General features: G+C 41.7%; 1 protein-coding gene across 4 annotated transcripts; it reads right to left on the bottom strand.

Moving 5' to 3' along the window:
* Window positions 1-32,113: 32,113 nt before the first annotated feature.
* Window positions 32,114-71,215, bottom strand: LOC132832438 (butyrophilin subfamily 3 member A3-like). 4 transcript variants are annotated; one of them, XM_060850425.1, is made up of 10 exons: window positions 71,093-71,215; window positions 65,701-65,837; window positions 57,187-57,317; window positions 52,875-53,222; window positions 51,748-52,032; window positions 48,105-48,224; window positions 47,948-47,980; window positions 42,374-42,400; window positions 36,815-36,841; window positions 32,114-34,388 (listed from the first exon to the last, which is right to left on the bottom strand). In XM_060850425.1, the coding sequence occupies exons 3-10, from the start codon at window positions 57,242-57,244 to the stop codon at window positions 33,880-33,882; spliced, it is 1,407 nt and encodes a 468-aa protein (XP_060706408.1). In that variant the 5' UTR covers window positions 57,245-57,317; window positions 65,701-65,837; window positions 71,093-71,215; the 3' UTR covers window positions 32,114-33,879. The 4 variants fall into 4 exon arrangements, with proteins under 4 accessions (XP_060706408.1, XP_060706407.1, XP_060706409.1 ...); XM_060850424.1 differs by lacking the exon at window positions 65,701-65,837; XM_060850426.1 differs by lacking the exons at window positions 65,701-65,837; window positions 71,093-71,215 and adding an exon at window positions 60,433-60,513.
* Between the last annotated feature and the right edge of the window lie 874 nt (window positions 71,216-72,089).

Here is a 72,089-nt window from a genome sequence, read left to right as displayed (position 1 = left end):
AGAGGAGGTTCAGAAGGTGGATTCCAGAGTTGAGAGTGTTGGCTTATGAGAGATTGAGTAGACTGAGACTATAGCCATTGGAATTTAGAAGCTGAAGGGGATTTTTATAGAAATATTTAAGGAGGCCAAAATTGTACATAGCACTCCAGGTGCGGCCTATCAGCACCCTACACAGTTGAATGCATAACCTTCTTATTATTGAACACCATCTCTCGAACAATGAAGGACAATATTCCTTTTGACTTCTTAATTACCTTCTGCAACTGCAAATCAAGTTTTGTGATTCATGCACAAGGTCATCCAGGTCCCACCATTTAAATAATAGTACATTTTGCTGTTATTCCTACCAAAATGGATTTCCTCACATTTACCAATATTGTACTCTATCTGCCACACCCTTGTCTACTCAGTTAGCCTATCTACATCTCCCTACAGACTTTGTGTCCTCTGCACAGTTTATCATTCATTTTAGTGTCTTCTATGAACTTTGATACACTGCACTTGGTCCCAAACTGAAAATTATCTATGCAAATTGTAAACAATTGCGGTTCCAACACAGATTTCTGAGGCACATTACTAGCCACTGATCACCACCCAGAGAAAACACCTTTTTATCCCCACTCTTTGCTTTGTTAGTTAACCATTCTTCTATCCAAGCTAATACATTACCCATAATCCTGTCACCTTTATCTTATGTAGCAGACTTTTGTTGACACCTTGTTGAATCCCTTCCGCAGTGCAGTGGTAGTTACGCTGAGGGAGTCCCCTGTAACTGTGAACTAGCAGAGAGAAGGTGGTGCCACCTATCCTCAAAAGAATGTCAACCATTAGTTTTCTTTCAGCAGTTCATCTGGGTTTACACCTGTAGTGCATGAGCACTGCACAGAGCTGCAACTGGGCACAAGCCAGATGAGTTTGGTGAGATGGCCTCCTGGTTCTCATCCCTAGAGAAGTAAATCCCAGAATGACGTAAGTGTTGTGGCACAGAAGGAAGCCATTTGGTTCATTCTGACTGCACCAAGTCTCCAAATGAACATCATGCCAGTGTGAGTCTCCTTCCTTTTCCCCATGTGCTTCCTTCTATTCATCATCCAGTGCCTTCTTAAATAGTTCTGCCTCCACTTGATATATGAAAGGAGAACTGAAGGAAAAAGTTCATGCTCACATCTATTTTTTTCTCCAATCCAATTCTCTTTCAGGTTTGAAGAAAGGTCCTGCCTGAACTCTGATCAGTTGAGTGTTTCAGCATTTTCCGTTTGTGGTGCTTGCCTCCAATCCAACGTCACCAGCAGCGGACGTAAGACTGCATTGTCGAATCGGACTGATCTTTGTACAGCTCGGCATCACCATCTTCTGGCTAAAATGGGCACTGCAATGAACTGCAAGGGAAAGGGTAACAAAACTCTGCACTCAATTTATCACTTTTATCATCAGGCACAAAACAGGTATTAGCAAATCAGCAACGAATCTTACACACAGTACAACAAAAAGTAAAATTCTGTCCTTGAAATCGAAGTTTTACAAACTCCTTACTACCTGTAAGAGTCTATTCGCATTACTGATCATGCAAGAGGCTGTACGCAGTGGATATTCTAATTTTCACTGCACAATAACATCAGCCTCGTTTTAAAAACAAATGAAAATGTTTGCGCTGAGAAAGGTGGAGTACACTTGTTGCTACTGCACACAATTTTCCTTAAGAATGCTATAAAAACATCAAACACAATGAACATTGCTGTATCTGATCACAGTTAATGATTAGGATCACCTCTGATCTACCTCCAATGTGATCATATCATTTTGAAACATCAAAAATGGTGTCAGATTTGGGTGGTATTGACAGGAAAGGAGAGACTGCAGCGTTGAGGGAACAGAGATGGGCAATGGACAGTAACACATGGAAATGAAAGGAAGTGAGTGGCACAGGAGTAGAGAAAGAAAGGGCTCACTCAGTGTGGACTGTGGTTAAGACAGCAGTTTTTTTTATTCAGGATCTTTGTTGACTTCCAGAGGTTCCTTTTGTCACAGACTGAAGACATTAGCAATGGTGCTTATTCATCGATCCCTTGGAAAATGTGGCTGCTAAGTTGTGGGTTGTGCTGAACATACTGCAGACCCAGCATAACTACTAGATTGCACGAGGGCTGTTCAACTGGCCTGAGGAAGACTGTGGAGGACACTTGTATTGGTGATGATTAAAACAAATCAAGCATCAAATATGAGTTGTTGAAAAGCGAGTACCCTTTGTACCTTGTGTGTGAAGTGTGCCATCACATCACAGTCATTTGCAACGGAATGTCATGGATGTCCATGCTGCCAAGCTTTTGCCTGGAAGCGATCAAGTTTGAAGAGCTTCCTGTCTAGATATCAAATGTTGACACAGGGTGACAGACCATCTTGGGTGAGATGTATGATGATGATTAGGTAGATGGTGAACAAGGTGGGGGTAATCATACAACTCTTTTTAGATCCTGATCCGGATGAAAAATGCATCAATTTCAGAATAGTTGTGGTCATTTTGTCATGCAGGAATCTGGACCGAAACTTACCACAGGACAACCAAAGAACTGGAGGACAGATTCCAGGACTTCATAATTTGAAGAAACAAACAGCTGGTCAGATGGTTGAGGGCAAGGGTTAATTCCAGACCTGGCTCTTGAAATTCTTCCTGCATCTGCCGAACGTTGAAAACTATGTCTGTAATATCCTGGGTTGGTCAGATGTCACAATTGGTATCAGGGAAGAATATCGTAGCGAATGAACAAAGATAGTCGTGACAGATATGAGGATAATTGCCCTGTGGCTTCTGCAATCAGATTTCCTGCCTGTAGATAGTCACATTCCTGAAATCTATGGGAATGTCCCGTTCATCCTATTATGATCTTGGACGAGGCTACAAATTTACTCGATATTAGTTAAGGGACTACTACACAAACTGGATATTTTTAATGATCAAGCTTGATAGGCCATAATCTGTGGAAGAACCACGAATAAGAAAATAAGTGACAGATTTCTAGGGTTAAATTGAAATACACTACAAGATTTGCAACTTAAAAAAAAAGCATAATAACCAATGATGGAAGAAATGAGATAATGATTCTAAACATTGTAGAATCTATATATGCAGTCTATATTTATTCTCAGTACTAGAATATAAGTTAACTCTCACACATTGCAACTTGAATGGCCCAAATGGTCCAGATGGATCACATTCAAGAGCTGATGGCTGTGTATCATCAAATCTTATTAAAACTTTGTGTCTTTCACAAGTTCGAACCGAGAAATCCTGTGGCAAATAAGTCACCACTGACTGTTGAGAGCCTATCCAGAAACTACAAGGCACAAATTAGGGGTTCAATGAAATACTCGCCACTTGTCTGAATGAGTGCAGCACCAATAAGCATCAAGAAGCCTAACAACATCCAGAACAAAGCAGTTTCTTGATTAGCACACCTACAAATATTCACTTCCCCCAGCACCACATCATCAGCATTAGCTGTTAGCATTCCCTCTAGTTTTCTTTTCAGTTGTGCAGGACGTCAATGTGAAGTAGCAACTTCCAGAACTGAAAGTCAATACCTCGACTGCCGTGCCAACAGCAATCACAGAATCTTGCAGTAGGTAGCATACATACACAGCTTAGAAGGAATGTTTGTGGCTGTGTACCTTCTGCAAGGTGCAGAGCAGAAATTTATCAAGGGTCTTTAGACCTCACCTTTTAAACTCAAGCTTTACCATCTAGAAAGTGAAGAGCAGCAGACACATGGGATCACCACCACTGACAAATTCCCTTCCAAATAGCTTATTGCTCTGATTTGGAAATATATTGTGGTTCCTTCAATGCCACTGGGTCAAAATTCTGGAACTTCTTCCCTAATTGAAGCTGTATTTACTCGCAAGACGTTTGGAACGTTTGCTTGGGTCAAAACTGGATCAAACATAAGAAGGAATGGAGGAGACACCTGTAGGATAGGATTTCTGAAACAAAGTAATTTGCTAATTCCAGCTTCCAAGTAGTCTACATTTGCTCAGCAAAATGATGTTGCAATCCAATGTCATTTCCTTCTGGATTCTATCCAATCTTATTGCATGCAGCCTCGCCAAAGGAATCTCCAAAATTATAGAAACTTGGCTGCTATAAAATATAATGTAAATCCCAGTATCTCAGGAAGGACTGAGAGGACAATGATTCTGACCTCACACCTCCTGCAGGAGCCATTTGTTGTCACTTTCCTGAATAAAGCAGGGCCACCTGCTGGAGACATTTGTTGTCACTTTCCTGAATAAAGCAGGGCCACCTGCTCTTGCAGCTCATGGAAAGAACTGAAGTTTCTCCTATACCCTCATAGAACATAACTGCGCAGTACAGGCCCTCTGGCCCTTGATGTTGTGCCGACTTGTGAAACCAAGCTGATGCCCATCTAACCTAAACTATTCCATTATCATCCATAGGTTTATCCAATGCCATTAAAGTTGGTGAGTCTACTATTGTTGCAGGCAGGGTATTCCATGCCTTTACTACTCTCTGAGTAAAGAAACTACCTCTGACATCTGTCTACATTGATCACCCCTCAATTTAACGCTATGTCCACTCATGCTAGCAATTACCATCAGAGGAAAAAGGTTCTTGCTGTCCACCCGATCGAATCCTTTGATCATCTTGTATGTCTCTATTAAATGTGGTTATCATAACAATTAAAGAAACATGGCTCACGGATGGACTGGACTGGCAAGTTAATGTTCCAGGATACAAATGCTACAGAAAGGGAGGCAAGAGAGGAGGGAAAGTGATGTTTTTGATAAGTGATAGCATGACAGTTGTACTAAGGGAGGATATTCCCAGAAATACATCCAGGTAAGTTATTTGAGTGGAACTGAGAAATAAGAAAGGGATGTTCACCATATTTGGATTGTATTATAGACCCCTAATAATCCAGGGGAAATTGAGAAACCAGTTTGTAAGGAGATCTCAGTTATCTATAAGAATAATAGGGTGGTAATGCTAAGGGATTTTAAATTTCCAGACATAGACTGGGACTGCCATAGTGTTAAGGGTTTAGATGGAGAGGAATTTGTTAAGCGTGTACAAGAAAAATTTCTGATTCAGTATGTGGATGTACCTACTAGAGAAGCAAATCTTGACTTACTCTTGGGAAATAAGGCAGGGCAGGTGACTGAGGTGTCAGTTAGGGAGCACTTTGGGGGCAACAATCATAATTCTATTAATTTTAAAATAGTGATGGAAAAGGTTTGATCTGATCTAAAAGTTGAAGTTCTAAATTGGAGGAAGGCTAATTTTGACAGTATTAGGCAAGAACCGTCAAAAACTGATTAGGGGCAGATGTTCATGGAAAATAGGAAGCCTTCAGAAATGAGATAACGAGAGTCCTGAGACAGTACATTCCTTTTAGGGAGAAAGGAAAGGCTGGTAAGTATAGGGGATGCTGGATGACTGGAGAAATTGAGGATTTGGCTAAAAAGGAAGCACATATCAGATATAGACAGGATAGACCAAGTGAATCCTTAGAAGAGTATAAAGGCAGTAAGAATATATTTAAGAGGGAAACCAGGAAAGCAAAAAGCAAAATAGTTTTGGCAAATAGGGTTAAGGAGAATCCAAAGGAATTTTTACAAATACATTAAGGACAAAAGGGTAACTGGGGAGAGAATAGGGCCCCTCAAAAATCATCAAGGCAGCCTTTGTATGGTGTGGCAGGAGATCGGGAAGATACTAAACAAGTATTTTGCATCAGTATTTACTGTGGAGAAGGAAATGGAAGATGTATATTGTAGGGAAATAGATGGTGACACCTTGAAAAATGTCCACATTACAGAGGAGGAACTGATGGGTGTCTTGAAGCACATAAAAGTGGATAAATCCCCAGGACCTGATCAGGTGTACCCATGAACTCTGTGGGAAACTAGAGAGGTGATTGTTAGGCCCCTTGGTGAGATATTTGTATCATCGATAGTCACAGGTGAGGTGCCGGAAGACTGGAGGTTGGCTTACAACGTACCATTATTTCAGAAAGGTGGGAAGGACAGGCCAGGGAACTATAGACTGTTGAGCCTAACATCAGTGGTGGACAGGTTGTTGGAGGGAATCCTGAGGGACAGGATGTATATATATTTGGAAAGGCAAGTACTGACTAAGGAGTCAACATGGCTTTGTGCATGGGAAATCATGTCTCACAAACTTGATTGAGTTTTTTGAAAAAGTAACAAAGAGGATTGATGAGGGCAGAGCAGTAAATGTGATCTCTGGACTTCAGTAAGGAATTTGACAAGGTTCCCCATGTGAGACTTGTTAGCAAGGTTAGATCTCATTGAATACAGGGAGAACTAGCCATTTGGATATAGAACTGGCTCAAAGGTAGAAGACAGAAGATGGTGATGGAGGGTTGTCTTCTGACCCATCTAAAGTACTCAAATGATATATTTCCAAATATGTCCACCGTAACAACTACCCTGTTACTTTCACTCCTATCCAAAGCAAACACAGCAATTCTCACTAACTCATTTCAAGTATTTTCTAGTCAACCTGTATTTTTCACCTGCAACAGGTGGGAGTTGTACCCCATCCTCAGAAGTAGGGACACAACCACAGTGCTACAAGAACCCTAATTTGTTCAATATTTAGAACAGCCATTTTCCATTTTCCCAGATGTTCCCCGTGCACAACGTTCTTCTGAAAATTTGTGCCAACTCATCCTTGTTGAGATTGTAACAAATTGGAGGTATGTAGAGACTGAAAGACAGTTGAGTGAACCAATGTAACTGAACCTTATTGGGCATCTGCTGAAACCAGAAGAACACACTAGGATCGTCATAGCAAAAAAAAATCAAGGTTCTAATTAATAAAAAGCAGCAAGGAAATAAGCTAATCAACTGAACTCCATTGCTTTATTCATGTCCTACAGTGCACACAGGTTTCAGAAGATCTGGAGAAAATCAGAGGGAAGCACATCTTCTTGCTTAAATGTGAATGACGGACAGACATTCTCTCCTATTTGACATTCTTTATCTTTTGGCATTACAGCATTTCTTTAACCTTGCATGTTGCTGCATCAAGTAACCTTGTATCAAACTTAAATTGAGCAAAACATCTATTGACTATCAAACTCAATTCAGACAGATCTCCAATGTCCTCGAAGAGTGCCTCAAATGCCAGCTCAAATGGAGGTAAATATCAAAAGCTCTTGTGTCCCCAGTAGTAACCCTACTTTTCTAGGCCTGTTGCACAGCCTTTGGAAGTTACTGTTTTTTTTTAAACAGATGTATGTAGCTGAATAATGACTTTTTCTTGAGATCTTTTATTCCACAGCACAGAGACAGATTCATGGCAATTTTAAAAGGGTCTGAGCAATAAGGTCTACAGCAGGATTAGTGGTAGAATTATCTTCAACATGGCACGATATTTGGGGTTTAGGCACCTGATCCATCCACTCCCAATTACAAGGCCAGCAACACTTTCATCTCAATCTTCACATTCTCTTCTAAGCTTAGGCAGAGGAAGACAGTTGGCAAGGGACTACCACAGTAGTAGTGGCATGTTGGGTCTGGTCCATTCCTCCTGGGCATAGTGCTCCTGGCTTGAGCAGTGGCTTCAGCATTAGCGACTTGGTGGGTCTGACCCTTTCCTCCTGGCCATGGTGGTGACATAGCAGCTTTAGCAGTGGAATAGTGGGTCTGGTCAACTCCTCCTGGGTGATGCTGTGGTTACAGCAACGGCTGCCTGTTGGGTTAGGCCAGGAATATATGTGACAGGTTGAGGGGGCTGCGGTGGCATGGTAGACCTGGTCCATTCCTCCTTACTATGGTGGCTTCAGCAATGACACCCCAAAGCCCCTTCAGAAACTCAGGAGCCTTGAAGGGACCAAAAGATGAACTTTTTAATTATTTCTTTTTATAATGTCTGTAATTAAAATGATACTGCAGCATGACAGCTTAAACACTTGTCACTGTATTTTCTTAAATACAAGTGAAAATAAATTAGTATCAGTATTAGAATTGTGCAAAGCCTCCAATGAGGCTTGTTGTGACATCAGGAACAGTTCACTGCATCTCTTCAACATTTGCCAGAGAGAAGATTATTGTTAGACAGCTTTAAGTCGCCAAATAAGGGAAATTACAACTGGTTGAATGCCTCATTAATGCAACAACTCACATAATTAGCATTTAATCTTACTAACTATCTGACCTTCAACCATTTCTTTGCCTGCCCAACTGTTTTTTTCTCTCTCGGCTTCATCTCCACCTATTGTTTACAATTTCCCCCTCTTACTCCACCCCTTCTCTAGAATTTGTACCAATCTTTTTCTCGGTACAATCAGCTCTGTTAAACGGTTACTGGACCTGAAATTTGGTTTTTTGCACACAGACCCAAGTAATTTATGGAGCACAATCTGGGCAAGCTCACTCATTCCTGCTAAATAGGTGATCCTAATGCACTGCATCCCAGTGTGCTGCACACCTCCCTACGGTACACCAATCATACATTGCCGACCATCTCATTTACATCAGCATTCTGAACTAAGAAACCAAAAGAAAATAGGTGTTTCACCACAAGGCACAATTGTGTCAGCAGAGACCAGTGTCTGTATGCACCTTGCTTCTAATGTTGTAGCAGGCTCTCAAAACAGACAATGGTACATCCTTTATGAACATGAAATTAGGCATCATGTTGGAACAGTTACATTTAGGGTTGCACAAATATTCAAAATGCAGGCAAATAATCATTTTTATAACAAGAAACTTAATTTACATTCCAATGTCACTTATGCCACCAAAGTGCCCACAATTATTTTCCTCTCTCAATAGGTTTCAGTACTGTCCCTGGTTCTGTAGTTGGGACGGATGGAATGGAACCCAGGAAGCTGTGAAGTATGAGTGTTGGAAGTTATGTTGGTGACCAGGAAGATGGGGCATTTGCCTGGATGACCCAGTTCTGCTTTTGGTCTCCTTGCTAGGGGCAAGTGGGCTCTTCTTGGAACTTCCAAGACTCAGAGGGAGACAGGCACAATGAAGATGGAGGCCCAGACATCTCTAATGTCATGAGAGGATACTTCTGAGGGACGTGTGTGTGTGGGGTACGTCTTCCAGCTGGATGCCCCCTTGAACTGCCCTACCTCTTTATGAGAAAGAGGCAACTTTAGTGAGGTCAAGGCCCCACCAAATCCCCTTGTCACCATACTTTTGTTCATGTGGTCCAATGAACTGCAGGTTTGTGCACCTCTCCAGGAGAGGAAAGGGTGCTGGAACCTAGCACTCCATGCCATCCAATCTATCCATGGAGGCAGCAAGACAAATCGCCCAAGTTATTGCACTCCGACATGTCCAGCAGAGCCGAGTGAGTACGTGCCGAGTCCCACAATGGAGCTGAGTGAGTATGGGCCCAGTCCCACAGCAGAACTGAACGAGCAGCTGATTCTCAGAGTGGCAGTGCAGCGAGTCCTGAATGCAGGCAGGCATGGGGAGTCAGTATGGCCTCATGCTCTGGGGCTGGAGGCCACAGACTGGAACTGAAGTACTTACGGTCAGAGTGTCATTCTGAACTTTTTCACTGTTTCATGCCAATCTATATTGTTTTTTACTCTGTAACAACACTAATTTGTTTACTCTGTAAGATTTGTACCTAGGGTATTTGTAGCTAAAATGGTGCCCTTCGAGGCAGCCACATAAAAACTTATCACTGTACTCCCTTACTGGAGTATGTGACAATAAAAGGATATTCTATTCCATTTGTATACCTCTACTTTGTACCTATTTACTGTCTCCAACTTTCCATGTAAGCCACAGTTCTCCTTGCACTCCTGGAACAAACAGAAACAAACAATTTTTTTGTTCATCCATTCACTCTTTGAATGTTGCAATTGCCTATCACGGTCATTCTTTCCAATCTACCATAGCCAACACCTGCCTCATACCGCTAGAGTTTCTCTTAAGATTCAGGACTCTAGTCTCAGGATCAACCACCTTAATCCATCTTATGAAGAATTCCATTATATTAAGAATGCTCATCCCCAAGGAATCCCTCTCAAATACATTACCAATTATTCCTTTCTCATTGTACAATACCCAGCCTCAGATGGCCTGCTGTCTGCTTCATTCCTTAATGCATTGATCCAGAAAACCAGCTCATACAGAATGTAGGGAAATAGATGGTGACAGCTTGAAAAAAGTCCACATTTCAGAGCAGGAAGTGTTGAATACCTTGAAATGCATAAAAATGGATAAATCCCCAGGACCTGATCAGTTGTATCCTAGACTCTGTGAGAAGCTTGGGAAGTGATTGCTGGGGCTCTTGCTGAGATATTTGTATCATTGATAGTCACAGGCGAGGTGCCAGAAGACTGGAGGTTGGCTAACATGATGCCACTATTTAAGCAAGGTGGTAAGGTCAAGCCAGGGAACTATAGACCCGTGAGCCTGATGTCAATGCTGGGCAAGTTGTTGGAGGGTATCCTGAGGGACAGGATGTACATGTATTTGGAAAGGCAAAGACCGACTAAGGATAGTCAACATGGCTTTATTCGTGGGAATTCATGTCTCACAAACTTGATTGAGTTTTTTGAAGTAGTAACAAAAACGATTGATGAGGACAGAGTAGACATGATCTATATGGACTTCATTAAGGTTCATGGAATACAAGGAGAACTAGTCAATTGGATACAGAACTGGCTCAAAGGTAAGAAGGCCGAGGGCAGTGCTGGAGGGTTATTCTTCAGATTGGAGTGAAGAAGGCATTTGGTATACTTTCCTTTATGGGTCAGAGTATTGAGTACAGGTGTTTGGAGGTCATGTTATAGCTGTACAGAACATTGGTTAGGAAACTTTTGGAATATTACATGCAATTCTGGTCTTCTTCCTATCAGAAGGATGTTGTGAAACGTGAAAGAGTTCAGAAAAGATTTACAAGGGTGTTGGCGGGGTTGGAGGATTTGAGCTATAGGGAAAGATTGAATAGGTTAGGGCCATTTTGCCTGAAGTGTCAGAGGCTGAGGGGCAACGTAAGAGAGGTTTATAAAATCATGAGGGGTATGGATAGGGTAAATCGACAAAGTCTTTTCCTTGGGGTGGGGGTATCCAGAACTAGACTGCATAGGTTTAGGGTGAGAGGGGAAAGATATAAAGAGACCGAAGGGGCAACTTTTTCAAACAGAGGACGGTACGTGTATGGAATGAGCTGCCAGAGAAAGTAGTGAAGGCTTGTACAATTACAACACTTAAAAGGCATCTGGATGGGTATATGAATAGGAAGGATCTGGAGGGATATGTGCTGGGTGTTGGCAGATGGGACTAGATTGGTTTAGGATATCTGGTTGGCCTGGACAAGTTGAACTGAAGGGTCTGCTTCCGTGCTGTACATCTCTATGACTCTATGTTCACAGCAACAAGCCACTGAGTCCCATATATCTGTCTGCCGTTGATGTTCGATCTATGCATTTGAATAACATCCCTAATTTTCAATATTGTAATGGTCTTCTCTTTTCTGGGCTGAGCAGATGTCTGGTCCCCAGCGTGGGTAGTTGTTCCTTTTCCAGCTATGAAGCTTTTCCATGTGCTCACCAGCTTGTCCTCCCAAACTCTCTCATGCCTCCAATGACATGTTAGTATCTGAGCTGGCAGATATTGCAGGAAGTAGCCTTGTTGATGTTTCCTCCTAGGTCTTAATATTCTCTTTTCCAGAGATTAAGGTGGTCAATTCTGGTGGAATTGGCCATTCTTCTGCTTGGGGCCAGTGGTACCTGCAAGTCACAAGGGAGAGAAGGCATTGCATGCAGTGGTTAGAAGTGATGTATAATGAATGACATTGACACCAGGATTAATGTAACTGTTGTAGTGGAATGAATGGTGGTGCATAGTCTGATGGTGGAACATGGTTGCTTCAGTAACCCTGCAGGAGAGTCCCAGTCTTCTAAGGCCAGGATTCGCTCCTCATAGGGGTGATGAACCTGCCTCCACACTCTGAACAGCCTATCCTATTCTGACTTTCCCCTTCCAGGAATCGAAGTCTTCAAGATATTAACAGGAAAAGACAGGATAGATAAAGATAAACTATTTCCACTAGTTGGGGAGCATTGTCTAAAAATTAGGGCCAGATCTGAGCCGGAGTCAGATATTACGAGGGGGCATAGCTTTAAATTAAGGAGTGGTAGGTATAGGACTGATGTTAGGTGTAGATTCTTTACTCAGCGAGTCGTGAGTTCATGGAATGCCCTGCCAGTAACAGTGGTGGACTCTCCCTCTTTATGGGCATTTAAACGGGCATTGGATAGGCATATGGAGGAAAGTGGGCTAGTGTAGGTCAGGTAGGCTTGGATCGGCGCAACATCGAGGGCCGAAGGGCCTGTACTGCGCTGTATTTTTTCTATGTTTCTATCTTCAGGAAAGGTTAGAAAGCATTTCTACACATAAACAGTGGTAAATATTTGGAACTCTTCCACAAACACAAATTCATTATTGATAACTGATCTAAGATAAATAAATAAAAGGTATTAAGGGATTTGGGAGAAGAACAGGTAAATGGAGTTAGGTCACAGATCACTGAAAGAAAGAATAGGTTTAAGGGGGGTTAATGGCCTACTCCTGTTCATATGTTTCTATGAACCTGGTCTAAGAGATGTGACCATCTTCTGGACAAAAGTGCACAGGTAAATTTCCCTTTCCCTGCTGTGACAAGTCTGCAATTCAGATACCAGCTCCCAACTTGAATTTGAAGTTCCTCAATCTGCTCAGACTTCCTACTGATGCATTCACATCGGTGTCCAAATGTTGCAGAAGCAATGCATCACCCATCCTGCCATCACTATCATTTGTGTTTAACTTATAAATTCAATGCTCAAGATTCCCTGCTCTTTACACTTCACTGTAATTATTTCATTTTCATTAAACTGAAAAGAAAAAATGACAAGAACCAGCTATACAACGTATTCAAGAAGAACGGATACTCAAAAAATACAGTCCGCAGATTCCTCAAGAACAAACCATGACAAGCAGACCAAACACAGCCAGAAACCCTAACCATCTTAACATACATTAAAGAAGTTTCAGAAATGACAGCCAGACTACTAAGATCCCTCGGAATCTTAGTAGCATACAAACCCACCAACACTCTCAAACAAAAACTAACAAACTTAAAAGACCCAGCAGTTCAGGCAGCATCCGAGGAGCAGTAAAATCGACGTTTCGGGCAAAAGCCCTTCATCAGGAATACAGGCAGAGAGCCTGAAGGGTAGAGAGATATGTAGAACAGTCGATCTTCCATATATACACCAGCACCACTCCCCATATCTTCCTCCGCTACATTGATGACTGCATTGGCGCCACCTCGTGCTCCCGCAAGGAAGTTGAACAATTCATCAACTACACCAACACATTCCACCCTGACCTTAAATTTACCTGGACCATCTCTGACACCTCCCTCCCCTTCCTGGAACTCTCCATCTCCATTAATGACGACCGACTTGACACCGACATTTTTAACAAACCCATCGACTCCCACAGCTACCTGGATTACACCTCTTCCCACCCTACCTCTTGCAAAAATGCCATTCCTTATTCCCAATTCCTCTGCTCCGCCGTATCTGCTCCCAGGAGGACCAGTTCCACCACAGAACACACCAGATGGCCTCCTTCTTTAGAGATTGCAATTTCCCTTCCAACGTGGTTGAAGATACCGTCCAATGCATCTCGTCCACATCCGCACCTCCGCCCTCAGACCCAACCCCTCCAACCGTAACAAGGACAGAACGTCCCTGGTGCTCACCTTCCACCTACCAACCTTTGCATAAACCAAATCATCTGCCGACATTTCTGCCACCTCCAAACAGACGCCACCACCAGGGATATATTTCCCTTCCCACCCCTTTCTGCCTTCCGCAAAGACCGTTCCATCCGTGACTACCTGGTCAGGTCCACGCCCCCCTACAACCTACCCTCCCATCCTGGCACCTTCCCCTGCCACCGAAGGAATTACAAAACCTGTGCCTACACCTCCTCCCTCACCTCTATCTAAGGCCCTAAAGGAGCCTTCCACATCCATCAAAGTTTTACCTGCACATCCACCAATATCATTTATTGTATCCGTTGCTCCCGATGCGGTCTTCTCTCCTCCAGGGAGACTGGACACCTCCTAGTAGAGCGCATCAGGGAACATCTCCGGGACACCTACACCAATGAACCACACCGCCCTGTGGCCCAACATTTCAACTCCCCCTCACATTCTGCCAAGGACATGGAGGTCCTCGGCCTCCTTCACCTCCGCTCCCTCATCACCAGACGCCTGGAGGAAGAACGCCTCATCCTCCGCCTCGGAACACTTCAACCCCAGGGCATCAATGTGGACTTCAACAGTTTCCACATTTCCTCTTCCTCCACCTCACCCTAGAAACAAACTTCCAGCTCAGCACTGTCCCCATGGCCTGTCCTACCTACCTCTCTTCCATTCCACCTATCCACTCCACCCTCCCATCACCTTCATCCCCTCCCCCACTCACCTATTGTACTTTATGCTACTTTCTCCCCACCCACACCCTCCTCTCACTTATCTCTCCACCCTTCTGGCTCTCTGCCTGTATTCCTGATGAAGGGCATTTGCCCGAAACGTAGATTTTACTGCTCCTTAGATGCTGCCTGAACTGCTGTGCTCTTCCAGCACCACTAATCCAGAATCTGGTTTCCAGCATCTGCAGTCATTGTTTTTACCTTAAAAGACCCAGTACAACCAATGGTCAAAACCAACATCATCTACAAAATTCCATGCAAGGACTGCCACAAATACTATGTAGGACAAACAGGAAGAAAGCTAGCCACCAGGATACATGAACACCAGCTAGCCATAAAAAGACACGACCCCCTCTCCCTCGTAGCCCTACACACGAATGAAAAAAAAAACACCAATTTGACTGGGACAACACATCTATCCTGGGACAGGCTAAGTAAAGACATGCCAGAGAATTCCTAGAGGCCTGGCACTCCACCCACAATGCCATAAACAAACACATAGATCTAGATACCATCTACCACCCCTCAGAAAATGAACAGGAAATGACAACACCACAAACCCCAGGAACCCCATCCAGGACAAACATATAGATAGAAAGCAGGAGATCACTTCACTTGGAGGTCGCCACTGATGATGTTACCAGGTAATGAAACGTCTGGATAACAAACCTCAAGCTCAGCAAGCAAACCTACACCCTAAAAAATGACAAGCACATCTAATACTTAAGCAGCTATTTTTAAAAGAGACCAAAAAAAATTGGAGACTTAACACAATCTGAAGAGCTTACTTTTACTTTTATATTCTTCAATCCAATTCACCAATCAGCTGCTTTCTGCATTCATGTCACACTGTGGTTTCTGACATCACTCTGCTGCTGGTCTCACAGCAGGTCAGCCTCACAATCAACACTTATCCTCTCTTACTCACCTCTCACCCTAAAGTTTGCTTCTCAGAGTAAACCTTAGGGACTCTGCCCATCTTCAGATCGAATTTTCACATTAAAGCAAATTTCCAACAATTTAATCGATAACACACTTGGCCTTTGTCTCAATCTGCTGCTGTTTTATTCACAGTAACAGTGTTCCTTACTAACAGTGCAGTGAGAGACATGTCTTTCTTATAGAAATCAATACTTTTCTCCAAAGTTAGATCTTCTTTCCACTGTAATTAATCTGACAATCTGGTTGATCAAAATTTCCTACAATAGTTCTGTCTCTTATGTACTGCGTGCTAGATTCCATATTGATCTATATCAATTCATTTGCAGAGGTAATTAATTTTCTTCAGTTTCTTCTGGAAGTTTAACTCTTCTGTTAATGACCCAAGGTCTTTTGTGATCCTCGGCTCCTTGGCAATCCAGGTATCTCATTTGTTCATTTAAGAATTCTGTTAATAACAGAAAGTGATTATTAAGAACCTTCACATGATCAAAAGTAGCGATATTTTCTTTTATTTTTGGTGATTTGTAACATCACCAGCTACAGGAAGTACGAAATTTACCACTGTATTAACTTCCACTTCTGATTTTGTATTTAACTTTGAAGCAATTCCATATCTTGGTAATTGTTTTCTCCAAGAAATTCAATATTGTGTTATTAGAATTGATTCTGATCTTGAATCTACTAGGATTATTTTCCCATTTCTTCTTAATACATTGTTCAATCTTATGAATTTAAACCAGTATCATTTCAATATTGTTTTGAAGATAGTATTCAAAAAGTTTGTCCTTTTCCATTTCATTTCAATTTACAGTAAAGTTTGCTTTTCTTCCCCCCAGAGCTCTTAGTTTATGGTTTTGCTAATTATGTATCACTGTTGAATTCTATCAATTTTTTTTTAAATAAAAGCAGTCAGTTGTTTGCTGTGGTCCTCTGTTGTGGTTTAATATTTCCAGCTTTTTTTCCCTCTCTTGTAATGCACTTGTAGTTTTAGAATTGCTTAGTTATAAAAAATTCTGCACCACATCAAAATTCTTTTAATCATTTCAAATTTAGTAAACTCTGGTATTAGGAATCAATATGGAGGATTCCAGCCACTTTTACTTCTTTCTTGGAAGTCTGCAGCTTTTTTGAACAAAATGAAGGCTTTTCGTTCTTGTTTCTTCTTTGGATAATTTGTACAATTTTCCCTGATTTAAAAAAAGACATATCTGCACTCTTCCTATCAAAATGTATTTAATTTCAAAACTTTCTTGCTTCTGAAATGCTTTACTGGTCACAGCCTTGCTCTTCAAGAGACTTATGAAGCTTAAGTGTCTACCATACTCTTAACATCATATGAAGTAAAATATGAACCCATTTTAAATTTTGCAAATGATACTCATCGTACCTGTTTGTAATATCAGAAATGTTCATATCAGTTTAATTTTTCCAACCTCCAAGTTTGTATTTTGCACGATTTAGGTAAATTTTCCCATCTTTCACATTATGAAAATAACAGCCTGGAGCCTTCAATGTTTATTTACTGTCGTACTGATTACAAACTCATCTCTACTCTTTTCTGTTTGATTGCTTGTAACCCATAGTTTTCCACACACTTATTTCCCTCAGGTCTGGCTGTCTTGCAAGGTTTGTAACTCAGGTTGAGGTTTAGAGTGTAGGTTTGCTCGCTGAGCTGTAGGTTTGATATCCAGAGGTTTCATTTCCTGGCTATGTAACATTATCAGTGGCGACCTCCAAGTAAAGTGACGCTGTTGTCTCCTGCTTTCTATTTATATCTTTCTCCTGGATGGGGTTCCTGGGGTTTGTGGTGATATCATTTCATGTTCGTTTTCTGAGGGGTTCATAGATGGTATCTGGATCTATGTGTTTGTTTATGGCATTGTGGGTGGAGTGCCAGACCTCTAGGAATTCTCTGGAATGTCTTTGCTTAACCTGTCCCAGGATAGATGTGTTGTCCCAGTCGAATTGGTGGGTTTTTTTCATCCATGTGTAGGGTTACGAGGAAGAGAGGGTCGTGTCTTTTTGTGGCTAGCTGATGCTCGTGTATCCCGGTGGCTAACTTTCTTCCTGTTTGTCCGACATAGTGTTTGTGGCAGTCCTTGCATGGAATTTTGTAGATGATGTTGGTTTTGTCCATGGGTTGTACTGGGTCTTTTAGGTTTGTTAGTTTTGTTTGAGAGTGTTGGTGGGTTTGTATGCTACTAGGATTCCGAGGGGTCTTAGTAGTCTGACTGTCACTTCTGAAACTTCTTTGATGTATGGTAAGGTGGTTAGGGTTTCTGGCTGTGTTTAGTCTGCTTGTCGTGGTTTGTTTTCGAGGAATCTGCGGATTGTATTTTTTGAGTTCCGTTCTTCTTGAATACGTTGTAGAGGTAGTTCTCTAAAACTACCGAAGTTCGTCTGTGCTGCAGTGTGAGGTGGCTCGTTGGAATAGTGTCCTGATACAGCTTCGTTTGTGTGTTGGGATGGTTGCTGGTGTAGTTAACTATTTGGTCAGTGTTTGTCGGTTTTCTGTATACGCAGGTTTGTAGTTCTCTGTTGCCCGTTCTTTCGACTGTGACATCCAGGAATGCGAGTTTGTGGTCAGTTTCTTCCTCCTTGGTGAACTTAATGCTTGTGAGGATGTTGTTGATGTTAATTGTCTCTTCTATCTTGTTTCGTTTTGTGAAGACAAAGGTGTCATCTATGTAGCAGACCCAGATTTTTGGTTTGATGGTTGGTTGGGCTGTTTGTTCTAGTCTCTGCATTACCGCTTCTGCTATGAATCCTGATAGCGGCGATCCCATGGGTGTGCCGTTGGCTCGTTTGTAGATTATGTTGTTGAAGGTAAAGTAGGGGGTGAGGCACAGGTCCACTAGCTTCATGATGTTTTCATTGGTAATGTGATTGATGGTGGTTGGGGTGTGTGTGATGGTCTCTTCAAAAAGTGTGGTAAGTGTTTCCTTTGCCAGGTCGATGTTGATGCAGGTGAACAGTGCCGTTACGTCGAATGAGATCATTGTTTCGTCTTCCTCGATTTTGGTGTCTTTGATGATTTTTAGGAATTCCTACGTGGAGTGGATGGAGTGCTATGACTCTTCAACTAGGTATTTCAGTCTTGCGTGTAGTTCTTTGGCCAGTCTGTAAGTTGGTGTTCCGGCTGGTGACACTATGGGTCTGAGGGGGGCTCCTGGTATATGGATTTTTGGTAGTCCATAGAATCATGGGGTGTTGGTCCCTTCTGGTTTCATTTTTTGGAATTCCGTCTTGTTTAGTTGTCCGGAATTGTGTAATTTTCTTAGGAGATATGTACTTTTGTTCCCTAGTTGTGGGATTGGGTCTAGCGCCACCTGTTGGTTGGTGTTGGTGTCTGCGAGTAGTGCATTGGCTTTCTCTATGTAGTCCCTTCTGTTCAGGATGACTGTGAGCCAACTTTGTCTGCAGGTAATATAATAATGGTTTTGTCTCTGAGGTTTTCTAGGGCTTTCTTTTCTTGTGTTCAGTTTGTTTCCTTCCGTCTTTCGGCTCAGAGTAGGTGCAACTGTCTGTCTGATCGTTTGTTGTGTTTCTTCTGTGAGTTTGTTGTCCTTCAATGTGGTTTCTAATGCCACTAGGAAATCCTTCTTGTTAGCGTCTTGGTAAATGAAATTTAGTCTTTTTACTAGTACCGCTTTTTCTGTGTCTGATACGGTTCGGTCTGATAAGTTCTTTATCTCTGCCCATGTTATTGGTTTTGTCTTTGTTTGGGGGTTTGTCAAGTTTTTTCTTCAGATCCCGATTTTTCATAATCTATATTTGTCATTGTTTGGTGTTTATGGCTTGTTCTACTGTGTCTGTCCAATCTTGATTTGTTGCTTGTTTGAATAACGGATTTTGGCACGCAATTTCCCGGTTGTATTTTCGGAGTCTGTGGTGGGCATCATTGATTAGTTCTCGGAGCATTCTGCGGCCGTTTCGTTCTGGTAAACTTCTGGCCTGAGGTGTTTTTATCGGCGGTTTGTATTGAAGACATTTTGGCAGGACCTGTTTTCTCAAACATTCATGCAGGAAGTACAGTTGTTCGCGGGTGGAACTCTCTCGGATGGCATTCCTTTCCCATCTTCAGATATCCAGACATTTCATTACCTGGCTAGATAACATCATCAGTGGCAACCTCCAAGTGAAGTGAAGCTGTTGTCTCCTGCTTTCTATTTATATCTTTCTCCTGGATGGGGTTCCTGGGGTTTGTGGTGATATCATTTCCTGTTCGTTTTCTGAGGGGTTCATAGATGGTATCTGGATCTATGTGTTTGTTTATGGCATTGTGGGTGGAGTGCCAGACCTCTAGGAATTCTCTGGAATGTCTTTGCTTAGCCTGTCCCAGGATAGATGTGTTGTCCCAGTCGAATTGTTTGTTTTTTTTCATCCGTGTGTAGGGCTACGAGAGAGAGAGAGGGTCGTGTCTTTTTGTGGCTAGCTGGTGTTCATGTATCCTGGTGGCTAACTTTCTTCCTGTTTGTCCTACATAGAGTTTGTGGCAGTTCTTGCATGGAATTTTGTAGATGACGTTGGTTCTGGCTGTCTTTTCACCCAAGTATAGCTACCAAGCTTTTACTGCTTCCACAAACCAGCAGATTCACTAGCTAAGCCTTTTTAAAACTGGGAATGGTCTTAAAGCAGGTTGTACTGGGATCTTTTCACAGTTGGTGTTATGACACAGAGGTTCACCTTTCTATTAATTAAACCAAACACCCAGAAAAGCTCATCTCACCTTGTAATCCGTACATGCATTCCTGATGAAGGCCTTATGCCGAAAATATCGATTCTCCTGCTCCTAGGGTCCTGCCTGACCGGCTGTGCTTTTCCATCGTCACACTCTTCAACTTGCATCATAATCTGCTAAAATATGAGTGGCAGAGAACTCCCAAATTCCTCTGAAGAAAACATTTTGTAACTGTAAAAGTGAATCTTAAACAACAATTCACAATTCTAAGCCTCCTTTTCTTATTTGCTTATTATCTGTCTCCAACTCTATAACAATATGCCGTTCCAATAAGACACTTAAAGTTACACTAACTTAACTTCAAGACCACGCAGCTGCTGTCATTTTCTGTGACTTCACTCTTCCGGCTGCTGAATTCCTGGGGTCATCTTTCTTTTTACTGCCAGTATATTTCACATGAAAAAGGTACTTTTGATTGTTTCCTAATTTCTTGGAGAGCAAGATGTTAGATTGTTTGTCTCGAGGGCAGTTGCTCTCTCCAATTTTCAAAATGCCCACATTTTTATACTCCCATCACTGGATCAATGTTGGCAAAACAATAAATTCAAACTCAATTGTCCTTTAGTATCATGGGGCAGCCAAACATTGCATATTTTCAATTTTCCAGCACCCTCTGAGACTGTCATCTAGTCATATACATCGGTGCTTGTAATCTCTCAGTTTAGAAAAGCACTCTCTCAAAAGGTACATTACATACCATCAACTTCATAACATTGGGTCTTCTGAACTTTGCACTGTGGCAGTTGCAGATGCCAGCATGTTGTAAAATGATACGATGTCTGAAAACCAACCACTGATAGCCAATGATTAGGGTAGAGTGCTACCACCATTGCTCCTTCTTATGCTAATCCTTTTATCAGCAGAAGAGGCACTTATCTCAGATAAGAAAATGTTGTTTATGAAACAACAGGAACCATATAATGGCTACTTTAACACTTATACATATTAATTATTACTACCCGTTGTTGTGGTTCTGTTCACCGAGCTGGGAATTTGTGTTGCAGACATTTCGTCCCCTGTCTAGGTGGCATCCTCAGTGCTTAGGAGCATCCTGTGAAGTGTTTCTGTGACCTTTCCTCAGGCATTTGTAGTGTTTAGTATTTGCCGCTTCCGGTTGTCAGTTCCAGCTGTCCGTTGCAGTGGTTGGTATATTGGGACCAGGTCGATGTGCTTTTTGATTAAATCTATGGATGAGTGTCATGCCTCTAGGAATTCCAAACTTGGCGAACAGAACCACAACAACGAGCGCCCGAGCTACAAATCTTCTCCCAAATTATTACTACCAAGAGATACAAAAGACATTGTGTATCTCCATCAGGACTCTATTCTAGACTCAACTGATTCTCCAGCCATAGACTTTGAGGTAACATCGGATTGGTTAGAGTTCAGTATAATTCAAACTTAACTTTTTCGGAACCAAACTTTGGACATACCCATGCTTTAAAAATCTTTTTCATTAAAAAAAGGTCCTAATAGCATCACAAAAGCTCCACACAAGCACAGAACCTTCTTCTGATAAAAGCATTTCCTCCTATCTTTCACTTCTACATTTCTAATCAATAAGGACATCAAACATAACTTGTTGACCATATCAGGGATCGATTCTAAGTTTTGAGTAAGCTGTCCGTTTTCTTTCCTCACGTTCTTCACAAAGTGCTTGGGTTCGATCAGACAGCCAACGAACCATCTTCCCTTCAGGTGGTAGTACATATATTTGCCATTCCCTTGTTTTTAATCTAACTTGAAGCATGTCTTTTCGCTAACACAGCCCTTTCGACCGAAAGCTCCGCTCAAACTGAATAACCGCCTCGTGCTCAGCTTTCAAACCCCAACTGTCAGAGCGCGAGCAGACGGGCGGAGGAAGACAGAGAGAGAGAGAGAGAGAGAGGGGGGGGGGGGGAGGGGGGGAGATGTCAGTCTCTGATTGAAGGAGCCATGAAGGTGAACGTGACAGAGGTTTCAAACCCCAACGGTCAGCGCTCGAGCTGGGAAAATGGGAACCTCTAATTGGGGGAATTGCGGGTGTGCGTACTGGGGTTAGAAGAAGGAAGGAATTTAGTTTTTGAAAGGATTATTTATCTTTGCTACATGTGCATCGGTGTTAAGTTCATTGGAAAATGCAGTGAAAATCTGAGATTTAAGATTGTGTTTTAATATAGTTTATGATCAAATCCGAATATCGATTTCCAAATGTTAGTAAAGCTCAGTTTAATCTGTTGTTTTCACAATCAAAAGTTACAATTTCACACAAAGCACCCAACATGTTTTGGAACACATATAAAAATAACTATAAAACTACCAATGATAATGAATGCAAAAGAAAATACAAAGAGTTGAAGACATTTTGCAAGGTTTGTAGCTCAGGTTGAGGTTTAGGGTGTAGGTTTGCTCGCTGAGCTGTAGGTTTGATATCCTGGCTAGGTAACATCATCAGTGACGACCTCCAAGTGAAGTGAAGCTGTTGTCTCCTGCTTTCTATTTATATGTTTGTCCTGGATGGGATTTCTGGGGTTTGTGGTGATATCATTTCCTGCTCATTTTCTGAGGGGTTGGTAGATGGTATCTAGATCTATGTGTTTGTTTATGGCATTGTGGTTGGAGTGCCAGGCCTCTAGGAATTCTCTGGCATGTCTTTACTTAGCCTGTCCCAGGATAGATGTGTTGTCCCAGTCGAATTGCTGTTTTTTTTCATCTGTGTGTAGGGCTACAAGAGAGAGAGGGTCATGTCTTTTTGTGGCTAACTGGTGTTCGTGTATCCTAGTGGCTAACTTTCTTCCTGTTTGTCCTACATCGTGTTTGTGGCAGTCCTTGCATGAAATTTTGTAGATGCTGTTAGTTTTGTCCATGGGTTGTACTGGTCTTTCAGTTTATTAGTTTTTGTTTGAGAATGTTGGTGGGTTATGTACTAGTAGGATTCCGAGGGGTCTTAGTAGTCTGGCTGTTATGTCTGATATGGGTAATGTAATTCTGCAGTTTCACACACTCTCTCTCTCTCTCTCTCACACAGGAGTCACACATTCTCACACACACACTTACACACACACACTCTTATACACACACACCCTCACACACACACATCACACACACACACACACCACACGTACACACACACTCTCTACACACACTCACATACACACACATTCACACCACACATACACATCTACACACACATATACACACACACACACATACACTCTCTCACACACACATACACACACTCTCTCACACACACACACATACACACACACTCACACCACACACATTCTTTTGGTATGGGTAAGGTAATTTCTGTATTAAAACTGAGGTTTAATAAGTAAAGGCTAATTATGAGCAACTAGGCCATATGAGAACATGAACCAGAAGTCATCTCTGTTATGTCAGGAACATGGTAACCTTGGGCAAGATACCAAGGAATGCTTTAGCTAGACACAGAGGGCAAAATACAATAGAAGCCCTTTATGACATGCAGATAAATGCTTTAACCAGCAGAATTGTTAAAAACAATATAACATTTAATTCAGCAGAATTGTTAAAATAATATAACATTTAATTAAAGAATTGGCAGAGAAAAGCGTGAAATGTTTTAACCAATGGAATTGTCATTAATGATTTTGAATGTAAAAAAAATGTATAGCGTGAGATGTTTTAACCAATGGAATTATCACTAATGTTTTTAAATGTAAAAATAATGTATAAATATTAGTGCTGTAAAATCTTCCGTCGCGGTCTCTTCCTATCCCGTGGAAGACGCCCGAACTTGCAAGTTCGAATAAACATCAATTGCTCATTTGTGTGTCTCGCAGCATTTCGATTTGCCACGGGAAAAGTGGTAGCCGGAGGGGATGAGGGCTGGTGCTGACAGCTTGGAGTTCGCCTCCTAGGACGGGACCTTGTGGACAGTCTCCCTTGAAGTCAAGGGTTAAAGGACAGTCCGCGGTCGGCAGAGTGTGGAGGCAGAACCCGGTTGATCTGAACCATAGCCCTAGTGTAGAATAGTTAGCCGAGTGTCAGGGACTATTCTCCGGAGATTTAGAATACCTAGACAGAATTCACTTATAACAAATTTGGGGGCTCGTGTCCGGGATCTTAAAAAGAACTCCCACGGGAGGCTCTGAATGATTCCGGGACACTGTGACACACACAGATATTTGAGCAAATGATGTGAATAGGAAGCGCTCTTAATAAAGTAAAAGGTTGAAGTTTTGATAAGGTAACAGGTTGAAGTTGTTATCTTGAGTCGGACAACTCCGTGCACGGATCAAGGTAAGAACCTTCTCTGGTATTTGGGGTTTTCGTAGGATTATTGAGAGAAGTGTACACTGCCTTGTCGACTCCGTGGTTGTGACAGGTAACCGGGAAATTAAGGGTTAACTTGGTAACCGGGATAAAAGGGTTGACTAAGTAACCAGAGTATAGAAAACAGGTTAGCCTGAAGACCAACCATAGGTGGCCAATGTTCTGGGTCGAAAAAGGAACGGGAAGACGAAACCCCGAAAATTCCCTCTGATAGATTCTACAGAGATTGTGGAGAGAGAGAGAGAGAGAGAGTGCGAGAACAGCTAGCAAAACATTTAACCCTTTGTGATTTGGTTTGAATGCACATTTGTTTGTTAGTGATTGAATGAGGAAGTTTTATTCACTGGAGCTTGAGTTCCAGGATTGTTTTAAATGTGATTTTTATGTAAACTTAACATGATTTTTTTCAATATGTGAAGTACAGTTGAAGTTTCAGTTCAACAGTAGGCTGTCGAAAAAAAAGACGATAACTTCCATGGTTATTATCTGAGACCTTGGATTCGGCCATTAGAATTTCTTTTAACTTGAATTGACAAATTATTGTAAGACAGCTCTGATTATTTTACGACCTAAAGTATTGTAATTGAGAAATGATTGGTCAGGAGTACATAAGAAAACTAATTTTGGATCTAAATTAGGGTACTAAATCTGGGTGATTACAGTGGATTTCAAAATTGGGAACTGTATGCATTTTATATTTTAAATATTAAATACTGAATAAATGGACGTAAATATATAAATATGTTTACAAGTTAGGAACAGGCTTTAAAGTTAGTCAAGCATGAATTAATAAATTGGTGTTTGAGGATATGAGAAGCTAGGAACATTGCAATATTTCTTAAAAAAAGGAAGTACGTAACGACTAAAGTGCCGATAGGGGACAAGGAGATTGTGTTTGTGTATGACCCCCTCACCAGTGGGGAGGTCGGAACATTTAAAAGGAAATGACGGTCCTGGTTGAGAATCCGATAGGATTGTCAGAACAAATTAATTTATTTTTGAGGCCCGGTCTGTATATGTGGCTGAGTTAATGTTTATTTTTGAATATACTATTCACTGGGGGAGAAAGGAGACTTATATGGGGATACTGGATAGGGAAAGTGTTAATTGAGATTTTAAAAAAAAAACTAGTAGCAGCTCCGGTATTGAGCTTGCCGGACAATTTGGCATGAGAGGGGGATGGTTAGGGATGAGGACAAATATCCCCTTCAGAACCCTAACTGGGACCACCACAATATAGAAGGGATAATACGTCAGACTTGCGAAATTTGATAATCCAAGGGATACAAACTTGCATCCCCAAACAGCAAAATTTAGCCAAGGTTTTCGACCTGAGGCAGGGAAAGGACGAGTCTCCCTGTGCGTTCTTACACAGATTAAGGGAGTCGGTTAGGAAATGTTCGGGTTCACTTCGTGATTTATGTATGTGTGAAAGAGATGGGCCGGCCCCGATAGGATCTCTGTGTGTAAATTTGATTGTGAAAAATAAAGTAGTCTCTGTGGATGTGAGAATTTGTGTTTGTGTTATCATGGTGTCTGTGAGAAAGAATCTGGCAGAAGGCTTCTCAGCTAACAAGCAGTTTAACACTTTGTGCTCTGGCTTGAATTCATCTGTTTGTTAATGGTTTTATGTTTGAAACTTGTTGTTTGTCATTTGATTCAGTGTGCTATTTTTGATTGTAATTTGATGAATGCTTAACGTTATTTTCTTTCATGATATGATTTTATTAGAACTTAAGGAGGGAAAGGAGGACCATTCATGAGATTAAGGACGAGGTAGTAATAAGTTAGAACAATTCCAAATTCACATAAGGGGTGGTATTCACCTTCAGGAAAATGAGGTATATAGGCTGCCGATAAGGCAGGGGGGAACAGAAACTCTGAGGGCAGATGCGAATTAATATGGGTAACTTGAGAGTGAGTTTCAGGACGTTGAGACAGTAAGTAGACTGTATTGCGCTGAGATTGTTCGTGGGGGCTAGAAAATGTTCTTATTAAAACAGTAATTAAATCATGCCACATAATTTAAAAATTTCATAATCATAGGCTACTTCAGTACTAAAGGCACAATAGAGAAAAGACAAAATGAAAATGACACTGCAAAGTAAAAAAATTTTCTGCCCTTTTCAGTTAAATGACAATGTTATAGAAAATGAAGTAGTTTTTACCATCAATGTGTAAACTATTGAATACTCTCACTTTGTTAATGTGTCATGTTTTAAAAAAAAGTAACTGTCTTGACCTTAAAGATAGTACCAACATTTTCAATTACCTTCATTGCAGATAAAGTAGAGTACTTCAAGTGAACTCAGTCCCATAAAAAGTTATGAAAGTTAGGGCTTCTAATAGCTATGCTTTGCAACACCATTAAGATTTTCTACTCTTGGTGAATGTCACATTTTGGATCAACATCTTTTGAATTTTTTTTTGCGAGATACCATTATTTTGAATCTATTATTGAATATTGGATATATTTTTGTGCAGTCAATACCATTTACTGTTTGACAAACTTTGGTATCTTTGCACTGCTACATTTATTTTTATTGAGAAGTGATGCTTATGGATTTAGTGAGCAGCTTAATATTCTTTTATAAAGCCTACTCTTGATGTAAAATTACTGTTCAAGGCATATTGTTAGTGGATTTATACACATTATTATAAAAGTACAAAACTTAAGTGGAGTTTTAAAGATGCAAGATGAAAGGATGGGAAACATAATTAAAAATGTTACTGACAACCGACCCTGAACAGTTCCATATGTAGAGCAGTGACCTCCGGGAAAGGGGGGGGGATTGTAGAATTAGGACTACCCCGAACCAAGAGGGAACTCCGTAAGTTCCTGGGTTTGCTGGGTTATTGTAGACTCTGGATAGATAATTATGCTACTCTTACGAAAAAGTTATACCTGCAGCTAACAGAAGAGGCTCCGGACAGGGTTAAATGGGATCCTGAAGGAAAGATGCTGATTGAAACTTTAAAAGAAAAATTAGTTACAGCACCGGTTTTGAGCGTGCCTGATTTTAATAAGGATTTCCGACTCTTTGTTAACGCCAAACACGGGACAGCTTTTGGGGTCTTAACTCAGGAATGGGGTGGACATAGAAAACCCGTAGCTTTTCTCTCCCGAATTCTAGACCCCGTTTCACGGGGTTGGCCTGAATGTGTCCAGGCAGTAGCAGCCACTGCTAAGCTAGTGGAAGAAAGTCAGAAACTGACGTTTGGTGCACCACTGACTGCGGTTACCCCTCACCAAGTTCGCACTATCCTGAATCAAAAGGCAGGACGATGGCTCACAGACTCCCGAATCCTCAAATATGAGGCAGTCCTCTTAGATAGAGAGGATCTTAGAATAGAGGTGGGCGCCTGTTCAAATCCTGCTGAATTCTTGTGGAAAGGGGAATCGGAACAGCCGCTACAGCACCAGTGTACAGACATTGTCGAGTTACAAAGTAAAGTTCGGGAGGATTTGAGGGATCAACCCCTCCATCTGGGGAAACGATGGTATATAGATGGGTCCTCCCGGGTAGTGGACGGTAAAAGATTCAATGGGTATGCCATTATTGATGAGGAAGGATGGAGGTTGGTAGAAAGTGGACGATTGCCCAATGCCTGGTCAGCACAGACGTGTGAGTTGTATGCTCTGCACCGGGCATTAGACGGTTTAGAAGGTCAAGTGGGGACGATATACACAGATTCCAAATATGCATACGGTGTGGTGCATACTTTTGGGAAAATTTGGCACGAAAGGGGAATGATTAATAGTAGGGGGAAGGAATTAGTACATGAAGAGTTAGTAGTCAAAATACTGGAAGATCTTCTGAAACCTCAGGAGATAGCAGTAGTTCATATACGGGGGCATCAAAAGGGAATGGAGGTGGAAGTAAAAGGCAACCGGTTGGCAGACGAGCAGGTCCGCGCGGCGGGTATGGATAAGGAAGAATTAATTTGTGATACCTTTCTTAGGGTCTATGCTCACCCAGGAATACACACAGTGGCCAATCAGGTCACCAGGGACTGTTTATTAAGTAGACGAGTCAATAAAAAGAGAGTGAGACAGAACGCAACCAAAGGGGGTCGAAGTCCAGCATATCGGCCATTTGAATTCATTCAGGTGGATTATACTGAGTTTTCCCCAGTAGGGCGTCTTAAATATCTTTTGGTTATGGTGGATCACTTGACAGGATGGGTCGAGGCTTTTCCGACAGCCACTGCCACAGCTTCTCAGGTTAGCAAGACCTTACTAGAGCAATTAATACCCCGTTTTGGCCTCCCACGAGCCATTGATTCTGATCAAGGTAGCCACTTCACCGCAACAGTTCTTCAACACTTAGTACAAGCATTAGGTATACAGTGGGATTTTCACACACCATGGCATCCGTCCTCATCCGGCAGAGTAGAACGTATGAATCAAACACTTAAAAAGCAGCTTACTAAATTAATCTCAGAATTAGGTTTGCCCTGGACAAAATGTCTCCACATGGCTTTACTCCAAATTCGAACACAGCCCTGGACAGATTTGGGTATATCCCCTTATGAAATGATGTTTGGACTACCCTTTCCTGGGCCAAAAGGGGATCTGCCTGTTTTTGAATCACGGTATATATTTGTTCATAAATATGTTGAGACCCTGGGCTCCGCTTTTTCTCGTTTACGCCACCAGGGTCTGCTGCTGCAAACACCACCTTTGGACTTCGCTGTACACACCATTAAGCCTGGCCATTGGGTTTTAATCAAGCACTGGCAGCAGCGCACTCTCGAACCTGTGTAAGACGGCCAGTTCCTGGTGTTACCACCGAAACCGCTATCCGCACGGCAGAGAAGGGGTGGACTCACTACACGCGTGTCAAAGGTCCGGTTCCCTCTCCAGCTGAGAAAAAGGTCTGGACTGTCAAACCAGCGCGAGACCCGCTGAAACTTAGACTGAAGAAACTTTGATTAACTGATTATACTGTGGCGACGTGAGTGCGGGGACTGTTTCTTCAGAACTGTATGTTAACTTTGTTTTGCGTTTTAATATAATGTCTAAGTTCCTAGCACTAGTCAGAATTATGCTGTTATTCCTGTTACTTCTAAGATTTGCTCATATATCTTTTTCCTTTGATGTGTTAATGATTTCTGTTTCGGAATTTCCACAAGTTATAAAGGTCGATGTTTGCAGCATAGTAGAATGCCCAGATGTAAAATTTCAAAGAGAATATCTTTCCTCAAAAATATCTCTTCACATTGTTCCAGATCTAAGGTTTGGGTTGGAAGAACCACCGCCTGGCATTACTATTCATAGAGCCCCCTTTAGCCCAGCCCTAAATTGTTTTGACAGGAAGTGTCATCCGATATATATCACCATTAAAAATGCTTCCTCTGAAGACTCATTTCCCCGTAAAAATGGGTCCCAGCTCCTTAGTGAAGATTTAAAGATAGTGATGACAGGGTATGGGAAGCGTTTTGTGGGCTGCTGTTTTCGAATTGGCGTCGGACGGAGACAGCCTTTGGGATTCCTTGATTCTAAACTGCAACCTTTAAACCCTTCCACTGATCCGAAATCACTAAAAATTATAGAGGTAAAAGACTTGAGACAGACTCTTGAAATAGAAACGGGATACGGAGATGCAAATGCCTGGGTTGAATGGGTTAAATATACTGTTAAAAGCCTGAACAAAAGCAATTGCTATGCATGTGCCTCCGGTAGGGCAGTGTCTCAGGTGGTTCCCTTTCCGCTCGGGTGGGAGCGAAACAAACAGGGCATGGAATGTATGATAGCCCTATATCAGGATGAGACTGCATGGAATAATCCGAATTGTACCTCCCTGTCTTTGATGTTTGATGTTCCCTCCTTTGGAGAAACGAAAGACACAAGCTCCCCCTGTATTTTCGGCTGCTGTTGGAAACCACACGTCGTGTGTGCATAGACAAGGTCGATCTAGCGATTTGGGGGAGCTGAGATTGTGTTCAGCAATTAAAAACGTTACTGAAGCGGAGGAAGGAACAAACTACTCAGCTTTAAATGTTCCCCGAGCGGATCTGTGGTGGTACTGTGGAGGCAAACTACTGAGACCCACCCTACCCCCAGATTGGAAGGGGATATGTGCGATTGTACAATTGGCAATTCCATTCACCTTGGCATTTGAGGGAGAACAGATAGTCGGAAGAAAGGGAAGGGATAGGAGATCGCTGTTGCCCACTTCTTTTGATGATAAGATTTATCTTGACTCAATAGGGGTCCCTAGGGGGGTGCCTGATGAGTTCAAAGCTCGTAACCAAATTGCAGCAGGCTTTGAGTCGTCCCTGTTCTGGTGGGTCACTATAAACAAGAATGTCGATTGGATAAACTACATTTATTATAACCAAGCACGATTTATTAACCATACTAGAGATGCAGTCAAGGGGCTGGCGGAACAACTGGATGCTACCAGTCGTATGACTTGGGAAAATAGACTGGCCTTAGATATGCTCCTAGCTGAAAAGGGGGGTGTTTGTGCCATGATCGGCTCTCAATGTTGCACTTTTATTCCTAACAATACAGCCGCTGACGGCTCGGTCACCCGTGCTTTGGAGGGACTTAAGTCACTGGCAGAGGAAATAGCTGAAAATTCAGGAGTTAATACTGATTGGACTGGCTGGATAGAGCGGTGGTTCGGTAAATGGAAGGGGGTGATGGTCTCAGTAATGGTTACACTTCTAGTGGTAACAGGGGTTTTAGTCACTTTGGGCTGTTGTATAATTCCCTGTCCACGGGGCCTGATTACCCGCTTAATTGAAATGGCCCTGATGAAGGGCGACCCGCGTACAGTAGTGGGCATTCACCTCCAGACTGATGCTGATGATCCTGAGACTGATTGGGATAGAGAGGCCATGATTATGCTGCAGAAATTACAGACTGTATAAAAAGACAGGGGGAATTGATATGGGTAATGTAATTTCTGCAGTTTCACACACTCTCTCTCTCTCACACAGGAGTCACACATTCTCACACACACACTCTCTTATACACACACACACACACTCTCACACATACACACGCACATCACACACACACACACACCACACGTACACACACACTCTCTACACACACTCACATACACACACATTCACACCACACATACACATCTACACACACACATATACACACACACACACATACACTCTCTCACACACACATACACACACTCTCTCACACACACACACACACACACACACACACACACATACACTCTCTCACACACACATACACACACTCTCTCACACACATACACACACACTCACACACACACATACACACACACACACACACACACACATACACTCTCTCACACACACATACACACACATACACACACACTCTCACACACACATACACACACACACATACACACACATTCTTTTGGTATGGGTAAGGTAATTTCTGTATTAAAACTGAGGTTTAAGGCTAATTATGAGCAACTAGGCCATATGAGAACATGAACCAGAAGTCACCTCTGTTATGTCAGGAACATGGTAACCTTGGGCAAGATACCAAGGAATGCTTTAGCTAGACACAGAGGGCAAAATACAATAGAAGCCCTTTATGACATGCAGATAAATGCTTTAACCAGCAGAATTGTTAAAAACAATATAACATTTAATTCAGCAGAATTGTTAAAATAATATAACATTTAATTAAAGAATTGGCAGAGAAAAGCGTGAAATGTTTTAACCAATGGAATTGTCATTAATGATTTTGAATGTAAGAAAAATGTATAGCGTGAGATGTTTTAACCAATGGAATTATCACTAATGTTTTTAAATGTAAAAATAATGTATAAATATTAGTGCTGTAAAATCTTCCGTCGCGGTCTCTTCCTATCCCGTGGAAGACGCCCGAACTTGCAAGTTCGAATAAACATCAATTGCTCATTTGTGTGTCTCGCAGCATTTCGATTTGCCACGGGAAAAGCGGTAGCCGGAGGGGATGAGGGCTGGTGCTGACAGCTTGGAGTTCGCCTCCTAGGACGGGACCTTGTGGACAGTCTCCCTTGAAGTCAAGGGTTAAAGGACAGTCCGCGGTCAGCAGAGTGTGGAGGCAGAACCCGGTTGATCTGAACCATAGCCCTAGTGTAGAATAGTTAGCCGAGTGTCAGGGACTATTCTCCGGAGATTTAGAATACCTAGACAGAATTCACTTATAACATATCTGAAATGTCTTTGATGTACGGTAAGGTGGTTAGGATTTCTGGCTATGTTTGGTCTGCTTGTCATGGTTTGTTCTTGAGGAATCTGCAGACTGTATCAGAACACTATTCCAACAAGCCACCTCACACTGCAGCACAGATGAACTTCAGAAAACAGGAGAACCACCTATACAACGTATTCAAGAAGAACGGATACTCAAAAAAAATATAGTCTGCAGACTCCTCAAGAACAAACCACGACAAGCAGGTCAAACACAGCCAGAAACCCTAACCACCTTACCATACATCAAAGAAGTTTCAGAAATGACAGCCAGACTACTAAGACCCCTCGGAATCCTAGTAGCACACAAACCCACCAACACTCTCAAACAAAAACTAATACACTTAAAAGACCCAGTACAAACCATGAACAAAACCAATGTCATCTACAAAATTGCAATCAAGGACTGCCACAAACACTAAGTAGGACAAACAGGAAGAAAGTTAGCCACCAGGATACACGAACACCAGCTAGCCACAAAAAGACATGACCCTCTCTCCCTTGTAGCCTTACACACAGATGAAACAAAAATCACTAATCCGACTGGGACAACACATCTATCCTGGGACAGTCTAAGCAAAGACATGCCAGAAAATTTCTAGAGGCCTGGCACTCCAACCACAATGCCATAAACAAACACATAGATCTAGATACCATTTATCAACCCCTCAGAAAACGAACAGGAAATGACATCACCACAAACTCCAGGAATCCCATCCAGGAGAAAGATATAAATAGAAAGCAGGAGACAACAGCTTCGCTTCACTTGGAGGTCGTCACTGATGATGTTACCTAGCCAGGTAATGAAAAGTCTGGATATCAAACCTACAGCTCAGTGAGCAAACCTACACCCTTGTTGAAGACATTGTTTTGCACTAAGCTGCTAATATCATTCAGAGATTCAACAGATAATTATTAGAAAATATTTAACATTCCTTAGGAATAGAAATTAAAAGTTGTTTTCTCCCTGTTGCAGTTACTGGTTTTGTTCAATGGGATTCCCAGCCTATTAACAACAATAATTGTCATAATTGTTGAAAATCACTTTGGATATTTTACATAAAACGTATCTTAGAGTGCAAGGTTGAATTTCATATTTACACATTTGATAGGATATTTTAGCTAACTGTGTTGACCTGGAACCTGTCTTGAAAGCAGAGAGATTTTCAAAAGTACTAATCCTGAATGGACTAGATTCTCAGCCATTTGTTACAGTGTGCTGTACTGAAAAATGGATGAAGTTTCTCTGTGAATTTAAATCCAGTGAAAGAGTAGAGGTGAGACTTGGTGTTTGCACTATAAAATGAAACTATTCCAGAATTATAACTGAGATAAACACCGATCTTCTTGGGAATCTCATAGTGTGGGATGTCAAATTTTTCTTCAGAATTTGCTTGAAATTGATTGTCAGCCCTCCCAATTGTCCAGACTTTACCACTTGGTACCAAACGAATGTCTTCCTTCCGTTCCACAGACTCCATGGCTACTCCCACATTCCATTGTCGATTCCCCACAACCTCCACCTCCCAGTAGTGTGAGCCTGATGTGAATTCCTCTGATCCCAGCACAGATTCCCAGCATATAAGCCTCTCTTCATTGTCACGGACATTCCTTTCTTTTCGAATCAATCTCACATTTTTCTGATCCTGAGATATTTCAAGCGTTGGGTTTGCAGTTTTTGTATCCAGGGTGACATTGACTGGAAGAAAAATTATAAAGTTTTTGAAAGTGATAAAAAACAAGCTTTAATCAATGTTTGACTGATCAAATGAAAATAACAACTTGGTGAACGACACATTATATACTTTATGCCTTTTAACTGAAACATTGAAGCCCGAAAGAACTTTACAGAGAGGAAGCAAATGTAGAACAACAGTTTTTCAATAGGATGCCATTGAGGATATTTTTTAAGAGTCTGAATGCAGACATTTGACCAGAGAGTTCCAACAAAAAGGACTGCAGTGGTTAAAATGCCTATCTATACATCTCATTGCATGCTAGGAGTATTCTTTAAATAAACACTTTGCTCATTGCTATCTTAAATACCCTCCATGATTCTTGTTATCCAGCCCTCCCCCCACTCCAACCCCTCCCTTACTGGCCCTCCCTGGCTTGCGCTCCTAGTCCTTTCACACATATGTTGGGCCTCTCCACTAATTTGCCAACTTAGTTGCCCCACTCTTTTACCACCCTCCCAGCTCTAATTTGCTTTGTGACCTTCTTGCTTTCTCCTGATTGCCGAGGAGTGATAGGGTGCTGAATCAGAGGATGGAGTCTTTTGGAGGAGTAATTTGTCTGTAGCTTTTCCAGTGAAAGGGATTGTTCTGTATTATTTTTGTCATTTTGAAGGCTGCAGTTGCTTAGGGTCATAGAGATGTACAGCACGGAATCAGAACTTTTAGTTTAACTCTTCCATGTTGACCAGATATCCTAAATTAATCTAGTCTGATTGCCACCATTTGACCCATATCCTTCTCAATCTTTTCTATTCAGAAACCCATTCAGATGCCTTTTAAAAGTTGTAATTGTATCAGCCTCCACCACTTCCTCTGGCAGCTCATTCCACACATACACCACCTTCTACGTGAAAACGTTGCTCTTCGTTCCCTTTTAAATCTTTCGCCTCTCACTGTAAACCTACACCCTCTAGTTTTGGCCTTGCCCACCCTGGGGCAAAGATTTATCTACTTACCTATCCATATCCCTCATGATTTTATAAACCTCTCTAAGGTCTCCCCTCAGCTTCTGATGCTCTAGCAAAAATAGCCCCAGCCTATTCAGCCTCTCCCTATGGTTCAAACCCTCCAACCCTGACAACATCCTTGTAAATCTTTTCTGAATGCTTTCATGTTTCACAATATCCTTCCTATAGAAGGGATACCAGAATTGCACACAATATTCCAAACATCACCCAACCAATGTCCTGTACAGCCGTAACATGATCTCACAACTCCTATACTCAATGTTCTGACCAATAAAGGAAAGAATACCAAATTGAAAGGCATAGTAGACTCAATGGACTACTTCTGCTATGCCTTATGGTCAGTGTGAAAACAGAAAGAGACTAATGTTAATTCTGATCTGTTGATAAGACTGGAGTTTGCTTTGATTGATGCAGAACCATATTGGAAAAATATCATTTGGAGTTAACATGGTCAGGATTTGTCATCTATTCTTCACTTCTTTTTGGTGGAACAGAACTTTTTTACAGCAGGGCCCCCCTTTATTTTATGTATATATCACAATGATATTTAAATGACAGAGTTGCATTATCACTGCTATTTATTTGGTAGCAGCATTGGTAATCAGAGCACCTCTTCAATTCAAAATGTCTATTGTTACCATGTTTATGGAGGAAGAGGCAATGATTTCAATGGCAAGTAGGTACAATTTTGATAATTTCAATATGCAGCACCCGGATGATGTCACCTATTCAACAAATAGTTCATGAAAATGAAAACAGGTGCTCCCAAAAATCAAAAAGCAATGTTCAAGAAAATTAAACGAGCTGATAGATTTCACAGTCAAAGGCTTCAATAGGAAAGAATTATTTTGAGTCCTGCAGATAAGGCCAACATCGCAGAAAAAGAAACACTGAAGGATTCACATGGGGCAAAGAAGACAAATTTCAGCAGGGCATTGAAGGAGCTGAATGTAGGTTGACTGGGAGATGGAAGAAACTGGAGAATGAATGGAAACTGAAACAGGAAGATGACATGAGTCAGAGGATGAAAGGGGCAGAGGCTACTGTTGTGGGTGATCTTAAATTCCATAAAAATAATAAATTCTGCACCGTTATCAGCTGGTTTTCTCAGTACACACTTTTGGCTTGTTGTGCAGCGAAGCACTTTGCTCTCAATTTGTCATCCAATCCAATTGATCTATGGAAAATTGTGGGCAGTGAGCCTGCAAATTCCTATTATGTATTGCTGGTGTTTAAGACTCTCAGCCAGCAATATGAATCCATAAAAATATCCTGATCTATCCAAACAAGTTGGAGTGAGAGGAGGGGGTTGGGGGTCTCTGCAAAGATAATTTCACAACAACGGTGATTATGATCAAGCCATGTGATCAGTTCCAATCCAATTTACAAAAATATTTATTCAAATAACTTGAAGATCTTACCCTTGTACTCAGAAATCTTTTTCCAATCTGAAATCAGAAAAAAAACAGTTAATTTGAGAAATCAGCATGTAAATAATGCAAGTGAAATGAATTCCCTTGCATTTTTCACTAATGGCGTTAAATTGGGAAACGTAAGTCCAGATATGACTGAGACCCTAGGTAATAAAACATTGTCTGAATGGACAGGGAATTTGGAGCATAATCTTTTCACATTGTGTTGATGACTCCTTTCAAGAGTGCTTCAAACTTTCATTGCAATTGGAACAGATGCTTTTACTGACCTATTCCTGTGTGGGCTGAAAAGGAGATAAGACAGGTGCCTGATAACATTAGTCAGAAGTCACGGTAACAGATCCTGGGGTCCAACCAGTCTATGCTGACCATAATCCCAATCTAAACTTGTCCCCCTGTCCACTCCTGGCTTATACCCCTCCAAACCTTTCCTAATCATGTACTTATTTAAGAGTCTTTTAAATGTTGTAAGTGATTCCACCACTTCGTCAGGAATTTAATTCCAAACTCTGTCTGTAAAAATGTTGTCCCCCATGTTTTTTCAAATCTCTCTCCTCTCCCCTTTTAAAAAAAAGTGCCCCCTAGTGTTGAAATTTCCCAGAATTTGCTCCCAATATAAAGTATTAGAGTCACACAGCATGGGAAAAGACCTTTCTGTCTAACGCATCTGTCCTGACCAGATATAATAAACTAATCTAGGCCCATTTGCCTGCGTTTGACCCATATCCCTCTAATTCATGTACCCATCGAGATGTCTTTTAAATGTTATAATTGTACTCACATCTACAACTTCCTCTGGCAACTGGTTCCATAAACACACACCACCCTCTATGTAAAAAGGTTGCCCCTCAGATCCTCTCTCACCTTATACCTATGCTCTTTAGTTTTGTACTCTCCTACCCTGGCTATTCACCTTATTCATGCCCTTCGTGATTTTATAAAGGCCACCTTTTAGCTTCCACACTCCAGGAGAAAAAAAGCCCCAGCCTCTCCACATAGGTCAAATATGATATACCATAGCATCTCAGTCTGCTCAGACCTGGTTATGGGGTAAGTGGTTCAGCATCACTTTAACTTTCTGTGATTGAACAATACACAAGGAATTTCAATGCAGTTTCCTGCTGGTGAGAATTGATTTTGGCACTCTGGGGAGAACAGGTCTTTTTTTCTACACACCTCACACAAATGATTTTAAACATGCAGTGTGGACAATTGTAAAGAAAATTTGAATTAATTACATTAACTGTAAATATGTAAAACTGCCTTCAATGCAATTTTAACATTTTCAGAATACAGACTGTGAAAAAGGAAGTATTTGAAAGAATATAACAACATCCAAGGAAGCCATTCGGCTGACCATAACTGCCAGCTACCTTGCAGAGGTTTACAAAATCATACTGCCCAATCTTTTCTAATACATTTATTCTTTCTCAGGTGTACATCCAGTTGTTTTATGGAAGTTACTCCAGAATCAGTTTCCACCAATGTTTCATAAATGTGTTGATCACAATGAATGATATAGAAACAAATTAAAATTTTCTCAACTCCACTTTGGTTTGTTTGTCAATTGTCTTAAATCTTTCTCCTTTGGTGGACATCATTCCAACCAGGAGACACAATTTCTCCTTATAACTCCATCAAAAGGCCTCATCATTTTGAATCTCTGTTAAATCTCTCCTTTAAACTTAATGCTGTATTTGACCATTACATTTTCCACAGAAAGTTATGTCTTGTCTTTATCAATATCTTTTAAACAACGTAAGTAATGACTATAATCAACCTTTCTGGCAAGGAAAAGTTACTTTAGTCTCATTCGTTTATGTTTTGAGTTTTGCAGGGAGATTTTAAAATGTTAATCCTTTAAATTGCTTTCTTTCCAGCCTTTCAATCTCCCTTTTCTAATTGTTCTTCCCCTGCCTTTACTGTATTTGATTTGGCATTGAATTTATCTCCTTGAATTTACCCTCTTTAGTGTTTGACTTTGTTTCTCAATCCTTAGATTTCATTGGTTAAGGAAATTGTCTGTTTGCTGCACGGTTTGCTCAAGTCCCAAGTGTTGTTTCGGTCATTTGCGTTATTTGTTGGCACCTACAGTAACTTTGTGAGCAAAACATAACTGAGCTGAAGGGTTCAGGGTAATTCTATCAATGTTGTACATCAACTGGTCACAAAAGCACATCCATTCACATTTTGAAATAGGATGCCAATTCAAGGCCAGTGAGCAGCTCTTATTCCTGGGCAAGGTGTTGAAGCTGGTGACCCTATAGCATGCACAGATTGACATCTAGTGAGGAAACAGCCAGTAAGTTAACTTGATTTTTCAAATATGCACAGCTCCCTCATTGAATAATAAGCAGCTATTATTTGGCGACATTATAAATGTGGGTGAAATGAACAACAGGACATCCAATGCCACTCTATTTCACATTGATACATTCCAGACCAACGTGGGCTTCCTGTGGTGCCAACAGAAACCCTCAGGAATGGGAATTTAGTAGAAACTTTAATTAAAGTAATTTATCAGTTCTTATGTCTCACAAACTTGATTGAGTTTTTTGAAGAAGTAACAAAGAAGATTGATGAGGGCAGAGCGGTAGATGTGATCTATATGGACTTCAGTAAGGCATTCAACAAGATTAGAGCTGAAAATGTGTTGCTGGTTAAAGCGCAGCAGGTCAGGCAGTATCCAAGGAACAGGAAATTCAACGTTTCGGGCAAAAGCCCTTCATCAGGAAATTATGAAGATTACCCATGGGAGACTGACTAGCAAGGTTAGATCTCATGGAATACAGGGAGAACTTGCCATTTGGATACAGAACTGGCTCAAAGGTAGAAGACAGAGGGTGGTGGTGGAGGGTTGTTTTTCAGACTGGAGGCTTGTGACCAGTGGTGTGCCACAAAGATAGTTGCTGGGTCCTCTACTTTTTGTCATTTACATAAATGAGTTGGATGCAAGCATAAGAGGTATAGTTAGTAAGTTTGCAGATGACACGAAAATTGGAGGTGTGGTGGACAGCGAAGAGGGTTACCTCAGATTACAACAGAATCTGGACCAGATGGGCCAATGGGCTGAGAAGTGGCAGATGGAGTTTAATTCAGATAAAAGCGAGGTGCTGCATTTTTGGAAAGCAAATCTTAGCAGGACTTATACATTAATGGTAAGGCCCTAAGGAGAGTTGCTAAACAGAGACCTAGGAGTGCAGGTTCATAGCTCCTTGAAAGTGGAGTCACAGGTAGATAGGACAGTGAAGAAGGCGTTTGGTATGCATTCCTTTATTGGGCAGAGTACTGAGTACAGGAGTTGGGAGGTCATGTTGTGGCTGTACAGAACATTGGTCAGGCCACTGTTGGAGTATTACATGCAATTCTGGTCTCCTTCCTATCGGAAAAATGTTGTGAAACTTGAAAGGGTTCAGAAAAGAGTTACAAGGATGTTGCCAGGGTTGGAGGATTTGAGCTATAGGGAGAGGCTGCACAGGCTGGGGCAGTTTTCCCTGGAGCGTCGGAGGCTGAGGAGTGACCTTATAGAGGTTTACAAAATTATGAGGGGCATGAATAGGGTAAATAGGCAAAGTCTTTTCCCTGGGGTCGGGGAGTACAGAACTAGAGGGCATAGGTTTAGGGTGAGAGGGGAAAGATATAAAAGAGACCTACAGAAGGTGGTACATGTATGGAATGAGCTGCCAGAGGATGTGGTGGAGGCTGGTACAATTGCAACATTTAAGAGGCATTTGGGTGGGTATATGAATAGGAAGGGTTTGGAGGGATATGTGACGGGTGCTGGCAAGTGGGACTAGATTGGGTTGGGATATCTGGTCGGCATGGACAGGTTGGACCAAAAGGTCTGTTTCCATGCTGTACATCTCTATGGCTCTATGACTATGACTCCGGCTGCCAACGGGCAGTTGATCCAATCCCAATCTGGTCTCTTTGAAGAGAGCTCATGATCAAAATCAGACCAGAGAATTGGCATGAAAATGTGTTGTTGGTTAAAGCACAGCAGGTTAGGCAGCATCCAAGGAATAGGAAATTTGACGTTTCAGGCATAAGCCCTTCATCAGGAATGAGGAGTGTGCGCCAAGCAGGCTAAGATAAAAGGTAGGGAGGAGGGACTTGGGGGAGGGGCGATGGAGATGTGATAGGTGGAAGGAGGTCAAGGTGAGGGTGATAAGCCGGAGTGGGGTGGGGGCGGAGAGGTCAGGAAGAAGATTGCAGGTTAGGAGGGCGGTGCTGAGTTGAGGGAACCGACTGAGACAAGGTGGGGGGAGAGGAAATGAGGAAACTGGAGAAAGCTGAGTTCATTCCTTGTGGTTGGAGGGTTCCCAGGCAGAAGATGAGGCGCTCCTCCTCCAGCCGTCGTGTTGTTATGTTCTGCCGGTGGAGGAGTCCAAGGACCTGCATGTCCTCGGTGGAGTGGGAGGGAGAGTTAAAGTGTTGAGCCACGGGGTGGTTGGGTTGGTTGGTCCGGGCGTCCCAGAGGTGTTCTCTGAAGCGTTCCGCAAGTAAGCGGCCCATCTCCCCAATATGGAGGAGGCCACATCGGGTGCAGCGGATGCAATAGATGATGTGTGTGGAGGTACAGGTGAACTTGTGGCGGATATGGAAGGATCCCTTGGGGCCTTGGAGGGAAGTGAGGGAGGAGGTGTGGGCGCAAGTTTTACATTTCCTGCGGTTGCAGGGGAAGGTGCCGGGAGTGGAGGTTGGGTTGGTGGGGGGTGTGGACCTGACGAGGGAGTCACGAATCCGCTGCACCCGATGTGGCCTCCTCTATATTGGGGAGACGGGCCGCTTACTTGCGGAACGCTTCAGAGAACACCTCTGGGACGCCCGGACCAACCAACCCAACCACCCCGTGGCTCTACACTTTAACTCTCCCTCCCACTCCACCGAGGACATGCAGGTCCTTGGACTCCTCCATCAGCAGAACATAACAACATGACAGCTGGAGGAGGAGCGCCTCATCTTCCACCTGGGAATCCTCCAACCACAAGGAATGAACTCAGATTTCTCCAGTTTCCTTATTTCCCCTCCCCCCACCTTGTCTCAGTCGGTTCCCTCAACTCAGCACCGCCCTCATAACCTGCAATCTTCTTCCTGACCTCTCCGCTCCCACCCCACTCCGGCCTATCACCCTCACCTTGACCTCCTTCCACCTATCACATCTCCATCGCCCCTCCCCCAAGTCCCTCCTCCCTACCTTTTATCTTAGCCTGCTTGGCTACTCTCTCTCATTCCTGATGAAGGGCTTATGCCCGAAATGTCGAATTTCCTATTCCTTGGATGCTGCCTAACCTGCTGTGCTTTAACCAGCAACACATTTTCAGCTCTGATCTCCAGCATCTGCAGACTTCATTTTTTAACCACAGAATTGGCATGACAGGTGTGTTCCTACCCACGATTGATCCAAATGGCAATTTGATTGAAAGTTAATCCCTCTGTTTCTCATCAGATTGCTTTGTAGCAAGGGCATTGCTGAATATGGCTAATGCCACAAATTGCTCAGTGAATTAATATACAGCAGCTGTTTTCGGTGCAAGAGGAACATACCTGATTCAATCAGAGATTTCCACTGGTCTACAAAACAAAAGAAGATAAATAAAACTTATTAATCTGTTTGTCACAAACCTTAAAATATTGACAAGCACTCCCTATTTGATTTGAATATTGAAATTTCAAGGTGTTAGCACTGTTTCAGATTAATCTCTCTCACCTCTTGAACAGCAGTTTGTGGGCCCTACACCAAAGTCCTGAGTGTACAACCTAACTGAGACTCTCAGTATTGTACTGTCAGGGGTATCATCTTTCAGGTGAAATGCGAAGTTTGGAAGGCAGCAAGACTTTGCAGGCAGTTGTGCCATTGGATGACACCCACCCCTGGAAACTGACAGCTCAATCAGGGCATCAGCACCAGAAGTAGCAGCCTTTGCGTGTACCTAGAAGTTAATGGATTTGCACCTTCACAGCCAGAGGAGTGGTTGAGTCAAAGCGACACTCCCTGGTTAGAGTTGGGGAATGGTCTTAGGGCAGGCAGTACCAATGCTGCAGCTGCAATAATTGCCAAAGTGAAATCCCTCCATGAGCTAAAGTTCCCCACAAACAAACACCATACCCACACTGAAACAGGCAGCGAGACTGCTAGAAGCTACTTGGCCCTGTCCCCATATATTAGAAGGTAAAAACAATGTCTGCAGATGCTAGGGCTTTTGCCCGAAACGTCAATTTTCCTGCTCCTCGTATGCTGCCTGAACTGCTGTGCTTTTCCAGCACCACTCTACTCCCATATATTAGAAGGCCATCCTGCTACTGGTAAAATGCTAGTGAAGACAAGAAAAGGCCATTAATTATACATTTAAGTCTTATAATCTGGCTTCGGTGAGTGGGCCATCTGCGACCTTTCCTACTACCAGCTGACAGAATGGTAATAATGACAGAAAGACATCGAACGTGTCACCTGATGCATTTTTATGCTATTTTGCCAGTCTTCCCATTCAACATGCCACAACCACCTCGCAACTTCTCATCAAAGTCCTTATACACACTAATATCAAGGGTAATAAATTGCCATTAATTTGATATTCTGAATGAAATCCAACTCAAATAGTTGGTGTGTGAAATGGAGTTAGCATATTAAGGTATTATATTTTCAGATTGACAGTGGTGGATTTTTATTGGAAAAGTATTAAAAAAGATCTTTCATCTTCAGAATTGAATCTGCCTGACTCTAATGTTTCTAATGGTCAACTTGTTTCCAGTTCTTGCTGCTCTCATCTGAATAAGAAGTAATTTGATTAAACCTGAAGAAGTAAAATGTTGAACCTTTTTTCAAGTTATTAATGGAATCCGAAGGAGAGTAAATAATGTGCCTCATTCTGTTTATATTTTTGAGGACATTAATTGACTGCACAACTCGATATGTTAATTTAAATTACTAGCTGCACTTTTCTTCACTTGTGAAATCAATAATATTCACATGCATAAAGTAAGTAATCTAACAATCAGTAGATTTTTTTTGTTCATCCAACAGTTATTATTCCAACTATGTGATGTTGTTGCTTTGATACCAACCAATGATTTCTCTCTTGGGTGACTTTCTGAACAAGATATCACGTTTTAAAAGCATCACTTTTTTTTTCTCCACTTGTTCAGGTTACGCACGTGTGGCTGGCTAGGCCAGGAACTGAGAACATTGTTGTTAATTTTGCAGATGGCACAAAGATACCTGAAGGGACAGATAGCATTGAGGAAGTGGAGAGGCTGCAGAAGAATTTGAACAGGCTAGGAGAGTGGACAAAGAAGTGGCAGACGGAATACAATGTGGAAAAGTGTGAGGTTATATGCTTTAGTAGGAAGAACAAAGGCATTGACTATTTTCTAAATGAGAAAGGCTTTGGAAATCTGAACCATGACTGGAGTTGGACTATTGTCTATTGAGTTAAGAGAACTAGTTCAGAGTTCTCCAAAGGTTCATTTTGCAGGTTCAGTTGGCATCAGGAAGGCAAATGCAACATTTGCATTCATTTCAAGAGGGCTAGAATACAAGAGCAGGGATGTACTATTGAGGCTATATAAGGCTTTGGTCAGACTGAATTTGGAATATTATGAGCAATTTTGAGCCCCATATCAAAGAAATGATGTCCTAGCCTTAAAGAGGATCCAGAGGAAGTTTATAAGAATGATCCTGAGGATGAAGGGCTTGTCAAATGAGGAACGGTTGAGGACAGTGGGCCTGTACTGAATGGACTGAAGAAGGATACGGGAGGATCTCATTGAAACTGACAGAATACTGAGAGGTTTGGATACAGCGGATATGGAGATGACGTTTCTACTAGTAGGAGAAATTAGGATCCATGGCACAGCCTCAGAGTGAAGGAACAACACTTTAGAACTGAGACAAGAAAGAAATTCTTTAGTCAGAGTATGGTGAATCTGTAGAAAATCATGCCTCAGAAGGCTGTGGAGACAAGATGTTCAGTGTATGTAAGACAGAGATAGACAGGTTCTTGATTAGTGAGTGTTACAGGGAGAAGCAGGAGAATGGGGTTGAGAAACATATCAGCCATGATTAACTGGTGGAATAGACTCAGTGGGCTGAATGGCCTAATCCTACTCCTATATCTTATGGTCTCATGTTGCCCCTCTGAAGCTGTCCTTGAGAAAGTGAGGGAGGGCTGCCTTCTTGAACTGCTATCGGCCAGGTGGTATAGATACAAGGACAATACTGATATCTAATCCAGTGGCCGCAAAAAAACAGTGACATAGTTCCAAGTCAGGGTGGTATGTGACTTGGAGAAGCTCTTTCATGTGTTGGTATTCCCATATGTTTGCTGTTCTCAGACCTGCAAAGTGATGGAGGTAATTATTTTGGAAGATGCTGTCAAATTCTTGACAAGCTACTACAATGCGTCTTGCGGACAGTGTATATATTGCTACAACTGTGTCTCAACACTGAAGATAGAGAATATTTAAGATGGTGGCTAGGGTGTTCGTTAAGCAGACTACTTTTTCCTGGATACTGTTGAGCTTCTTGACTGTTGTTGGACCCATCACCAACTTGGGGCGGCACCCTGGCACCAGGGTCCCAGGTTCGATTCTAGCCTCGGGTGACTGTGTGGAGTTTGCACATTCTCCCTGTGTCTGCATGGGTTTCCTCTGGGTGCTCCAGTTTCCTCCCACAGTCCAAAGAGGTGCAGATTAGGTAAGTTGACCATGCTAAATTGCCCATAGTGCTCGGTGCATTAGTCAGAGGGAAATGGTTCTGGGTGGGTTACTGTTCGGTGTAGGGAATCTAATCTAATCAACTGGGTAAGGGGGACTTATTCCAACAAACCCCTGACTTGTGCACATAAATAAGGAACAGGATTTGGACACTCAGGAGGTGATGAATTCCAAGCTTCTGACCTGCTATTGTAGCCATAGTATTTTTATGTCAAAAAAGGTGGCACTGGAAATGCACAGCAGGTCAGCCAGCATCCGAGGAGCAGGAGAGTCGCGTTTCAGGCATCAACCTTCATCAACATGTGGGCTGTAGTATTTTTATTGCCAGTCCCCAGTTCAGTTTCTGATTAATGGTAACCTCCAGGATGCTGATAATGGGGGATTCTGGAATGCTAATGCCAGAGGGATGATAGTGACATTGCTGTAATGTTACTGGGCTAGTAATCCAGAGACTAAAGCTAATTCGTAGGGGACACGGTTCAAATCCCATCATGGCAACAGATGGCATTTAAATTAATAATGTGGTGTATAAAGCTAATTTCAATAATGGTGACCACAACAGCTTTCATCTGTGCTATAGAAGCCTAACTTGTTCACTAATGTCCTTTCAGGAAGGGAATCTGCCAACCTTATCTGGTGTTACCCATAGAGTATGGTTCAATCTTAACTGCACTCCAGAATGGCACTAACAAGCCACCTAGTGACATCTGCAGCCCATGGAAGAATAGAAAGAATGTCAACTGAAGATTATTGAGAGATTTTGGAGATAGCCATTGCCTTATATTGCCATTCATCAACCCAAGCCTAAGTGCTGGCCAGGTCTTGTTGCATATGAACTTTAGTATACAAAGAGTTGCAAATGGTATTGAATATTGTACAAACATAAAGAAGCATCATGACATCTGACCCGATGATGTTTGTTGATAATGCTGAAAATGGTAGAGACAGAAACAAATTCCCCAGGAACACTCCAGTCAGTAGTATCCCATAGACAATATGATTGCCTTCCAAGAGTCACAGCCATTTTCTTTTGAGCCAAATATGGCTCCCATTGACTTCAGTTTTACTAAGACTATAATGATCTCACAATTTTCTTCATGTAAAGGGCAATCATTCTCACCTCAACGTTATGATCTGGACACTAAAGGGGACCAAATGAGAATGTTTCGGAACCTTGTGCTCTTGGGGAAGCCAGCAGCTGGGAGTTTAAATGGATTAGACCAAATGTTAGATGTTGGGATAAGTTATAGTGAAGATCTCAGGGAAATAGAGAATGAAAATAACATCATCTACTTGATACTTCGAGAATGACTGACTGATATAAAGTTGAATTAGTTAGTTGCTGTCTCCATTGAAGCCTATTCCTCATTGCAGGAATGCTTAGATTTATTATTATATAAAGCTCCAGGATATTATTCTGATTTGTTGATTACAGGGAATTTCTGCTTTGTCAATACCTGCTACTTTGGTGTTTCGGATGCATACCCCTTTTGCTCATGCAGCATTACATGGTATACCTGATACTATACCTAGTACATCTTGTTACAATCCCTATTGAATCAATATTCATCACCCAATTTAATGATGACAGTGGAATGAGCATGAATAACACCACAATGGCATAGCCTGTGGCATACAAGAGTTAAATTGCTACTGACAGTTCATACCACCTCATATAGTCCAGTTTGATCTGCTATGCTGTCTCATATAGCATGATGGCACTGCTACACTATAATATGGAAAAGTTATAGGTAGGACCTTTCTTTCTTGAGAAATGGGTGATACTATGGTCACTGCTATTATCATGAATGCATAAAAGTTGATGAGGACAGCATTTGAGTTGTTTATTCCCTTGAATTATTCCTTCAACAGTTGACAAGACCCAAGCTGTCTGCTATGTTCATCCAGTGTAGTCAGTACTATGGATAGTAAGTCAATCTCAGTGCTTCTGTCAATGCTTATTATGAGTACTGTTCCAACATTGATGATTGCTGATTTATAAACTGAAAATATTGTAGGCAGTGATCCTTAAGACCGCTAATTCGGCATCAAGCACAAATGTTGGTAAGGAGATCAAATGGGTATCTTCACCTTACAGTTAATTATGAAACATTATTTTGGAGAAACTAGTGAAGATAACATTCATCAAAAAGCATACTACAGATAAAAGACTCATCAAAATTGCCAACTTGTGTGAATCATCCCTGTTCTTTAACCAACTTTGATGTCGCTTCATGCTCCCTATAGCGGTTATACAAACAATGGAAGGTTATGAAAAAGATATTGGCTCATTATGTTGAAAATAATACTTAAAGAGTCATTATTCAGGAGCAATGCTGGATCACCACGACATGGACTGAAACATTCACTATCAGACTGCATATATTTCAAATGGTAAATCCTTACCGTATTGTTTGATAGATTTGTCATATTCAAGTTCTGAAAAAAATCCAATAAATTCAATAATCAGTCAAGCTTTTACTTTCTAACAGAATAAATAGTTATGTTTTCACTTTAAATCCTACATCTGTATTCAACGTTCCCACACAGACTGAGACCATACCTTTGATGCATCTGTAATTTCTCACAGTCCAGATGATCCCAGTAATTAAAACTATTATGAAAAGACCGAGGATCAGACATAAAAAAACCAACCAGCCTGACACAGCGGGGAAAAAGTCATCTGCAAAGTAAATGGCAATTAATTAGATCTCATAACTTCAAATATATTTCACATTAACCATTCTTTTAAAATGCTTGATGTTACCAAAGTTAAAAATTTATGGCCACTGCTGAATTGTGCTTTCATTGCAACCAAGTGAAGCAGCTTCTCATCAATCAGAATTTCTACAAGGCTTCTCAATGAACAGCCAATTCAGTTCCCCATTCTTGGCTTCCTGAGACACACGAATCGGAGTTGCAATGTGCTATTGTACCCAGACTGTAATTCTAATTCAGAATGCCAAACTCAACAAAGTCCGGGAATCAAGGACGGGATATGAAGAGATCCTGATAGGTAAATTATTCACATTAATCTGGGGCTTGGATGAGTTACTCCAGACAGGAATAGTAGCAAATTAATGGCAGCTGGGGTTTAAAGCAACAGAGGCCTGGTTTGCTCAACGACAGGAGAGTTTTCAACTGTGTTAATCTTGCCAATCTTGAGTACAGGGATTTTTTTAGGCAATCAACCAAGAGCTTGACGCAGAATTAAATTTTAAAACATAACTGTCCGGTTGCCATAAAAACTTATCTTATTAATGACTTCTAGTGAAGGAAATGTCACACAAGTATATAACAGGGCATTAGGAACTTCCAGCCAAGGTCTTTCTTTTACTTTAGTATTTCTTAAATTTACTCAACTTTCCTTCCCATAATTCAATAATTTACAAAATATTTGCATTCTAATTAATAGCTCCAGCTCTCTGAAATTCTTTCCATTTTTATTCACACACTGAGGCCCTGAACCATTCATTCATACTTGAGACCCTGTTTGATTCCCTTAGGAAGTCAGAGGGAAATTTATCCATTTTCATTTTTCTCACTGCCACCCAGAAGCAGAATTGCTGTCGTAAGTATGATCAGTTTGTAAGATCCATATCATCTACAGACTAAGCCATGCATTGAGGGGCTTAAAGATCTTTTCTTGTTTATATCTGTATATCCCATATTTCCCTCTATTTTTATTCTCTTTTCATCCTCCACAACAATCTCTAAACACTTTTGTCTTTACTACCTTAATTTTTAGTTTGTTCATAGCATTTATTGTCACTCCTAGCTAATGGTTTACTTTCCCTCGATTACATCCGTTTAAATCTTCTAGCAGTACTTTATTTACTGTGGTAGGTTTCACTGAAGCCGATAAAGTTTGTGAAGTTTCCACGAGAACTTCTGAAATCATTCCAAAGCACTAAATGCCTGAGAAATTTTCTTTTACACTATTTGTCATACACCTTCTGTCCTGATTTTACATTGAAGATAGCGTGGTGCTAGAAAAGCACAGCCAGTCAGGCAGCATCTGAGGAGCAGGAGAATCAACATTTCGAGCATAAGTTCTTCATCAACTTATGCTCAAAATGTCGATTCTCCTACTCCTCAGATGCTGCCTGACCAGCTGTGCTTTTTCAGCACCACACTTTTCAACTCTGATGTCCAGCATTTGCAGTCCACACTTTCTCCTTTACAGTGAAGATACCTTACATCCTGTTGTGTGTCACTATTTGTTTGAAATGGTCTTCAAACAAATCTAACAACTTAGTAGAGCACCCATAAGGCACAATGGGCTATCAGAAGGAGTAGAGTCCTGCTCCAATACAATCTGATACCTCATGGCCTTGCATTACCATTAAGCCAGGAGATCAACCGTGGTTCAATGAAGGGTGCCAGTGGGCATGCCTGGAGCAGCAACAGGCACATCTAAAAATAGGTGAAGCTACAAAACAGGGTGACTTGAGTGCCAAACAGCATAAGCAGCAAGCAATAGACAGAGTTAAGCAATGCCAAACCCAAGAGATCAGATCTAACACAAAAACTTGCTGGTGAAATTCAGCAAGACTGGCAGCATCTCTGGGGAGAAAGCAAAATCAATGTTTCGAGTCCAGTGAAATCCTGACACATCAGTGACAAAGAGTGATGCACAACTAAACAACTCACTGGAGAAGGAAGCTCCACAAATATCCCCATCCTCAATCCTGGGGGAGGCTTGCACCATGGTGCAAACAATAAGTCTGAAGTATTTGCAGCAATTTTCAGCCAGAATTACAAAGGAGATGATTCATCTTAGTCTCTTCCAAAGATCTCCAGCATCACAGATGCCAATGTTAGTCAATCTGATTCACTTCATGTGATATCAAGAAATGGCTGGAGGCACTGGGTACTGCAAAGGTTATGGGCCCTGACAATGTTTCAGCAATAGTACTGATTACATATGGTCCAGAATCTGCTTCATCCCTAACCAAGCTATTCCAGGACAGCAACAGCATTGCTGTTTACCCAGCAAAGTGTCAGGATATGTCCTGTACACAAAAAGCAGGACAATTCAAACCCAGCCAATTATTGCACATCAATCTATCCTCAATAGTCAATAAAGTGATAGAAGGTGTAAACAAGAATGACAAAAATCAGCACTTCCTTGGCAATAACCAGCTCACTAATATCTAGTTTGGGTTCAACCAGGTCCAACCAGGATCTGATCTCATCCAGATTTGGTTCAAACATGGACAAATGAGCTAAATATAGGAGTGATGTGAGAGTGACCGCTCTTGATATCAAGGCTGTATTTAACCGAGTGTAGCGTCAAGGGGTGCTGCAAAAATTGGAGTCAACTGGTATCCGGAAAAAACTCTTCGCTGGCTGAAGTCATATCTAGCACAAAGGAAGATGTTTGTGGCTGCTGGAGATCAGTCATCTCAGCTGCATGACATCTCAGCAGGAATTCCTCAGTGTACTATCCTCAGCTCAACCACCATCCTCAATTGCTTCATTAATGACCTGCGGGTCAGAAGTGAGGATACTCGATGATGATTAAACTGTGTTCAGCATCATTCGAAACACTTCAGATGCTGAAATATTACATGTCCAAATACAGCACCATCTGGACAATATCCAGGCTTGGGCTGAGAAGTATCAAGGAACATTCACACCACACAAACGCAAGGCAATGCCTATCTCCAACAAAAGAGAAGCTGACAATTGACATTCAGTCACTCTACTATCACTACCAATAACCTAAGAGTTACTGTTAGCCAAAAGCTAAGTTGATCATGCACCTTCAAAATCCAATCACTACTATCAGAAGGATAAAGGCAAGAGATATATAAGAACACCGCCAATTGCAAATTCCACTCCAAGCTATTCACCATCCGGAAATATATTGCTGTTTCTTCACTGCTGTAGGGTCAGAATCCCACAACTCCCCCCGTGACAATATTCTGGGTGTACCTATACCAAATGAACTGCAGAAATTCAAGGATGCATCTCATCAGTTTTGTACTTCAAAACTATTTGTAAAGCAAGCAATAATATTTCCAATTTCACAGTCACCCTGTTTACTCAAATATCTTTTATTAAGATTAACTAATTTGAAAGATCATTCTTAATTCAATATAACAGGATAATACCTTAGTCCTAATTTGACTTATGATGCAATTGGAATTGCAAGTCAATCATTAACCCCTTTAACTGAGTCTATTTTATAATTTACAGACCTGCTATCTGGATAGTTACTTCTTGTTCTTTTTTCAACAGGTTGTTCTGTATGAGACACTTGAAACTGTTTGTCGAATCTTTTGTTACAGTTACACTGCTCTGCACAGTTAGCAATCCTTGAGTGTCCCGGTGGTAATTTATTTCAGACTGAGCTGTTAAATTTTGTCCATCTGCACTAGACCACATTAGCTTTGGCTTTGGGAACCATCCATTAGATTCACACATTAGCTGAATTCCTTGTTTATTATTTCCCTCTATCTGGATCCAGTGCTTACGCCCCAAACCTAGAAAGAAATAAATGTATTTAAGAATAAAACCGTTTGTTAATAATGTTTAAACCACAGAAAATACTCTTTTACTGGACTGAATTTATGATATACCATATCCTTTGGTGGAAAAAAAAGTATATTTTACATTTGGACAATGGTTCCTTTAAGAATTAAATTTATCTGAAATATTTCTTGTTAGAAATACCTACTTTCAAGAACTGATCATGTGATTAAGCTGTATGGGGACAGACAATAGATCAATCAAAAAGTTATGATATGACTGAGTGGGTTACTGGTTGTGACTCTGTGATTAACCCACACAGTTTGGGTACACATTTAGCTGCGGAGAAGAGTTTTTCAATCAAAATTCAGGTGAAATGTTGGCTAAAACAGATCTATTACCAATATTTGAAGGACTCCACTCACAGGGAGTTGAATTTTGAAATAGCCAAGCTAGCCAGCAAAAGACATCATAGATAAAAGGCTCAAAAGGTAAGGACAGTTCTGATCCATGGTGGCTTCACTTAAGATGCTGGTGACGCTTGCATTAAATGGAGAATTACAGTGTATGGCATATGGAGGAGATTTGAAGGGAAAATCTTACCAAAAATAAGCAGAAAGCCCGAGAAATCTCATTCTAACACAAGTCTCTGAAACAGTACCCAAGCCAACTTGTTAATATTCCAATTTTTGATAAGTATCTGACTTTTAATAACTTTCAAGCAAAGTGAAGTTATCAGTGATCATGTTCTTTGATTTGCTGTCATAAAATTTTATTGCAAAACATTTGATCAAAAACCTGTTTTAAAAATATTGTTTTCTCACATATTAGTTACTATGAAAATCAGTTCACTCACCTCCCACTTTCAGTTCAACCACAGTCTCTTCAAACTCAGTTTCATCATCAACTGAACATCTGTATTTCCCCTCATCAAACACTCTTGTATTTTTTATTTTAAGAGAAATGTTTCCTTTGGTCAGTTCATTTTTAAACAGTTCAGTTCTTCCTCTGTACTCAGGATCCTGAGTAGCAGTGTCATCTTCTCCATTCCTGTACATGTATACAGCTGAACCAAGATCTGTTTTAAGCCATCGCACAACTATGTTGTTGATGGGTAAACTTGGCATAACCTGACATCCCAAAGTAGCATCTTCACCCACAATGGCTATAACAGGGTGTGCTGGTCCAGTAATTGTGAATTTACCTGTGGAATTTTCAAATTTCAGATGTCTTAAATATTAAACTTTAAAAAATGAACTTTACCAAAAGCATCCTTTTGCAAACAATTAATCTGAAGTAAAGATAAATATATTTTTTCTATTGGAAGAAAATGCTTATTTTATCAATAATTATTCTGCAAAACATGTTATGAATAAATATTTCTGTTTTAGAACTAAACATAAAATCTTTAAACTAAATAATTCTCATTTTCTTAATTCATACTTCTTTGTAAATGAGAGAGGAGGGGAAAAGAAAGGGCACCATTATTTGATTATCACTGAGCAACGTTCTTGTCTTGCACACATCAGAGACCAAGTTTGAATTCCCTAATTTAAGAGATGTAACTGCATCCTGAAGCAGTGTCCACATAACTTTGCCCCGCCTTATTCCAGTGCAATGTCTGCAGCTCAGATGCCAGTCCACCAACTCATAAGAGAAGTTGCTCAAGCTGCAAGTACCTGTACTTGTTACAGAGATGTTGACTCCCTAACAGCACTGTAGATTTACCCACACCTGGTGCGCTGAAGTGGATCATCAAGCAGCTCACCATAACCTTCTCAAGGACAAATAAGAATGAGCAATAAATGCTGGCCTAGATTGTTTCAGCCACATCCTGGGAATGAATCAAGTCAATATCTGCTCCAAATTACTGTGTCCCTGACTGTGTCTCTACATTGTGTAAACTGCAGTTTTCTTGAATATTTCAGTGTTGCAACGGGGAAAATAATACCTGCTTAAGTCTTTGAGATGTTCTTTGTTGCATTCAGTTATTGATTACCAGGAAGGAAACAGGACAGAATTAAAGACAAAGCACGCGTGTAAGTGAAATTAGGAAAGAAGACAATGGAACAATCGGATCTAAGCATGTTTAAGAAAGACTTTCAGAAGAATACAGCAAATCTGTAAGCATCCAATGTTATTGCTCATAACGAGCAGACAGATACAGTAATCCCAGATCTACTACACTTTTAAGCCATGTTTGTCTTAAAGCTGTTTCACACAGTGAAACTTCTTCAAATAGTGCTGCTCAGGACACCCTCAATTTTCAACACAGCAGTTGCTCAGTCTTGAGGGACTGCTCCTGTTGGTTTACATCAATGTTCCAATCTTTCCTGGGGAGACCAATAAAATTTTTCAGGTGACAGTTGGTTTATAGAATCCCTACAGTATGAAAACAGGCCTTTTGGTACAACAAGCCCACACCAACCCTCTAAGAGTAATCCATTCAGATTTATTCCCCTACCCAATTACACTTGACTAATGCACCTAACCTGCACATCCCTGAATACTACAGGCAATTAATGCCAATTCATCTAAACTGCACATCTTTGGATAGTGAGAGGAAACCTGAGCACCCGGAGGAAACCCATACAGACACAAGGAGAATGTGCAAACTCCACACAGACAGTCACCCGCTGGAACTGAACCCGGGTCCCTGGCGCTGTGAAGCAGCAGCACTAACCACTGAGCCACTGCATCGCCTCAGAAGATTCAGCCCAAACCTGTGCGGGTGGAAAGGGAATGATAGATTCCCATTCTTTCTTGATGGGACAAGTTATGTTTCCCAGCCTCTCCCAGTGAAACAGGGAATGATTCTCGACCTTTCCTGGTGAAACAGGGAATGATTCTCCTGAAGGGACAAGGACTGATTCTGATAGAGCAGGGATTGACTCCCAATCTCTCCCACAGGATCGGGATCTTTCTGTTCCTGTCCTTCTGCTCAGGCTGTTTATATGTGGCTGCTCTAGTTTCACTTGTTGGCAACTTTGGGCAGAGACAATATCACAGCTCTTCAGGGGCTACACTTATAGCTAGGAAAAGTGTCCAGACTCTGGCCTCGTTCCGGGTCCCTCACTCTCCCATGTTCAGCTCAAACCCAAACACAATTCTTCCTGGGAACACTCTTGTCTTATTGGAAAACTATTTAATCCATGCCATTTCAGAAGCACATCAGACTAAATGAAGGACAGCTGTGAACTGTTCTGTACCGCAAAATGTTAAGTATACCTCTACAATCATTGATGTACAGTGACTGGATAAATCAAATTGAATTTGCATTATGGGCATATCATCTTTTTAAGCTCAAATTCCATCACCATGTCTGTAGTTACAGTGAGACAGTGAATAGTTGCCTTTTACCATGAAGGTTCTTAATGTACCAACAATCAGACAACATCTATGAGGTTCACAGAGTCTCTCATACATATATACTTCAGCACAACTTCATTGTGAAGAATGGATCTAGCCACACTGCCACTGAACACTCTAAATATTTGGACTTAACTACATCATCTGTCTCTTGCGGAGAGTTCTGTAGGCAAAACACATGAGGCAGTGTGGTTAGCACATATGTTCTACAGGCCCTGCAGGAAACAGTGATACTGACTCTGTTGGATGTTTCAATGAGCAAACTATCAAAATCATTTGTCATTGCCAGAACTTTCAAACAAGCAACAAAACGTAACTTGGTTGGTAGTGACATTATTCATGCTCATTCAGATTCTCCATGCCACCACACACTGTCCTCAAGACAGCTGTGGCAATGAGGAAACAACTCCTTTGGGAATGTGCCATTGTGATGAAGAACAGGAGAGAGATGCAATAGTTCTTGTTAATGTCCATCCACAGCAGCCCCGTGATGAATGAGTCTGTATTCTATACAAACACATACTAAACCAAAGATCAACTACGCCTGAAGGATCATTAACTCAGTGACACATGCTCTTTAGTCAGTGAAATCACCACAAAGAGATATTTTAGGGAAAAGGCCACGATCGGAAATGCTGTGTCAAAGGCCAAATGCTTGACAGATGGGATTGTGAAAGCACAGTTGTTGGTGAATTCAGGGATAGAATTTATCTGCTGGCAGAATCAGACAGAGGTCAGGATGTGAAAGGGGGACACGGGTAGAAATGATACAAGGAAGTAGATGGCCTTCTCTGTAATTGATACAGTGAGAGTAGTTCTCAACATAAAGCATAACACATACCCATTAGCCCTTCGAGCCTGTGGTTTTAATCTCTGTGAATGAACTTTAGCTCAGTACTAGCATAGAACACTGATGTCCTCATCCATCTGCCTCACTACTACGTCCTCTCCCAAAAGACGAAGAATGAAATCTTTAAATGGGATAGTTCCTTAGTCTTATTACTTCACTGCTATCAGAAGCTGTACTCCGAACATTTGTAATACTGTCCCTCTAAAAGAAATTTATAATCTAGATTGGTGAGGTCACTTTCGGAATAGTGCGTGCAATCCTGGTCTCCCTGCTATAGGAAGGATGTTGTGAAACTTGAAAGGGTTTAGAAAAGATTTATAAGTATGTTGCCAAATTTGGAGGGTTTGAGCTATAGGGAGAGGCTGAATAGGTGGGGGCTGTTTTCCCTAGAGCTGAGGGGTGACCTTATACAGGTTTATAAAATCATCAGGGATTAACCAAGATATTTTTCCTGGGGTGGGGGAATCCAGAACTGGAGGACATAAGTTTAAGGTGAGAGGGGGCAGATTTAAAAAGGACCTAAGAGACGACTTTTTCACACGGAGGGTGGTGCAAGTACAGAATGAGCTGTCCCAGGAAGTAGTGGAGGCTGGTACAATTACAACATTTAAAAAGCATTTGGATGGATTTATGAAAAGGAAGGGTTTAGAGGGATATGGGCCAAATGCTGGTACTTGGGACTGGATTAATTTGAAATAACTGGTCAAGATGGACAAGTTGAACTGAAGGATCTGTTAATGTAGAATACTTTGACTTTGACTGCTGTTGAACCTCCAGTCTCAAACTGTTGGAAGCTTTTTCGAAGCAAGTTTACTTATCAAGAAACAGAGAAATCTATAATGAGAGCCTGTCACCTTAATATGACAGAGTTCTGCTTTCATAGCAAAATAACAATTCCTTGCATATTTCTATTAATATAATTAAATGAATAAATTGTAATATTTCTTACCATAAATGGATAACGGAAGCCACAAGAGTAAAAGCGTAATGAGGTTGATTCCTTCCATCAATGCAATAATCTTTCCTGATTCACAGAAAATCAATTTAAATCTTTTGCTGTATGTTCATTCCCAGGAATGGCTGAAACAAATTAGGCAAGTATTTATTGCTCATTCTTAACTGACTTTAAACAGACTTCTGTTACTTTTCCAAAGCTTCCCGTGAAATGTTAGACAGATTTAGTTATTTCATCATCAACCAACTTGAATTCAATAATACTGAAAAACCTTCTTATTTTCAGGTGAATAGAATTCTGCTTTTACATTCTTGACTCTGTGGAATGTTGGATTTATTTTCTCACACATTAATTTGCTTGTTTTAGACAGCAAGCGTACCCTTTTTAATAGAAAAATGAAAGTCAACAGTCATATGAAAAGATATACAGTCAACAGGTGACAGTCGAGTCAAGTGATAGGTTTTTAGAAACATCTGAAAGGATTGTACATCGTCAACATGAGGAAGACTTCACTTGACTGAGACAGAGAATCATAGTATCCATTACAGTGTGGAAGAGGCCATTCAGCCCATTGAGTGCACTAACAACCCTCCAGAGAGCATCCCACCCAGATCCAGCCTCCTTCCTATTCCTTTAATCCCGCATTTCCCATGACTAACCCACCTAGCCTGTATATTCCCCATGACTAACCCGCCTAGCCTGTACATTTCCCATGACTAACCCACCTGATGAAGGGCTTATGCCCGAAACGTCGAATTTCCTGTTCCTTGCATGCTGCCTGACCTGCTGTGCTTTTCTAGCAACACATTTTCAGCTCTGATCTCCAGCTTCTGCAGACCTCACTTTCTCCACCTAGCCTGTACACTTCCCATGACTAACCCGCCTAGCCTGTACATTTAGCATGACCAACCCACCTAGCCTGTAATTTCCCATGACTAGCCCACCTAGCCTGTACATTTCCCATGACTAACCCACCTAGCCTGTACATTTATCATGATTAAGCCACCTAGCCGGTACATCCCTGAACAATATGGACAATTTAGCATGGCCAATCTTCCTCACTTACACATCTTTGGACTGTGAGAGAAAACCAGAGCACCCCACACAAACTCACACAAATATGGGAGAACATTCAAACTCCATACACCTGGGTCCCCGGCACTGTGAGGCAGTCGTGCTAACCACTGAGCCGCTGTGCTACCCAGAGATGGAAGCTAAGGATTTTAGAGTAATAGTCAGATTCTGATCTAGAGCGACATCCCTTAAGTAAGTTTAAATAGCCTACTTAAAAGGCAACTGTCTGATCGTGGCAGTTATCTCTCAATGTCCTTAAATACCTTGCCCAAATAAGGCATTAATTACTGCAGCTGGAAGCAAAGCTTGTCAGCTCAAAGTAAGAAAAGGATTGTAACACACATGGTCAGTAAGGGTGCGGAGTCATTGTGAGGGAGTCTTCACCTGAGTGAGGCAGAGGCAGATTTAGGAGTTTGGATCAAACCAGGAATTCTGTTCAGAGGGGAGATAAGCCCTTCAAGTAAAGTTTACTGCAAGAAACAGAGAGTGATGGGGTGAGTTGCTTGAGGGGGGATGTTGGTGAAGGGAAGGGATGTTTTATTCTTCCTTTTCGAAAAGTTGATTGGTTGGTAAGAAACTGCTGTTAGGGACTATCTTTAAAATGCAGTAAATTAGAGAAGCGTATTATTTTTAAAGAAGTAAACATATACTTACATTTGACTGAGTAACAAGGAAATAAAAGAAGTCAGGGCCAATGTGTATTCATGAGGCTGATAGCTACATGGATAGCGTGTTTAGAGAGTAGTGATTATAACAAGGCCGATCCACTGCACCTCATCGAATAGGAGTTCCCTGAGTGGGGGTGTTAATCTGATCCAATCAGGGAGTCCTGGCTGATACTTATAAAGAGGTATGTCAGGTTTGGACTCTCCGAGAGCTAACTCTAAATGAGATAGCAATCAAGGCAGGAACTCTCCATGCGTAAAGAAAGGGTGACTTGGCAACAGGATACCAGATTCTGTGGAGTTACTTCAGTGAGAGGTGGTCATATCAAAGCTGAAGGGCTGGGAGTGAGAAAAGGAATCAGGGGCTACCAGTCAATCCCAGCCCATGAAACACTGACAGGTAGTGCAGGAATCCCCTGGGCTCCTGCTCACAAATCGTTTTCCTATTTTGGAAGCTGATGTGGGCACTGGTTCAGGGAGTGCAGTCAGAGCTATGTTTGTCATACCACCAGTTGCTCAACTGTATGAGAGATTAGAAAGAAGAAAGGAAGGGCAAGAGTGAGAAGGGATTATTCAGGAAGGGGAACAAACAGGCTGGAGAAGTGACTCTGGGATGGTGCATTACCTCTGTGGTTCCAGGATCAAGGATGTCACAGAGTGGCTGCAGGGGATTCTTCTGAGGGAGGGTAAACAGCCTGTCATCATGGTTCATGTTGGTAGGAATTTGGGTAGGAAAGGGGATGTCATCCTGACGTCAAAATTTAGGGAACTGGGTGGAATGTCAGCAAGACGGACCTCAAATATGTGCTATCTGGATTATTCCCAGTGACACGTGCTAGTGAGTACAGAAGTCAGAAGATAATGCAAATGAATATGCGGCTGGAAGACTGATTCAGTTGACGAGCGGGTGGGTTGGGATTGGGGAGGAACAGGAAAGGAAGAAAAGGGAAGCTGGCAGTCTCAGTGAATAGGAATTGTAGTGTGTGAAAGGATCTGACCCACAGCATTCAGATAGAGTTAGTTTCGCTGGAGCTGCAGAATGAAAAGGGGTCAATTACACTGCTGGGTGTGGTCTATAGACCAGCAATGAGGAAAGAATGCAAACAAACAAATCTGCAGACACTAGAGAGTAGTTATAATGGGAGATTATAATTACCCAAACATGACTGAGATATTGAGAGTGTAATGGACAGCGAGGAACAAGCAGTCCTAGATTGTGTATGGGGAATTTCCTCCAGCTGTATATGCAGTCCAATTAGAAAGGTAGCAATGCCAGACCTGGCTCTTGGGAATGAAGTAAACAGACAAAATGCTGGTGGGGGCACATTTAGGGGACAGTAACCATTAGTATGTTAAGTTCTAGGATGATTGTGAAGAATGACAATGGTCAATCCAGAATATGAAAATCAATTGGCTGACTGCAATGGGACAAAGAGAGATCTGGACTGCAGTGGCTGGAATGAAAGTTTGGCAGGTGAACTGTAATTGAGCAATGGGTTACCTTCAAAGGGGAGCGTTTGGGTACAGCCATAGGATATTCTATCACGAGGAAAATGTAGAACAAACAAATCCAGCTCTCTCTGGAACAAGAAATAGAAATTAAGATAAAGAAGAAAATGCGTGCTTTTGCAAGCTGTCAGGCTGAAAACTGCAATACAAAAGGAAGACAGAAAATTCAGACAGGGATGGAAAAAGCCTGTTAGAGAAGCAAAAAGGAATTGTGAGAATAGAATGGCAGCCAATATTAAGGAGAATCCCAAAGACTTTTACAGGCACATAAACAGCAAAAAGGTGGTAAAAGGAGTCCGGTCAGTTAGGAATCAAAATGGGATTTATGCATGGAGACAGTGGGCATAATTGATGTATTAACTTTACCTTTGAATTCATCAAAGAGATATGTGTACCCAGGCCACAGTGACTGAGGAGGAAACTCTGGAAGTCGAAGGGTTCAAATTTGATGAGTAAGGAGTATTGGATAGACTGTTAGTGAATAAAGTTGACAAGATACCAAAGCTGATGAGAAGCATCTAAGGATGTTGAAGGAAGTGCGAGTGGAAATTGCATGGTCACTGGTAATCTTTCATTCCTGTCTAGATACAGGAGAGGTCCAGAAGCTAGAGCATTGCAAACTTCAAGCCTTTGTTCCAAAAAGGTTGCAAAGATACATTCAGCAATTACAGACCAGCCAGTAAAATCTCAGCAATTACAGTCCAGCCAGTTAAATCTCAAGGCGGGGAAGCTTCTAGATACAGAACTTGGGATAGAATAGTGGTTCCTTGGGAAAAAGGTGGGTTGTTTGCAAAGATTCAGCAGGGATTTCTAAAGGGAAGCTCCTGTTTAATTGGTTTGCTGGGAACTTTTGAATAGTAGTAGAAAGGTTCGGTCAAGGAAATGTGATTAATGTGATATATATGGATTTTCAGAAGGCACTTGATACAGTGACACACAGCAGACTTGTGAGCAGAGTAACAGGTCATGGACAAGCAATGTGGATCCAAATTTGGCTGAATCATGAGAAACAGAAAGAAACGGTCAAAATAAAGATGTATTTCGGACTGCCGGAATGTTTGCACACAGGGGATGGTATTGGGAATCTTCCTTTCCCTCATTTATATTAATGATCTAGATCATGGTGGGCAGGGGCTGATCTGAAATTTGAAAGAAGTTCAATGCAGAGAAGTGTGAAGTAATGTATTTTGGAAGGAGGCACGGTGGCTCAGTGGTTAGCACTGCTGCCCCAGGGACCCAGGTTCAAGTCCTACCTTGGGCAACTGTCTGGAGTTTGCACATTCTCCCAGAGTCTGCGTGGGTTTCCTCCGGATGCTCCGGTTTCCTCCCACAGTCCAAAGATGTGCAGGTTAGGTGAATTGGCTATGCTTAAATTGCCCGTAGTGTTCGGTGCATTATTCAGGGGTGAATGTGGGGGAATGGGTCTGGTGGATTGCTCTTTGGAGGGTCGGTGTGGACCTGTTGGGCCGAAGAGCCTGTTTTCACTGTAGGGAATCTAATCTAATCAGATAAAAAGTATAAAGCGGGTGCAGGAACATTGGAATTTGGGTGTCAAAGTGCACAAATTATTGAGAGGATAACAGTGCTCAGATCATTCAAGGTAGCAGAACAGGTAGAGAAAGCAGTTAATTCCAGATTTTTATTGAATTGAATACATACATAGACTGAGTTTTCTTAATAGGACCATAGAGTACAAGAGTCACACATTCAACTTCAGCTGGAGTATTTTGTACAGTTTTAGGCATCACACTATCAGAAGGATGTGAACACATTTGAGAGACTGCATTAGAGATTTACAAGAATAAAGATAGGAGAAAGTGAGGGCTGCAGATGCTGGAGATCAGAGTCAAAAAGTGTGGTGCTGGAAAAGCATAGCCAATCAGGCAGCATCCAAGGAGCAGGAGAGTCAACATTCCAAGCATAAGCTCCGCATCAAGAATTCCTTAAGATGAGCTTCTGCTTGAAACATTGACTGTCCTGCTCCTCGGATGCTGCCTGACTGGCTGTGCTTTTCCAGCACCATACTTTTTGACGAAAATCACAAGATAACTGAACAGAATTAGGCAATGTGTACCACGGATTCTGCTCTGTTGCCTTAGCATGGCTGATATGTTTCTCAACCCCATTCTCCTGCCTTCTCCCCATAACCCTTGATCCTCTTACCAATCAAGAACCTATTTATCTATCTCTGTCTTAAATGCATTTAATGACTTGACCTCCACAATCCTATGCAGCAATGAGTTCCACAGATTCACCATCCTCTGGCTGAAAGAATTCTTCCTTATCTCAGTTCTAAGCCCCATTACGCTGAAGCCGTGCTTCAAGTCCTAGTTTCTCCAACTAGAAGAAGCATCTTCTCCACGTCCAAACTATCTAGACCTCTCAGTATTCTGTAAGTTTCAATGAGGTCCCCTATTCATCTTTCTAAACTTTATTTAATACAGACCGGGACTTCACAACAGCTCCTTATCTGGTAAGTCCTTTGGCCCTGGGATCATTCTTGTAAATCTCTCCTTGGACTCTCTCCAAAGCCAGCACATCTTCCCTTTAATATGGAGACCAAAACTGCTCACAATTTTCCAAATCTGGTCTGACCTTCCTCCAGCCTCAGCCGTATATGCCTGCCTATTCTGGCCTTCTTGAAATGAACACTAACATGACATTTGCCTTCCTAATGCCAACTCAACTTGCATGTTAACTTTCAGAGAATCCTGAACAAGTACTCCCAATTCCGTTTGTGGTTCAGATTTCGGAAGCCTTTCCTTTTAGAAAATAGTATATGTCTCTAGTCTACCTGCTGAAGTACAGAACTTCACAATTGCCCACATTGTATTCCAGCTGCCACTTCTCTCCTGCTCTCCGGGCCTGTCCAAGTCCCTCTGCATCCTCTCTGCTTCCTCAACACTCCCTTATCTTTGAGTCATCTGCAATATTCCCAACAATGCCCTCAGTTCCTTCCTCCAGATCATGAATGTATAACATGAACAGTTATGGTTTCAACACGGATACTTATAGAACTCAATTCACCAGCTGCCACCCTGAAAAAGACCCCTATTCCCTCCTCTGTGCCTTCTGCCAGTCAGCCAATCCTCTATCCACATCGGCATCTTGCCCCTTACACCATGGGTCCTTGTCTTATTTTACAGTCTCTTGCAATACCTTGTCAAAAGCCTTCTGGAAATCCAAACACATCACATTCACTGGCTCTCCTTTGTCTAACTTGCTCATTACCTCCTCAAAGAATTCTAATATTTTCATCATGCATGACCTCCCCTTAATGAAGCCATGCTAACTCAGCCCCATTTTACCATGCACTTCAAAGTACCCACAATCTCATCCTTAATAATGATGTCTAAAATCGTACAAACGACCAGGTTCAGGCTAACTGGCCTGTAGTCTCCTGTCTTCTGCCTCCCTTCCTTTTTAAACAGGGTGTTATATTAGCCATTTTCCAGTCTTTTGGCACCTTTCCCGGCTCCAGTGATTCTTAAAAGATCACCATTAGAACAGCTCTCTCCTTCCTCTGTACTAGTGCCAATGCCCCATGAAATTTTACCCATTTCTTTCACATCAATCTTTAAATCATTCATTTACCTCTTTGATCTGTGTCAACTTGCTCTTGCTTAGGTAGTAATCCAAAGATTATTAACTTTTTGGTTATGTGTTTTAATTTTGTCTCTAGCTGCACATATTCCCTCAGCAGAATCTCTTTCTGCTTTCTGCCTATATCATTGATATCTACATGGACCACAAATGCTGGATCTTTCCCCTCTCACTCCAAGTTCCTCTGCAGCTCAGATGAGAATTCCTCAACCCAGGTACCAGACAGACCTTCACAACTCTCAATCCTGGCTACAGAGAACAGTCTCTATTCCCCTGACTATTTTATCCTCAATTAGAACTACATTTCTCTTTTCTCCGCCCTCCTGAATGGCTCCCTGTACCATGGTGCTATGCTCAGTTTGTTTATCCTCCCTACAGCCCTACTCTCATCCACACAGGGAGCAAGAACCTCAAACTAGTTTGACAAGCCGTAGTGCATTACCTCCTGGATCCCTCTATATGCCTTACTCATACTCGCACCCTCCTGTACCTGACCATGGACCAAATTTAATGTTAGTTCATCAAAGACTGTCTCCTGAAACATATTGTATAGGTAACTCTCCTCCTCCCTGATGTTCCAGGGCTCAAAGCTCAGACTGTAGCTCATCAGCGCTGGGCCAGAAACCCTCAAGCAACAATACACTCGATATAGATGTGGTCACTCTGTACAACAATGGATTCCACCAGCTCCCATTTCATGCCAATACAATACATCGCCTGGCCCAGCATCTCTAGTTTAATTATTTAGTTCTGAACTTGATTTTTAAAAATTTTAGCACTTTTTTTAGTTTATAGCCTATAAATATTTCCCTGATTGACCTTCCATCTGAAAGTAACCTATAACAGATAATCAGATTTGTAGCTATAGCCAACCAATGAAATGACTGTTCATCCATAGTGTTACTTTTGTGCTGGGCCCCTGGTCTGGGGGTTTTAATTTATCTTGTTTAAAACCCTTCCAAGCAACGAACCAGAAAAACAAGCAAAAAACACTTCCCCTGCACCAAATTCCCACACTGCCTCCAAATTCCCTCAACTATATACTCAGGCATGCTGTGTCTCACTCTGGATGGGAAATCCGTGGCCTGACCAAGCAAAGCTTACAGATGGAGCCTGTTGAAAGCACACATTCTTAAACAGAGAGGAGATGAGCTGAGATGGCTCACACTAGTTAAAACTGAATAGTACTTAACACCCATTAAGACTCTGTTCAGGTTTCAGGTGATTGACTGATAACTGTCCCTCAGTTAGTCAGCATCCTTATCAACCTTGCCACTAGATAACTAAATTTTAAACTTTTAAAATGGAGAAAGAAAAGAGATTTCCCAGCCATAAAGTAATGCAGCACGGAAACCCAGCCTAATTTATCCATGCTGACCAGGTTTCCTAAACTGAACTAGTCCCATTTGCCTGCATTTGGCCCATATCCCTCTAAAATGTTTCATCCACGTATTTGTCCAAATGTCTTTTAAATGTTGTACCACTCATTCACACCAAATTCTACATTACAAATTTACCCCTCAGGTCCCTTTTAAATCTTTCCCCTCTCACTTTAAACCAATGCCCTCTAGCTCTGGACTCCCCTACACTGTGGAAAAGACCTTCGCTGCTCACCTTATCAATTCCCCGATGATTTTAGAAACCTCCATAAACTTACCTCTCAGCCTCCTCAGCACGAGAAAAAACAATACAGCCTATTCAGCCTCTTTATGCCTCCAAAGCCCCTTTATGCATTTTAGGATCTCTGATATCTCCTCTTCTTTAATGTGGACTCTTTTCAAGTCAGTATTCACACTAGAAAAAGACAATGTGGTCAACAAGAATACTGAGATACAAGCTACTAGGCTAGATGGGATTGGGGTGCATGAGGAGGAGCTGTTAGCAATTCTGGAAAGTTTAAAAATAGATAAGTTTCCTGGGAGAGATAGGACTTATCCTCGGATTCTCTGGGAAGCTAGGGAGGAGTTTGCCAAGCCTTTTGCTTTGATCTTTAAGTCATCATTGTCTACAAGAATAATGCCAGAAGACTGGAGGATAGCAAATGTTGTTGCCTTGTTCAAGAAGGGAGTCAGAGTTGTGGATAGTGTTGGAGGATATTGTGGGTTACAGAGGGACATAGATAAGATACAGAGCTGGGCTGAGAAGCGGCAAATGGAATTTGATGTGGAAATATGGGAGGTTTGGAAGAAATAACAGGAAGGCAGAGTACTGGGCTAATGGTAAAATTCTTGGCAGTGCAGATGAACAGAGAGATCTCGGTGTCCAGGTGCATAAATCCCTGAAAGTTGCCAACCAGTTTGATAGGCTTGTTAAGAAGGTATATGGTGTGTTGGTGTTTATTGGTCAGGGGATTGAGTTTCAGAGCCACGAGGTCATGCTTCAGTTGTACAAGACACTGGTAAGGTCACACCTGGGAGTCTGGTCACTGCATAATAGAAAGGATGTGGAAGCTTTTGAAAGGGTTCAGAGGAGATTTAGATTAGATTAGATTCCTTACTTTATGGAAACAGGCCCTTTGGCCCAACAAGTCCACACCGACCTTCTGAACAGTAACCCACCCAGACCCATTTCCCTCTGACTAATGCACCTAACACTATGGGCAATTTAGCATGGTCAATTCACCTAACCTGCACATCTTTGGACTGTGGGAGGAAACCGGAGCACCCAGTGGAAACCCACGCAGACACAGGTAGAATGTGCAAACTCCACACAGACACTCATCTGAGGCTGGAATAGAGCCTGGGACTCTGGTGCTATGAGGCAGCAGTGCTAACCACTGAACCACCATGCCACCCCACAGCATTTTCTAGGATGTTGCCTAGTATGGAAGGAAGGTCTTATAAGGGATGGCTGAGGGAACTGAGGCTGTTTCATTGGAGAGAAGAAGGTTGAGAGGTGATTGTAATGGAAAATTAACAAAATTAACATTTACCGTGAAATCTGAAAGAGAATGTTTTGCTAAATTTTATACTTTTCTGAACATTGCAAACACTTTGCTGAGTTCTGCAGCTGAGGAGACAGCTTGTCTTTGCTGAATTTTGTAAACATTCAACCTGGCCTTGTGAGTAGTCGAATTCAGCAAAAAGCTAAGAAAAACATAAAGACAGTTATGTCCACGGCAAAGGAATGGGAAAACAAGAATTCAAATGTTACCCAGCCCTTGTCCTTGAGCGTGCGATAAGAATGGTATAAAAAGAATATGTGAATTTTGTTCACGGCCCCTACACAAGGCATTTTTCCCAAGTGTATCTGTCCCCGGCATGTGGAGGTCTTAAAAATAAAGCTTTTTCTTTACTCTTGCTAGCAGTTGAGGCGAGTCGATTTAATTTCCATGACAGTCACCTAATCGAGAGGTACAAGATAATCAGAGGGTTAGATAGGGTGGACAGTGAGAAACTTTCCTCAGATGGTGAAGGCTAACACAAGGGGACATAGCTTTAAATGAGGGGTGAATGATTTAAGACAGATATCAGGGGCAGTTTCGTTGCTCAGAGATTAGATTAAATTCCTTACAGTATGGAAACAGGCCCTTTGGTCCAACAAGTCCACACCGACCTGCCTGCAACAGTAGTAGATTCACTGACATTAAGGGTATTTAAATGGGTTTGGACATACATATAGATAATAAGGGAATGGTATAGGTTAGATGGGTGTCAGATTAATTTCACAGGTCAGTGCAACATCAAGGGCCAAAGAACCTGTACTGCGCTGTAATGTTCCATGTTTTATGGGGAGTAGAATACACTCCTGCAAATTATTGACCTGGTGAGCGCTACTTCAGTTGTGGGTAAAGTGCTGGAAATGGTTATAAGAGATAGGATTTATAATCATCCAGAGAGGAATAAATTGATTAGGGATAGTCAACACGGTTTTGTGAAAGGTAGATCGTGCCTCAAAAACCTTATTGAGTTCTTTGAGGTGACCCAACAGATGGATGAGGTGTACATGGATAGCAGTAAGCCATTTGATAAGGTTCCCCATGGTAAGCTATTGCACAAAATACAGAGGCGTGGGATTGAAGGCGATTTCGCGGTTTGGATCAGAAATTGGCTAGCTGAAAGAAGACAGAGGGTGGTGGTTGATGGGAAATATTCATCCTGGAGTTCATTACCGTGGGGTACTGCAAGGATCTGTTTTGGGTCCTCTGTTGTTTGTCATTTATATAATTAACCTGGATGAGGTCATAGAATGATGGGTTAGTAAATTTGTGAATAACAGTAAGGTCAGTAGAATTGTGGATAGTGATGATGGATGTTGTAGGTTACAGAGAGACATCGATAAGCTGGGCTAGGAGGTAACAAATGGAGTTTAATGCAAAAATATGGGAGGTGATTTGGAAGGAGTAACAGGAATGCAGAGTACTGGGCGAATGGTAAGATACTTGGTCATGTAGATGAGCAGAGAGATCTCAGTGTCCAGGTACATAGATCCTTGAAAGTTGTCACCCAGGTTGATAAGAAGGCATATGATGTATTAGCTTTTATTGGTGAAGGGACTGAGCTTCAGAACCATGGGGTTATGCTACAGCTGTACAAAACTCTGGTGCAGCCGCACTTGGAATATTGCATACAGTTCTGGTGACCGCATTATAAGAAGGATGTGGAAGTTTGGAAAATGTTCAGAGGAGATTTACTAGGATGTTGCCTGGTATGGAGGGAAGGTGTTACAAAGAAAGACTGAGAGAGTTGAGGCTGTTTTCATTAGAGAGAAGAAGGTTGAGAGGTGACTTAATTGAGATATATAAGATAATCAGAAGGTTAGATAGATTGAACAGTGAGAGTTTTTCCTCGGATTGTGATGACTAGCATGAGGGGACATAACTTTAAATTCAGGGGTGATATATATAGGACAGATGTTAGATGTAGTTTCTTTACTCAAAAAGTAGAAGGGACATGGAATGCACTGGCTACAACAGTAGTAAACTCACCAACTTTTAAGGGCATTTAAATGGTCATTGAATAAGCATATGGACAAGAATGGAATAGTGTAGATTAGATGGGCTTCAGATTGGTTTCACAGGTCGGCACAACACTGAGGGCCGAGGGGCCTGTATTGCACTGTAATGTTCTATGTTCTAAGTCATGACTACTTATTTTTCAGAGTTCCCTAGCTTTCCAATCTTCCTTCGTGGTAAATACTGATGTGAAATATTTGTTTAGGAACTCACCCATCTCTCCACAATAGATGACCTCGTTAATCTTTAAGGGCTCCTGCTTACTATTTTGCCCTTAATATACATGCAGAATCTATTTGGATTCTCCTTCACTATATCTGTCAAAGTTATCTTGTGTCCCCTTTTTGTCTTCCTGATTTCCCTCGAAAGTGTGTTATTTCAACGTTGCTGAACCATATACTCAATCAGAAACAAAAACAAAAATTGCTGGATTAGCTTACCAGGTCTGGCAGCGGCTGTGGAAGGAAAACAGAGTTAATGTTTCAGGTCCAGTGACCCTTCTTCAATATCCCTTCTTCAGTTCTGCATAAGGGCCAATACACCTGAAACAAGGCCTGCTGAGTTTTCCCAACAATTTCTGTTTTTGTTTCTGATTTCCAGCATTTGCAGTTCTTTCATTGTTTTTATATAGTCAATTGAACTGTGTCTCAGTCTACATGGGATCTCTCCTCCCCGACTGTACAAAGCTTACTGAACCCTGTACTTTCAACAGGCCCTTTCTTAAATAGAGCTGAGAACATACACACAACAGTAACAAACAAAAACAAAAGTTGCTGGAGAAACCCAGCAGAAACTCAGAAACTTTTCTGGAGAAACCTAGAATTCTGAAGAAATCACTGGACTGAAAGTATTAACTCCGTTTTATAGAACAAAGTACATTACAGAACAGGAACAGGTCCTCTAAGCCTGCACTGCTACAGTTTGTCCCTCCACATTTTGCCTTTCTCTCCACAGATGCTGCCAGATATACTGAGTTCCTCCAGCAATTTTTTTTAATGTTCCAGATCTCCAGTTTGCTTTTTTTAAAAAATTATTGACAAGAATAGTACCAGAGACGAGAAACTCCAGTTCCAGAGTTAGTTGAGAGATGTTGGGACCATTCTCCATGGAGAGAAGGTAGCTCAGGGGACATCTGATAGAAGGTTTCAAAATCATGTGTGGGAGGACAGAGGGGTTTGGGGGAAACGATTCTCGCCTGTAAAATGTTGGAAAACCATAGAGCAGATTGGAAGTGATTTCAAAAATAAACGCACGTGATGTGAGAAAATATTTTTTACACAGCAAGTGACTTGAGACCAGCATGTAGTGACAGAACAGGTAGCTTACGCAGAGTCAACAGAAGCTTAAATAGATTAGTGAATGATAATTTGAACAAATAACAACGTGCAAAGGAAGGGGAAAAATATGAGATAATGGTGTTCATTTGGAGAGTCACTGTGGACAGGGCAAAATGGTCTCCTTCTGTGTCGCAAAACTCCGGCAGAGATGAGATGAGAGAGAAGTGGAGAGATTTTCAGAACCCTCTGAAAGGAGCAGAGAGCAGTGGAGAGGAATTAATGGATTGAGGAAGGGCAGAATTTCCGGACTTTAGGACCCAGGGACCTCGAGTCACTGCTGTCGATGGTGGAGACAGAAAACCCGAGATGGGAAAGAATGGAATCAGAGAATGGACTCAGCACAAGAGAAACTCTTCAATTAAAGTTTATTTCAAGAAATGAAGCGTCACAACTATCTCCAGGATTGAATTATTTCTCTCTAAATAAAAACCCCAGTGGGTCATGTTCTGTCTCATGACCCTCACTATGTTCCTCCTTTTTACTTCCGTCTCCCTTTCCAGTCTCTGTGTTTGACCCTGAGACTTTAATGTTGCAGATTGCCTCTCCCTCCTGTTCCCTTATACTGACAGGAGCCAGCTCCAGGCTCTGTTCAGCTGATCAGGGACATTGGAGAAAGTTCTCACCTTTTCCCGGGACAATCCCCAGCGGCTCCCCGTTCAACTCCTTGGATTTGATTGGGAGCTTTCAGCGGGAATAATATCCCCCCGATTCCACTGGGAATGACCCCTTCCTGAAATTAAAGAGGATTTGGGACTCACCTCTTACTTTTCCCACAATCTGATCGAACACTTTCCGCCTTTTCCCAACAAATGTGTAAAAAGTAAAGACGTTCACAACAGCAGCCCCTCCCTGAAAAAAGTTACTTTCGTTTTTGACTGAATTCACTCTTTGGACTTTGCTCCCTCCTTCGGCCAAATGTGTAACTGCAGGGAAATTGCTTCATAAACTGTAATCCAGAGAAAATTAATAATGTTGATAAAATTTATGTTACCTCAATAAATGTCTTTAGCTGATGAAGTCTGTGTGAATATATTTCACGGCGGGAACAGAATTATTTTCCTGGCTACACTTTGAATTCCAGCCTCTGACTGCTCTGAGGGATCTGTATTGAGGCAGAGTTTGAGAACCTACCTGTCACTCCACAGCATTGAACCTCAGTCACTAAACCTGTAAGAGAAATTCACATCCTCACAACACTCTGTGTGAAGGGGTTTCTCTCACTTGATTATAAATTTTTCGGCCTTAATCTTACAGCACTTGATTCCTGTTGGAAACACTGTGCTGGCTCTCCATAAACTGCACTGAAAGATGAGTAACATTAGCAAATGGTGCAAAGATATAATCAGTTTGACACCGAGCTACCATCCATTCTAGTCAGGAAAGGATCTTTGATTTCCAGTCCTCCTGACCTGTCATACAATGGCTTTCCACTTTATCCTTGGGTATGGATTTCCTGATGAAACGTTGATTCTCCTGTTCCTCGGATGCTGCCTGACCTACTGTGCTTTTCCAGTGCCACACTCTCAATGCTGATCTCCAGCATCTGCAGTCCTCACTTTCTCCTATGGATATCACTGGCGAGTGATTAAAGGTCAGCCTGACTTGTCTCTTCTTTGAAATGTTGGTGAAGGTTTGACAGAACTGAGCGGCTGGTTAGATAAGCAATTCTCAAACTTTTTAGGATAAAAGCCCAGTTTTCAAATGAATCAGTAATCACTGACTGCCACATTCAATGAGGAAATTAGTGAAGTCCAC

The sequence above is a fragment of the Hemiscyllium ocellatum genome, chromosome 35 (assembly GCF_020745735.1).
Source record: "Hemiscyllium ocellatum isolate sHemOce1 chromosome 35, sHemOce1.pat.X.cur, whole genome shotgun sequence".
Classification (NCBI taxonomy): domain Eukaryota; kingdom Metazoa; phylum Chordata; class Chondrichthyes; order Orectolobiformes; family Hemiscylliidae; genus Hemiscyllium; species Hemiscyllium ocellatum.
Note: the sequence above shows the minus strand (reverse complement) of the source record. Positions and strands in the feature narration are given on the sequence as shown.

Bases quoted from the DNA above. Each gene is read 5' to 3' on its own strand.
- LOC132832438 (XM_060850425.1), bottom strand. From the start codon at position 57,244: ATGGAAGGAATCAACCTCATTACGCTTTTACTCTTGTGGCTTCCGTTA. The intron at 53,223-57,186 runs GTAAGAAATATT...AAAATTCCACAG, and splicing joins GCTTCCGTTATCCATTTATG to GTAAATTCACAATTACTGGA. The intron at 47,981-48,104 runs GTATGGTCTCAG...GATTTTTTTCAG, and splicing joins AAATTACAGATGCATCAAAG to AACTTGAATATGACAAATCT.